Source organism: Balaenoptera ricei, chromosome 1, assembly GCF_028023285.1.
Source record: "Balaenoptera ricei isolate mBalRic1 chromosome 1, mBalRic1.hap2, whole genome shotgun sequence".
NCBI lineage: Eukaryota > Metazoa > Chordata > Mammalia > Artiodactyla > Balaenopteridae > Balaenoptera > Balaenoptera ricei.
Window position 1 is genome coordinate 114,044,782 of NC_082639.1, and position 63,818 is coordinate 114,108,599.

The 63,818-nt window shown below is 52.2% G+C and overlaps 1 protein-coding gene and 1 long non-coding RNA gene across 7 annotated transcripts; one reads left to right on the forward strand and one right to left on the reverse strand.

Annotated features, from left to right (window-relative positions):
• Window positions 1-1,249: 1,249 nt before the first annotated feature.
• LOC132372027 (uncharacterized) lies at window positions 1,250-6,798 on the forward strand. Its single transcript, XR_009505071.1, has 3 exons — window positions 1,250-1,357; window positions 1,558-1,687; window positions 6,471-6,798. It is a non-coding gene; the product is annotated as an uncharacterized LOC132372027 (long non-coding RNA).
• MEF2D (myocyte enhancer factor 2D) lies at window positions 6,721-40,626 on the reverse strand. Of its 6 annotated transcripts, XM_059933932.1 has the most exons (13): window positions 40,295-40,625; window positions 23,976-24,077; window positions 23,640-23,831; window positions 22,821-23,024; window positions 21,152-21,289; window positions 19,893-20,103; window positions 19,614-19,670; window positions 17,778-17,968; window positions 17,248-17,268; window positions 15,860-15,989; window positions 11,732-11,945; window positions 10,950-11,256; window positions 6,721-10,615 (listed from the first exon to the last, which is right to left on the reverse strand). In XM_059933932.1, exons 3-13 carry the CDS (start codon window positions 23,691-23,693, stop codon window positions 10,604-10,606), a joined length of 1,539 nt encoding a protein of 512 aa, XP_059789915.1. In that variant the 5' UTR covers window positions 23,694-23,831; window positions 23,976-24,077; window positions 40,295-40,625; the 3' UTR covers window positions 6,721-10,603. The 6 variants fall into 6 exon arrangements, with proteins under 6 accessions (XP_059789915.1, XP_059789906.1, XP_059789927.1 ...); XM_059933923.1 differs by lacking the exon at window positions 23,976-24,077; XM_059933944.1 differs by lacking the exons at window positions 21,152-21,289; window positions 23,976-24,077 and adding an exon at window positions 20,960-21,094 and having other exon boundaries at window positions 40,295-40,621.
• Window positions 40,627-63,818: the final 23,192 nt, after the last annotated feature.

Sequence of the window (63,818 nt, forward strand, 5' to 3'; positions counted from 1 at the left end):
TCTTTTAGATTATATTTTATACATACAAAAGAATAGTTGTTATATGTGTGTTATAAGATATAATGAATACCCACAAATCTACCATTTAACCCAATAACTAGAACATTACCAAGAGCATCCACTTTTCTTCCCCATCCCATCCCCAAACTCTCTCCAAAGTAACTACTAATAAATTTTGTGTTTATCATTCCTCTGCTTTTCAAAACGTTTTATCATATATACCCAAACAATATATTGTTTAATTTTGCTTGTTTCTGAAATTTATGAAAATGGTCTCAAATACTTGCAGTGTTCTGGGATTTCTTTTATCATTCAATAGTATGTTCCTAAGATTTAGTCAATCCAATTATACATACTCTGAAGCTTCATCTCCTTGACGTAGCCTCTTCAGATCACAAGAGCACAAAGCGATCCTTCCCACTCTGAACGCCTCTAGTAGTCACTGTCTATTTTTAAAATGAGCTGAAATTGTAGCTTCACTTTTCCTATATCTTAAGTGGCATCACCCTAACTAGACATAAACTCCTTGGAAGGCAGGGAGGTGGCTTATCATGGTAGGAGAGCACTGAATGGGCGGCCTGGGTTCCAATTCCGGTGTCACCCTCACAGGCAGTGTCCTCGGCCTGGTTCCTTCCCCTTTCTGAGCCTCCACTTCTTTCTTTACTTTAACAGGAGGGTTTTTGCGAGGAACTCCTGAGACAGCGGATACAACGCGCTTCGTAAACTGCGAATTAATAGTCACGTCACCGTTGGGCCCACAGTTTCCAGAGGCGCCTCTGCACACAGGGCCAGGCCAGTGGCGCTCTGGCTGTGTCTGGGGACGGCCGTGTCACCCGCGAGGGCAGGGACCGGGATTCTTCCTCTCTTCGGGATACTCCAGGAAGCACCATGGCGGGCCGTACTGTTAACGGAGGCTAAACTTCTGTGAAAACTGCCAGCAGGCGGGAGGGCGCTCCCTCCCCTGGAATTGGGCAGGGCGCGAGGCAGTTGTATTCACGCATGCGCATCTCCTCCTTGAGGCCCTGGTGCGACCCAGCCAAAATTGGTTCGCTCCGCTCGGGTTTTTTCCATACAGGGGCTAAAATCTTTTCTGTACGCATGCGTCTTGTGTAGGCTGCGGTTGGCTGATGGTCCCATCCGTCATCGGATGAGCCAATGAAGTGAGCCTCAAGATCCACTTCCCGCCCTTCGGTGGGGAGCCCTGGGAGTGGATTTGGGTCTTTGTCCGCACTCATACCTGTGTGGACCAAGCGGTTGAGAAGGCAGCCTGGGAGCGGGCAGGAAGCTTGCTCACCCGCTGGCGACCGACTGCCTTATTTGCTGTCATAGCGGGGAGGGTGAATGAGAGAGTGAAAGGGTCGGTGTAAAGGGCGCCGGGGTCCCCAGGGGGTCGTTGCTAGTCAGTCATTTGTTGAGCACCCACTGTATGCCAGACGCTGCCCTAGGCAGGCGCTTTGGAACGGTGATCTCTGCTTCCATGGGGGCTTACAGCCTAGTGGGACAGGTTAAACAAGTGCTTTTATTACCTTACACCTCCCTTCTTCCCCTTCGCCTTAGATGGAGATTCTCCTCTTCGCGAATACTAAACCAATTCAAGGTCCCCACCCGACACTGGGTGGCAGCGCTGGGATTGGGCACCAAGGCGCCGAGGCCAGCCTCCGCTTCCAGCCGAGGGCGGTGACTAGGGGTGAGGACTGGCGCTGTGGTCACGTGAGGGCGGAGTTTGGCGGGCGCGTGACCTCCGTGTAGGCGGGGCCCTTCCCCTTCCTCTTCCCCTTTCCCTTCGCTCTTGGGCCCTCGGCGTCGTCACCAGCTTTTATTGGGCACATGGCGGCTGATGCGCAGTAAATGGGAGTGACAATGGGAGTGACTCTGGGAGGCCACACTGCGAAGGCGGGGACCTCAAGCCAAACGAAGTGCCCGAATGAGGCCTAAGAGCTGTAAACAGGTGGAAACGGGGACAAAGCAAAGGGGGGTGGGGTGGGTAAATGCAAGTCAATCCAACTGGAAGCAGTAAAGCCTGGGCTCAAATGAACTATACCTATTTGGGAACTGCGCTGTGGAAAGAACCTGAGAGCCACCTTTTCCTTTTGGGCCTAGGGTTTACCAAATGAAATAGAGTAGGGCACTGGACGTGCCCCCTAGGCGGGCAATGACACTGAATGATTTAAGTTTGCAATCAGAAACAAGCAGTCTGTATTGGCTTAGTAGGAGCCACTTTGGAGCCTGGGGTGGGGTCGCCTTATGTCCCTTTCACATCCGCTTGCTGTTCCTGAAACAAGTTTCCACAATCACAAGGCTGGAAAAGTTAGCCCATGGGACTGAGGGGTGAGTCACAAGAACATGAGCTACAGGGAACTGCTTGGCCTCCTTGGCTGGAACAATCAGATACCACCCTTTGCTTCCCACCTCCCAAGAGTCACCTCTTTGGGGATGGGAGCCCACTGGCTGCTAATTCTTCAGTAAAGTGATAACTAGAAGAAACGGGAATCCACGCTCCTCAGCCCCATTGGATCTGGTACTGGAAAGTAGAGAAGCTGCAGAAAGTTACCACGCCCATGAGGGGAAAAAAACCCTTTGTAGCGCTCAGTTTATGAACTGCACTTTCACATGCATTATCTCATTTTAGTCTGACTGAACACATACTGTGTGCCAGGCACTGAGCCAGACACAAAAATGGGTGAGACAGTGAATTTTTAAGAAGAGCTTTCAGTCCAGTTGTACAGAGAAAATAGAAGCTAGGACCTACAGTTTCAGGTAGAATGAGGTAGGAGCTATAAAAAAGGGGCAGATTCCTAAGACACTTCATAAGAGAAGGATATCATAGCCAGCTGGGTAGGATGGGGGAAATCAGGAAAAGTTTAATGGAGGGAAAGTTGTAGGAGTAAAAGCTTGAATGATAGGAAAGTTTTCAAAGAAATAGGCATGTAGAGCCCTATTTTTTGCCCATAGAACCTCTTACCCAAGTAAGTTAATCTATTTTCATGTCTTTGACAAGTAGCAGTAATAAAAATAATAACAGTGATTGAGCACTTACTATGGATCAGGAATGGTTTCAAGTGATTAATTTGTAACATTTATTTAAATCTCACAGCAACCCATTTTACACATGAAGTGACTGAGTCTTGAAGAAGTTAAGGTGTACTCTCTAGGCTGATGTCTCACAAGTCTTCTCTTGTCTCTGGCCTAGGCATTGGCCTGAGCCCCAGCTTCATTCATCCAGCTGCCTACCAGGTAGTTCCTCTGGAATATCCTCCAGGTATCTGGTAAAGAAGTGTTATCTCTCCTTATCAAAAGAAAACCAGTGACCTCTAGGGTTGCACCGGGTCCACCACACCTGACTGTGCAGTTACCCCTGGGGAGCAAAACACTCCTCTCTACTTTCGATGCCCCAAAGAATGCATCAGTGAGCTTTCCCTTTTTCAAGGTTAGCACAAGCCTTGTGAGTCAAGGGACTTCCCTGGTGGTCCAGTGATTAAGACTCTGCACTTCCACTGCAGGGGGCGTGAGTTCGATCCCTGGTCGGGGAACTAAGATCCCAGATGCGGTACGGCCAAAGAAAACAAGACTAATGAGTCAAGCAGGCCTTTAATGAAGTTAGGAGATCACAGATAAATACATATCTGGTTCTTCTGATCTATACAACTCAAACTCTTATGCAGCTTGGGGCCCTTTATGAGTCTCTCCTTGCCCCGCCCTCCAGCCTTTTTCCATGGTCCTTGGAGTTCCCATGTCCCAAGGACGACGACTTCACAGGTGACCAACACTATGAATGGCTTCCCTCTTCATAAAAACCTTCTCTCTACCCATGGGGTGACCTCATCCTGCTGGCCTGGACAGGATGACCATCTGTCAATACCATACGAGGGCTTCCACGTACACCTCCAACTCAGTTCATCTGAAACGAAACTCATCTCCTTCGGACGTACCTGGTGGCCTTGTCTGGCGCCACAGCACCACCATCCAGTCAGTAGTACAAGCATGAGTTTGAGAGTCGTTGACTCGCCTCCCTTTCCTTCGTCCTCTACCCTCACCAGGCAGTTTCCAAGTCCTGTTATTCTACCTCTTAAGTATTTACTAAATTCATCCTCTCACTTGCAAAGGACCCTGACTGGACCTCAATTCTGCCTGCCTTCCAACTGGTTCTCAGCATTACTGTCTGAGGGAGCTTATACTGGCAGGAAGCTTTCTGAAGTGCAAATCTGATCAAGTCCCTCCTCTATTTAAAATCCGTTGATGACCAAATATCTCCTGCAGAATAAAATCCAAATTATGGCAATCAAGGCCCTTCACAGTGAGGTTTCCGCCTACCTCTTCAGCTTTCTCTGCTAGACCTTTGGCCCATACCACAGTATTTGATTTCCTGAATGCACCATTTTCTCTCCATACTTTACACACTATTCCGGCTACCAGGAATGACTTCCCTGCCCTCATTTGTACATGTCTTCCAAATCCAGCTCAAATACCTCCCCCTAAGTAGCCTCCCCTGATCTGTACTGGCTCGGATTTCGGTGTGCCTCCTCCTCTGATCCCACAGCCCACTTACAGCCTTCCTACATGTCATTTAATGCAGCCTGCTGACTCAAGTGTTAACTGTTGCTTCACTTCTCTCTTGTCCCCGCTTAACTGTGAGTTGAGAGGCAGGAGCTGTCTTGTTCCTCTCTATATCTCCAATACCTAACAAAGAGTTTCACACACAGCAGGTGCTTAATAAATGTTTGTTGCATTTAAGACAGGAGGATGGCATGACTGAAGACTCAAAGGGTCTGTCAAGGAATGGACTGTACTGCATGGTTGCCCTAGTGGCCAAGGGATGTGCAGTGGAGTTGCATGGACTACGCCTGGAAAAGAGGTTGTGTCAGTTCCTTGAAGGCCCTGGGAGCCCTGCCCAGGAGTTTGGGCTTATTTGGTGGGCAGTAGAGAACCATGAGGTGCTGGCTGATCAGTGCTGTGCCAAAGATGGGAGGATGGATTAGAGAAGGCGAAGGCTTGGGTTAGAGAAAACAGGTAGCTATTAGCTCTGTCTTACAGTTGATGAAACAGTGGCTTGGGCAGATGGTGACTACCCAAGGCCACACAGCTGGTAAGCAACGGAACTAGGAGTTGAACAAGTTCTGGACTATGCCAAGTCCAGAGATCTTTATACCACACCACAGCGGGTATGCAGTAGATGGGGCTTCAAGGTTGTCCCAATGTGAATGGATACTCCATTAATCAGGATAGGATAGGTTATATTGCAGACACAATTCTGAAATCTCTGTGGCTTAACATAACACACTTATTTGCCATTCACACAAAGTCCACTGTGGCGCTGGACATCACCTTAAGGCAGCTTAGCCATCCAGGCTGCTTTGACATGCTTCCACAGTTGCCACGATAGGGAAAGAGCACTTGGAGAATCACATACCAGCTTGATTTTGGAAGTGACACACATTACTTCCAGTACGGTCCACTGGCCAGAACTAGTCTGATGACCTCACTTGACTACACAGGGACTGGGAAATACAATCTTCTATGTGTCCAGGAAGCGGAAGAGGGCAGGAGATATTTGTGGGCAATAGTAATGCCTACCCAGGACATCAGGAGCCGATGCCTATAGAGAAGGAGGGGTGAGGCCAAACAGTCTTGAGTGTATGAGATGTGCAAAGGAGAGAGGTTTTGCTCAGGATTTGTGTTAGGTCAAGGCTGTTCTAGTCACAGGCAGCCAGCAGGGGAACCTCATCCGGAGGATAGTACCTTCTTAACCCTTTCCTGCTCAGCATCTTTCACCTCTGCTCCAGCTGAGGGAGAAGTGAAGCAAAATCTGTAATGACCCTGAGAGGGAGGCGGGACTGGTACAGATGACCGCAGTTTTCAGATGCGGAACCCAAGGAATGAAGACATTCTGTGATGTGCCTGCACATGCAGCAACCAAAGCATTAAAACCACGGTTTGTGGATTTTAGGCATTTGCAGGCCTGTCGCCACCATCCTATGTGGGCCCTTCATACTCCATCTCTGCCTCTGCAGCACCTAGCATGGGCCTAGTATAGAGGAGTGGCCAAACCCTGTTAGTAGTGAGCCAGGCCCTCCCTATGCACTTCCCTCCAGAGCCCCTGCATCTGCCCTACAGCATAGCTGTGCAGGGCACACGGCTACGGGAGCAAGAGCCACCAGCCCCTGCCAAACCTCTGCAGAAAGGCACCAGGTGGGGAAGCCCTTTGGGGTATGTGAGGAGGGCAGGGAGAGGCTCCTGGCACTGTTAGACGGTGCTTCAAAAGGGAGGGGTAGGGCAGCTGCCCCTTCGGGAGGGAACTCTGTGGGGACCGTGAAGGTGGAATCCATCTGTGCCTAACATAGTGCCTGGGCAAGTTTCTGCTGTGGAAAAGTTTTCCGTAGCTGAAGGTCCTCTATCACACTCCTCCTCCTCCACGCACACTCCATCTGTTCCTGACCTGGCCTTGAGTGGTATTTGTTTTTCTTGTGTCCCAGGATCCCTCCTCTGGCTTCTAACCAGACAACCCTCCTGAGTCCTGGGGCTGCTTCTGCTTCTGACAGAGCACCTGGAAGAAATTCTCACCTGAAAACCCCACCTCAGACATCTCGAGTGTCCGCCCGGCAGGCTAACCGCCCTTCTTTCCTGCTGAGGTGGAGCTCTGGACTCCCACCCTGGCAGGGCCACACGATCCTTCCTTCCCCTCCTCAGCCGACCGCACCAAAGAAACCAGAACCCAGGCCGAAGTATCAGAAACGTGTATTCTTTTTCTTTTAATAGTAAACCTCTTTACAACAAATATAGTGAAAGAGTTTTCAAACAAAACTCATAAGAATCTCGAGGACTTTGTCTTTTCTTATTGTGTAGAATACTAAGAAAGCATCACCATACAGCACAAAAAGAAATATTGAAAACAAATCAACAGTCACACACTTGGACTCGCCCTCCCCAGGACCCAGGATGAGCCCTAGGAGTGTGGGTGATTGTCGGGTTTGAGGATGGGGCACCTCCGGGCCTGTCTCCCCTCCCTCTCCCTCCCCCCTTCCCTCTGGGACTTGAATGGGGAAGACAAGAGAGAATCCAGGTTCTCCATATAACACTCCAGCCCCCCTCCCCCCCTACGAATCCCATTCCTTCTACCAACTGCTTAGGGGATGGAGAGGCGGCAAGAGGGGAGATGAAGCGTTCCCAGGCTCCATGTCTCCTCCCCTCCGTGAAAGCCTAATTTCACCCCCCACCCCACCCCAGGGGATTCCAAAGAGTCAGTTAAAAATATATATAGATATTTCTAGATACACTTTTACATCATTTCTGTCTCTCCAAACAAATAAATAATCAGCAAGAGAAGGTGCATTACTTCCTTCCTGTCCAAGGTGGGAAGGGCTTGATAAGGGTCAGGGGTCAGTCTCGCTGCATTGAGTGCACTGCTGGGGGGAGGGGAAATGGTGTGTTCCACTGGGGGGTGTGTATGTGTGGGAGGTCCTCTTGCCCACTATCCCTGAAAGCTGTGGGAAACCTGGGGAGTGGAGGGGCATTGGATGACTCCAGTGATTACTTTGGCAAATGCCCAGTTCTTCGGAGGAAGGAGTGGGTGGAGGCAAATTTGGCTTGTGAGAGGAAGAAGAAATGAAGTCCCCACTTGAGGTCTGGGTTCCCAGAGACCCATTCATCAGGCCGGCCAGGGGCCCCTACCCCGAAGAGAAACCTCGGGATACTGAATTGCAGAAATGTCACATATTCATTCACAGATCACCCCCTGCCCCCAGGGATAGAGAGAAAAGGACACACACACATCCACACATGGTAATCAAAAGCCAGGTTTGCCATTACAAGGCAGAGGGCAAAACTGGTGAATATTGCACCGTGAACTGCAGGGGCCCTCACCCCGACCCCATGTTTAATGGTGGCCAAGCCCAGCCTAGAAAGGTGGGCAGACTGATGGCGGGAATAGCCTGAGAAGGGAAGGCCAGTCATTCAACGTTTATTGAGCACCTATCATTCACCTTTCACCCAATCAGCATTTGTTGAGCGCTGGCTATGTGCCAGGCACTGGGCAAGGCTCTGGGGATGCATGCATACATGCACAAGACTACACCCTGGCTTCTTTCAAGGTCCTGATCAAGCCTCATCGATTCTTGACACTCCCTCTAGGAACGTGCAGGAAGACTGAGCATGCTGTGTGCCCAATCAGCAGTTGGGGGGTAAGCTGTAAGGAAGGATCACAGCCCAGGTGAGCAAAAAGCTGCAGAGAGGAAGAGGAACTTGAGTATCATCCTGAAAGCAGGAGGGGGTGTGGGGGGAAGAGGGTACTCCAAGAAAGGGAGCTGGGTATAAAGGCCTGGGCACTGGGTGAACAACTGTGCGTGGAGCTGCGGGAGAGGTAGGGCTATAGGGAGAAGCCAAGAGGGCCAAGTGCCAGATCCCCAAGTGAAGTATAAACATATTAGAGCTGAGGGTAAGAACAGGGGATGCAGCAGGGAAGAAGAGAGTGGGGCTCAGGAAGGAGGGTCATAGAGCTGGAAGCCAGGGCTGTGTGGCTGCAAGAAGAGCCATCTGTCCCTCTGTAAACACACACTCAGGCACACACACACACACAGAGGCACACATCCTCAGAGCTCAGTTCACACAGATTCACACACACATGCCCAGACGGGCTCAGACACACATAAAGGTACACCCATGCAACCATACACACACACACATAAATACAAAGGAACACTCAGACACATAAATACCAGATGCCCTCATAAACACACTCGGGTACCTGTGCGGTCACACGCACCCCTCTGCTCTGGTTTCCTTCCCTGCATCAAGTGTCGGAATACTGCAAGCGGCTGGATCGTAGAGGCAGGCAGAGTGTCTGTCGCCTACCACATAAACCAGGCCTTGTCTAACTCTACTTTCCCACCAGGATGAAACCCCAAGGGAGCACTGCACCCCTTGGGCAGAGGGGCTGGGCTTCTTATGTGAAGGAGTGGGGCAGGCCCCAGTCTGCCTGCCCATGTCACCCCAGGACAGGCCCCTTAGGGCAAGGGGTAGTGGTGGATTGCGGGCCGGGGGCCTGCCCCCTCCAGTTTGATCTGTGATCCAGCCTGGGGTCTCAGGACCCCACGCTTTGGCTGCCCCCACTGGGAAGGCAGTAGAGAGGGCGGACTTGGGGGCGGGGAGGGGAGCAAGAACAACAGCAGAAAAATCTCATCTGTACAGTACGGGCCGTTTGAGTCATTATTATTACAATATACTTTGACAAAAATAGAATCTCATTTCATATCAATACAACAACAACAAAAAAAAACAGTTTCCTGGACTGTTACACTGCTAACGTTTTCCAAAGGTTGCTATTTACAATTACAGTAGCCAAGACAGAAGGTGGGATGCGGCCTGGGGGTGGTGGGACAGGAGGTAGCGAGACAATGAGGGCGCCAAGAGCAGGGAGGTGGGGTCAGGAGCGGAAGGAGTTGGGAGGAGGGCTGGGGAGAGGGGCCAAGGAGGAAAGAAGGGAGGCAGGCCTTTTGCGGACCTTCTCCATCCCCTCTCCCACCTTCACACACCACCCCAGTGTCCACTCCTCTGGGTATGTGTACGTGCAAGGAAGAGCAAGTCCCCTCACTCACGCTAGTCCCTGGATGCAAGGGTTTCCAGTCCTCAGGCACCCCGGGGTGCCTGAGGCCGTCTCCTGCTGAGCCACCTCACTCTCCCCAGTTCTCCCTGCGCTTTGTGGCCAGCTTTACAGGGCTGGTGTCAACTGAGGGATGGGGAGCTATTGCACTGTGTATCTTAGAGAAAGTGCTGGGGAAGGGAGGGGGCCCCCAATTCACCCCCTGCCCCAGCCCTTCTGCCCCTCCTCAGCCCTCTCCTCATGGCTCTCTGTCTTTCTCTCCAACTGTGCTTCATAGGGGCCCTACCTCAAGCCCCTCCCCCTCCAGCCTCGATTCCCAGGCAGCCTTCCCAGCCCCAAACCTCAGCCAGCACCCGCACACCCTGGAGGTGCAGATCACACAATAACCAGTTGAGAGTGTGTGGTGTGTGTGCAGGGGCCTCTGGGGCCCAGGCTTGGGTATGCTGCCCCATGTGCCTGTGGCCATAGGAACAGCCGAGAAGCAGAGACCTTCTTCAGAACCTCTGCCTCACTTTCCCCCTGAAACACAAAATCACCCATGAGGCCGACTTCGGGGTTTCAGTCTATTGTAAGGGGTTTTTGTTGTTTGGTAGTTTTTGGTTATTTCCCTCTGTCTGGGGGATGGGGTGGGAGGGCCCCGCATGCAGGGCTCGGCACCTGTCCTTTCCCAAGGCCTATCGGGCCCCCCACCCCCTCCTGCAGCATATGTGTACAACGTGCAAAGTGTCCCCCCCTTCCCGCAAAAAAGAGCCTCCCAGCCAGTGAAACTGGTGGGGGGTGCAGAAAGAGGGGATGGGAGCATCCCCCTCTCCAAAGCGAGAATCCAAATTAAAAAAAATATAATAATAATAATAATATAATAATAATTATACACAAATGTAACCGTCAACAGGACACGGAGCACAAGAAAGGAAGTGGGGGTCGAGCGGGAGGAGCCCAGGACAGGGAGGGGTGGGCGGTGAGATTGTCAACTCTTCATCAGGGAGGCTGAGAGGAGGGGAGTGGGAACCGTCACTTTAATGTCTGTGAAGAGAGGAGATGGAGAAGGGGGTGTGAGGGCGTGGCCCAGGCTACGGGGTATGTGCCCCCCACGTCCCTCTCCCAGTAGGGCCAGGATTCTAGTGGCAGGGCCAGCTCTGAGGGGAGGAAGTCATCGAGCAGAAGGACTGATGCTGGAGGGACGGGAGATGGGCCCTTGGTGGGGGTGAAAGGGTGTCGGTGCTGCCCCATAAGGGCTGATGGAAGGGCTAGCTGGCCACAGGGCCTCTTAGGTGGGAGCTGAGACAGGCTGGGGGCATATGGGCCAGTCCCTGGGTGTAGCAGACAACGGCAGACCGGAGGGGTGATGCTACAGTACCCAAGTATCGAGCCGCATCCTCTTCACAGCTGAGCCCTCAGCCTCAGGCTCTGGGGCTGGGCGCAGCAGGCCCAGTGTGGGCCCGAAGTCTCCCCGTCCATCATCCCGGTCCCCCGTCTCATAGGAGGCCCCAGCCGGGCTGCTGAGACTGTCGCCAGGCTCAGGGCGGGTAGCCGGAAACACAGCTGGAGGGGGAGGCGCAGGGCTGCGCTCACGGCTTGGGGACACTGGTTCCGACTTGATGCTGATGTGGGGGTGGGTGGTGACCGTGAGGGCAGCACCCACGTGGGGCAAGGGGCTGCCGGGGCTGGAGACAGGCAGTGGGCATGGAGTACAAGGGACAGAAATAGAGGAGGTGAGGGACAGAAAAAGTGATGGGAGGTCACACGACAGGGAGTGAGAGAGGACAGGAAGTGAGAGGATGGGGGTTGGGGGTGGGGTGAGGCAAGTGGATGGAGACAGAGGCAGCAGGAGAGAGAGAGGGCCAAGTGAAGGGAAAAGAAGGAAAAGAAGTCACATGAGTTGTCTTTCCATCCCATGTCGTCTTCTGCAGAGCTGGGAGGGCCCCACACCCCACCCCAACCCCGGGCTGGCTCGGGGAAAGGCTCAGGATGGCTCTCCCAGGCCTCAACAGGGGACTCCAGGGCTGCCACTCAGTGGCTTACGTGCTGTCCAATGATGACAGACAACCTCAAAGGGATCTCAGCTCTCAAGAGGCCCCTCCTCTTCCCACCCCTCAGCTCCCCCTTCCCCAACACTGGCGGGGCATCCCCGGGACTCACATTAGGTTGCTGAGGGACACGGGGACCAGGTGGGGCTGCTGCTGAGGTGGCGGCTGGGGCTGCTGGGGCGGCTGGGGCTGCGGCTGCGGCTGGGGCTGCGGCGGCTGCTGCGGCTGCGGCGGCTGCTGCCAGGCGGTGACACTGCCTAGCGACAGCCCCCCAGGCGAACTGAAGGCCGGTAAGGAGGAGAGCTCTGCACTGGTCAACTGGTAATCTGCACGGGGTGGGGAAGAAGGTGCGGGTGAGCTTCTTGCAGTGGGAGAGAGGACCGAGGCTCCCATGGGGGAGCCGCCTGCAGGACTATCAGGATGGGGGGAGTTGTTAACGACAGATGTGAATAATCAAGTAAGCCCATACAAATTCAGTGAAGATGGCACTCAAAAAAACGTAAATCTGAATAACCACGAGGTGCTGTCTTTTAACAGGATGCAAAGAGAGGTCGTTTTTTAAAATAGTGTTTAACTTTTTTTTTTTTTTAAACCATGTGTAGGTATCACTTTTAGAATGTCAATTTTAAAAAAGAAGACGAGGGACTTCCCTGGTGGTGCAGTGGTTACACGGGGTCGAGCCCTGGTCCGGGAAGATCCCACATGCCGCGGAGCAACTAAGCCCGTGCGCCACAACTACTGAGCCTGCGCTCTAGAGCCCGCGCGCCACAACTACTGAAGCCCGTGCGCCTAGATCCCATGCTCCGCAGCAAGAGAAGCCACCACGATGAGAAGCCCGCGCACTGCAACAAAGAGTAGCCCCCGCTTGCCGCAACTAGAGAAAGCCCATGCGCGGTAGCGAAGACCCAAAGCAGCCAAAATTAAAAATATAAATAAATAAATTTTAAAAAAATAAAAAAGAAGGGGAAAAAAGGTAGGTAGGGAAGGTCTAGTATATGTCTAATTGTCATCTCTTCAACTGCCAAGTCTTCAAGAACCTTTCTGAGATTAGAGGGGAATGGTGGGAAATGCTAGGTGAATGGCGCATCTGAAGCAAATGACTGTAACTACCATTCCACCTTCCTCAAAGTCCCTGAGTCTCCTGAAGACTGTCAACACATAAAACAGGCAGAAATAGGTAGCAGCAAGCGTTCGGGCTGCTGTGCCCACAAACACAGAGGACGCACGTCTGCCACCCAGAAGGGCCTACAAGAGCAGAGGGGCTGTGAGTGAAACAGGCCTGCGGTGCAACTGGCCAAGGTTCTGGCGGATTTCCCCATGAGGTGGCACTTGTTGTTTTCCAAAATTTCTGTCTTAATGAAGAAACTGTGATGTTTGCACTGTCACAGAACAAACAGAACCATGAAATGTTTCACAATTTACACAGCTCTGTTATGTTTCATGCCGCAGCCTGTTTGGGACAGTTTAGAAAACGCCTTCCCTGAGGAACACAGGCCGACTGCACCGTGGTGTGATGAGGAGGGCACACCCGCCAGTCTTCCCAACGCTACACCACGTGGCTCCTACGTGAGGGGCCATTTGCTCCAGCCCTCTGTCTTTACGCAGGGAAGACAGGATTATCTGTGCAACAGAACAGTAAGGTGAAGGGCACGAGCGATGGGGTCAAAACTCCTGGCCACCTCCACTTACAGTCCATGCGACCTTCGGCGAGTTACTTAGTCTGTCCATAAACTGGAGGCAATAATCCTGCCTGCATCACTCAGCTGCTATGAGGACTGAGCACGTTAATACACATGAAGTATGTAGAACAGTGTCTGGCACATGATAAATAATCAAAAGATTTACCTGCTGTTATTATTAATTTACAAATGAGGCGGCTGCAGCCTCAAGTTTGAGGAACTCTCCCCAGGTCACAGAGAAAGCCAATGGCAGAGCTAAGACAAGACCCCAGGCTTCTTTATTACCTTTAAATCTCACTCTATAGATGGTCCACGCTTGCCTCTGGTCTCATAACAATGTTAATTAGCCAGGAGTTTTGAGATGCTTACATTTAAAAAGCAGACCAAGGGCAGACAGGGGCCCCTACGACCAACTATTTACAACATTCATTTTACAACAAGGAAACCAACCCTGAACAGTGCAGTGTCCCCCAGCCAGTGAACGGTAGGGACTCAAACCCCAGTCCTGCACTTTCCCACCACACTCCAGCCCTGTCTACCTGGAGATTTGGCTCCCCAGCAGGCCCCCGGTCTGCTCCTAGAGCGACCACAGCCAGACCTCTGCAGCCAGTGTCAACAAGGGGCCAGGTGCGTCCCTTATCCATGATATTAGCACAGGCAGATCACCCCCAGCCGGAACTTGGATGGGGGCCAAGCACTGTAAACAGTGAACAACTAAACAGCAATGTGTTCATTGGGGATTTGTTTATATATGTAGGGTCACCTGAAAACACCTGCTGTTTAAACCGAGGCCTGCTTAACTACTCCTGCAGCAAGAGGAACTGGAGCCCTTGGTTTCTGAGAGGATGTGAGAAAGCCCAAACACTTCCCAGCAGGGCTCCAACGGCAGGCCCAGGGTCAGAATCTGCTTTCACACCAGAGTGACAAATAGAGTCTGAAGTCTGGCCTTGCTGAGCGCCTGTCCCAGGTTCACTGACACCCACTAACCTGCCTCCTGCTTCACAGAGACTGGTGGAGGACCTGAGAAGATGGCAGGAAACCACCACCATGGGATTCCCAAATAAACAGCAGCTCCTGAAAAGTGGCCTGTGCTGCCCTCTACCAACCGCCCCCACTGGCAGGGCTAGAAGGGCCTCAGAGACTTCCTGTCCCCCCACAACTCAGAGATGAGAACTCCTACTGGCCCCCGAAGGTGCGGCCATCTGAAGCGGTCCTCTCTGAAGCTGCCCAAGGACATGATAACTTGGGAGTGGGTACACACATGGGAGCACACACAAGGGACGAGGGACTTCACAAGACACCCAGGTGATAAAATCTGGACACCGACCCACATGCCAGGGTCTGGCCTCTCAACACGAGGCAGTTCCTCCAGCTCTCTTACCTGCCCTGAAGGGCTTTCCCACACACAGGGTTGGGTTCTGGATTTTTACACACATGGAACAGGTGGGATTTTGTAGGTATTTGTACTGGTGTCTGGGACCTACCTAGCATGGTTCAACTCTGGAATGTGGGCTTGGGGAGTGGGGAGAAGTTTAGGGGTCTTTTGGTCTAGTCTGATCTCACCACAGAACAGCCCTGATGCAAGCCATTCACAGGTGAGAAAAGCTGGGGAACATCAGAAGCCTCTTCAGTGGGAGAAACAGACCAGGTTCCCAGCCACATCGATGCTCTGAAACAAGGTGACAAGGCATTTCCGCACTGGGAAGTCCTTCCTGACACAGCAGCTTGGAATGCAGGCAAGAATGGTTGAAAATGTCACAGACTGTTCCTGGGAGGGTGTGAGTGGGTGACAGAGGCCAGGACAGCCCTGGGGACCCAGGACGGCCCAAGCACTGGGTGTCCTTTCTGAATTTTTCTACCCAGAGGTCTCTCCCATGTCTCCAAGTGACTCTTCACCTTCAGATCCCCTCCCCGACTTTCATCAGACCTCCTCCTCCCTTTCCCCCTCGTCATTCGACCAAGCCAACATCAGGGTGAGAGATCCCCTTCTTCCTCCTCCGCCCCGCCCCGGAGTCCCTACTTGGCTTTCCCAGAAAGCTGGATAAATCTTCCTGACCATGCTTCCTCTCGGGCCTCCTCAGCCTCCCTGTCTCTCTCTGTCTTTGTCTCTCCCTCATTCCTTCATTCTTCTCCTCCAGGAAGCCTTGCTGACCTCGGCATGCTCCCCTCCCCACTCCCCGACCCTGGTCAGCCCGAGTCACCCAGCTGCTCAACCCACCTCAGATGGGAGCTCCCCAAGGACAGGGCTTTCCTTCTCCATTAGGTCCTATTTAAAAATAAGGGATACTCATACCCACTTAAATTTGATTTTCAGACAAAACAATGAATAATTTTTGCACAAGTATGTCTTTGAGACAGTTCCAGTAACACCATCACCATGTGAATGGCATCCGATGTTACTATTTGCTAAATCTGGCAACCTTAATTAGGTAGGGGCTACCCCAAATCAATGGCCCTCCTCAGATTGGGGCATCCCCCAGAGAATACCTCATGTTCCTTCTCTGGTCCCTCCTGTGCCCCAAGGCCAAGTGCACACAGCTACACGTCACGTGAACACTCACCTGTATTGTAGGCGGTGGGCATGGAAGAGAAGGGGAGGCCCTGGCTGAGTAAACTCGGTGTTGCCACGGAAACCACTGGGGTGGTGAGCGAGTGGGTAGACTGGGAGACCCCAAGGCGCTGGGCATTGTTCTGCAGGAGAAAACAGTCTGTCAAGAGGTGGCAAATGGGAGGGCTGCTTTACCCAGGCCCCCCATTCCAAGGACAAGCTGGGGTCCCTGAATCTCGAGGCCCAGGAGGGATGCCTTAGCATGGAGGCCCCGCAGATACACAAACACACACTGGTGCATTCACAGAGACACGGAGATCCATGGAGAGAGACATGCACACACAGATTCACTGACGCCTACACACATGCGAAAAGGAAGGCACATATGCTGGCCCTGTGGCCCCAACACCAGCCATGGGCCCTGTCTCCATTCTTCTCCTGGTTAGTCCCCCTAGAGTCTACCCTCCACCCGTCACACTGCAGCACACGCCCTGGTAGAAGTGTGCTAGCATCTGTGAGGGGAATGCAGGGCTTGGCGTGGCGTGTGCCTGCGTGTACGCACACACGTGTGTAGGGCTGTCAGCTCCATCTGCCGCTGAGTCACTTGTTTATTCCAACTCCACGCTGGGGCCGTAACTGCCGCCGTGTTGGCCGCCAAAGCCTGCCTGCCTTTTCCAGCCTCTCTGGCCTCCCGTCAGGGAGTTCGGGAGGGAGGAGCCCCCGCCCCACTCCTGGCTGAGGGTGAGTATGTAAGCGTGCATATGTGTGACAGAGGAAGAGCGCTGCGTATGCCTCTGAGTGTCTGTAAGACAGGCTGCGTGCAGGAGGGAGCACCAGGAGACAGAGGGAAGCAGGGAAGCCCCCGACCAAGGACAACTCTGGTCTTGCCTTGGGCCTCAGCTTTCCCTAGAAAACCGATTTTCCTGTCTGGCTGGCATCCCTCCTAAGGAGGTCTCTGTCCTGGGTGGGCATGAGTAGAGTCAGAGGGCAAGCGCAGTCCAACCCTCAGTCCAAGGGCCTAATCCAGGCACCCTTGGATACACTGAGATGGGACCTCTGAGGCCTGAGGCAGGCCCACTCCACTGGCGCACGTGTGCGTGCACGCGCACACATACACACACACAAAGGTGTGTCTGCATGAATGCAACATCCCATGAAAACATCCACGGACACTCAGGTACATACACATGCATATGAGCCCCTCGCCCCCACCCCGTTCATCTCTGCATCCCACTTGGCACTGAGCATAGCTCTTGGCAAATAACCAGATAAACAAACACCACACACTACACACACAGGCGAAAGGACAAAGGCACACACATACTCCATGCTGGGGGACCGCAGAGCAATGGGCTAACCCAGAATTTAAAGCCACAGCAAACATCTCATAGCCTCACTTACCAGATCTAAATGGTCCTCAGTCTGGGAGCAGAAATAAAACCAAGGGGATGGTTCAGAGTCTGGCCCCTGCCCTCCCCTCACGCCCCTGCCCCCACAGCCGTCTACCTCTTTGCATCGGAGCAGGATGGCTCTCCAGCCTAGAAGGGCAGGGCTCTTCACTGTCCTGACTGATTTCCAGAAGATGCTATATCCCAATGCCCACCAGTTAGGAAATCCTCACAGTCTAATCCTCATCCCTCTGCTGTAGAGGCAAATCCCTCTGATCATCCTCCTATCATCATCACGGAACCTTCTCTCCCACCTCCTGTCCCTTTTTACTGCCCTTGAGACCGGTACTTCTGTGTTCCAACCTCTTGTAAGGCCCTTCGGGAAGGAAGAGCTCATAAAAAGCCACGATTCCACGATCTCTCTAGGGAAGTCCTAACTGCTGGTTATCTCTCCTGCTAGAAGTCGGCTCTGTCCTCCCACCCTACTGCTCCCCACTCTCCCATTCCCCAGCCCCTGGCCCTCGGTCCAGACACCCCACTCACCAAATGATGCATTAACCCCTTTCCTCCCTGGGAAGTGATGACCCTCAGGTCAGGCTTGCGGCTGGGGGCTCCAAGCTGGGCGCTGTGGGTGGGTGGGGGCGGAGACTTGGCAGGGATGACCTTGTTTAGGCTGTTGCCGTTGGCCACGGGGAGGAGGCCAGGGGAAGCCCGGGCACTGACGTAGCCGTTCCCTGGAAAGGTGAAGAGATGAGGGTAAAAGGAAAAACATGGACCCACCACTTAGCCCTGTTAACTGCTCCCAAACCAATACTCCTGTCACCCAGAACTTCTCAAAGCCATGTTCAGACTTTGACTGGCTACTGAGTTCTCTAATTTTCCCCTAAAACCACCCTGTCTTGGGAGTAAGGGGAGAACACTCCTTACTCCTCAATCATTGGGTTCATCCCCCTGCCTCTAAGCTACATGTGATGGGACTGGGTAGTAGGAGCTGGTCTCCAACGACAGGAAGTCCAGCACCTGCCCCCAACTGGGCCCATAATGACGCAGGTTGGAGAAGGGTGGCAGCCTGGAAGTTGAGACTCAGTGTGGATCCTGGTCACGAGGGCAAATCAACCACTCAGACTGCTCCCCTCGCCTTGAGCTCGGGATGCTGTGATTTGGATAAGCACATGACAAGATGCCTGTAGCTCTGGGAAAAAGACGAGCCATGCACTTGCAGTGCTGCTGTTACTGGAACTGGGGGACTGATGACATAGCTGCCACCAAAATTCGACTGCTGATAACAAGCAGAATAACCATCTTTTACATTTGTTCCACACTCCATAACCAACACAGGGCCGTCACACGCGTATCATCGTATTTATCCTCACACTAACCCTGCAAGACGGACAGGACATGTATCATTAGCCCTATTTACAGACGAGGAAACACCTGCCAACCGCTGGTTGGGAGAGGTGCGATGACTTCTCCAGGGCCACACAACCACTTTCTACGTGTTGTGCTTGAGGGCCTAGAAGTATCACCGTTCCCTTAAGGTCTGCAGGCACTTCTCTGGCCCTTTCCTTGGAGAGGGAGGGGTATTCACCCATTCCCCCTATTTCCTGCCCCCGTACACAACTGCTGCCAAGGAGGTAGTACATGGTTCCTGGGGCCAAGCTGGGGGACTCTAAAACCCAGAGATGTGGGGGTGCCCAATGTCAGAAGTATCACCTCGCCCTCTGCCCTGAGAGCACACTGCTTCCCTGGAAGCGTGTGGTTGCCTCCATCCCAGTTCCCGGATCACTCCGGGAATGGCAGGAATGTTGGGGTGACGTCAATGGTGACATTCGAAGTCATAGTCACCAGCCGGACAACGGCACAGGGCAGGAGGGGCTGTCAGCTGCTGGCGGGGCAGGGTGGCATGGAGCGAGCAGCCTTTCTTCTGTGGTTTACAGACGTGTGCTTACAAGTGCACATCTAACGTCTGGATAGTTCCATGAGAGTGAGAAAATGTCCGTACGTGTGTAAGTGCGCGTGAGTCTGTGCCTCTTATCTGTCGCCAATGTCAGATATTCCTATCTTCCAGATCCCAACCAGACGCCCCCCCCCCCCACTGAAGTGGAAAAATCTGGAACCTTTCCTCCAACTAGAAATGTTGGTCAGTTCTCAGAGTTTGCCCAGAATTCCCTGAGCCTACATCTTTGCCAATCATCCACACCAATCACTGCTACAGACAAAAAAATCCAGGGGCTTAAAAATCCTCAGACACTACATCCAGCTCAGGCCCTGGGATCTTCCTCTCCCCTAATCTAGGTCCCTCTCGGTCCCTGGAACACCTGAGGCCACCGAGCAGGCAGACCCTGGCGCTCCCCCAGGCAGAAGGGCAGCTTTACTCACCGACTGGGCTGGGGCAGGCTCCGTTAGCACTGTTGAGGTCTCCCCCCAGCATGGCCCCTGGAGGAAAAAGAGAACCATAAGCCGACAGGACACCCTCTTCCAGAGTGAGTCCTGGGAACTGGACTCACTGGGAGCCACAGTCCTTTCCCTCTGGAACCACACACACACATGGGAGAGTGCTGTGGTGGGTGAAGGGAAATAGTCACTGTGGAAAACGGAATCCCAAAGTCTCACCACACCTCACTGCCACGTCACCTACCCACCTATCAGATCACTTACCTGCGCTGGCTGGCCGCTGAGGCAGGCCAGGAGATACACTGTTCCTCTGTAGTGCTGGCTGCTGGGGGGACAGGAGCCGTGGGTCCGTGAGGGATGACGTCACCAGGGAAGGGGTGACCAGGGAGCCGCTGGGATTGCTGAACTGCAGTGAGCTCTGATTGGACACGGGCACCGTGACGGGCATGGCAAAGTTGGGGGCCGGGACAGCTGACTAGACAGAAGATGGAGAGGCAGGGTCAGGCCAGGGTGACCCCTTACCCTGGACTCACTTTGCCTGGGAGGGCAGGCCAGGGTTCCTCTAGTCTCTGGGCTGTGCGTCCTTGGGCCAGTAGCTCGATCTCTCTGCTCTGGAACCCCCTGGAGTCATGCCTGCCACTCCCACCAAGGAAGTATGCTGGTTGGAGTGCTTTGGGATCCAGCTCTGGCCCAGAGAATGAGAAGAAGGCTCTGCTCACTGCAGAGAGACCCGGGGACACCTGGAACCCCCCTAGTGGAGGTGGGTTAGTCCTCAGCCAGGCAGGACACACAGAGAGCAGGTTAGAGGCCCTGAGTACAGACCCAAACTCACACACACAGCTGTTAAGGATGAGCGCGTGGGTCGGGGCGTCACCTCACTTGTCGTCTCTCATCCGTCTGCCTGCTGCAGAGGGCGTTCACCCACCTCACTGCCTTCCCCTTCAGCAGGAGTCTCTGCCTCCCCTTGACAGTGCTATTGAGTATCTTGGGCTGGGGGTGTCAGAGCAAGCCCAAAGGGGCCTCTCCCCAAAACAAATCTGGACAAAGAGCACATTCTCTACTTTCCTGTCATCTAAGGATCTCAGGTCATCTACACACTTCTCGCTGGTGAGGGGGACACTCCAGGCCTCTCCCGGCTTATGCTCCATCCAAGATGAGTCTCAGCAAGGGTCACGGGTTTATCACGACCAACGTCAGAGGTTCCTCAGTGGTCACCAATAGCCCCAGCATGGCTCAGAGCAGAACATCCATCAGAGGCAGCCGAGGGCCGGGGCGGGGCGCGAAGCCACACCATGCACCACAGGGAGGCTCTCCTCCATGCGACTACTCACGGCCAGTCTATAACTCTGCATCATTTTATCAAACTCCTCGTCTATCTTTTTATATTTCTCCTCCGTCTGGGGGGTCAGGGCAAACACCTCGTCCACCTCAGGGCTCTCACATTCCCTGTGCTTCTTGTGCAGCGCCTGGGGGGGAAGGGGCCGGAAGGGGGGGCCAACAGAGAGAGAGTGAGTGGGGCTCACCCCATAGCGCCGGAAGAGCCCGTCGAGCTCCTCGCTGGCGCGCCGGTACTTGTCCTCCAGCAGGGGGCTCTGTTCCAGCGAGTCCTCCCCGTCGGGCTCCGGGCTGTCGCAGCCGTTGAAGCCCTTCTTCCTCAGGGTCTGTAACCGCACCACTACCGTCAGCAGGGGTGAGGGTCCTCCCAGCCCCGACCCCCCCCCCTCCCCGGGCGTTCCTTCCAGCCCTTCCCTAAGACTCTCCTACTTTCTCACCACCTCATACCTCAGGGTTCCCAACATCTCCCCAGCCCCCTCCCTCAGGGTGACCCTCCCCTCCTAGGGCACTGGGTGACTGTGTGGCTGGTGGGGGGAGGCATCAGAATACAGGGTCACGTGGAAGGCGGGCCTAACCCAGGGAATGCAGCCGGCACAGAGACACGTGCTTCCAAGGCGACAGGTGGGGTGGGGGGTTTCTGGGGGATGAGCTGAGGGGCTGGTGCCCTGAGGCAGCCTGTGCCTGTCCACCCTTTAGGTGAGCCCCAGCCAGAAGGCACAGAGCGCTCTCCAGCGCAAGGCCGTCAGGGCTGACTTTGCCCGGCTCAATTCCTGGGCTCTGCTTAGAAGAAGAAGGGGAAAGAGAAATCGAAATGGAGACAGAGAGGTAGAAGAATAAGAGGGAGAAAGACAAAACATTTCTTTGCATTTACTGAGTTCCTACCATGTACCACCTTGTACGCTGTCCTAGAGCAAAGGCCACAGCTTCTCCCATGCACCCACACAAAGTAGGGGATGCACACCTGGTGGTGTGGAGGAGACCCCAAAGCTGACCTCTCCATGCTCAAAACATCTTCACAGATACTTGTTTTGTCTTGAAAATGAATGTGAATTTTACATTCTAGTTTAGAGTAAATCTGTCTTCGCTAATATAAAAATAAAGGAATTTCTTCCACATCTGTGGAGTGAAAGTCTCGCTCCAGGAAGGCAGGCCTGTGGCTTCCCAGGCACCCTTCTTCATCGGCACAGGTCCCGTACCCCCAGTGTGAGAAGCAGGAACTGGGCTGTCTCATTCAATTCACACAAAACTCTTCAAAGCAGGCACTGGCCCCATTTCGTGGAGGTGGGCACCAAGGCTCTGGGAAGCTAAACCACCTGCCCAAGGCCACACAGCCAGTAAAGGCCAGAGCTGGATTCCAAAGCCCACGTCCTTTAATGGTTTACAATGTTAGCTCTCTTTGAAACAGAAAATAGAGCCACAGGGACCCACAAAGGGACAGAGACAGAGCAGCAGAGATGGAAACAAAGAGGGAGACAGAGAAAGGAAGAGTCAGATGCAGGAGCATATCAAAAGATGGAGAAGGAAGGAAAAGAGAGAGAAAGAGAGAATTTGAGAGCAGACAGAGCAGAGATGTCATGTTGTGCCTGACAGACATGAAGAAAGCGGCTCAGAGAGGGCTGGGGTGGGACTGGGCTGGGTGGGCAGCCCCATCTGACATCTACCTCACTGCCCTCCTTCCTCCTTGGGCCCGGGGTTTGTAGGAGAGGTTGTGGGTTTATATGTGTGTGTGCACAGGTGAGGGGGCTTCAAGGGGCAGGTGTACATGTGTGTGTGCACGGGCAGGTCCAAGTGTGCATGCTGCATGGGCACGTGGTGTGCAGTTGCAGGCGGGGGTGGGGTCCGCGTGCGTGGGCCCACCTCGATGATGTCGGCGTTGGTGCGGCTCTCGTGCGGCTCATTGTACTCCGTGTACTTGAGCAGCACCTTGTCCATGTCCGTGCTGGCGTACTGGAACAGCTTGTTGGAGTGGTTGAAGATGATGAGCGCGATCTCGCAGTCACAGAGCACGCTCAGCTCGTATGCCTTCTTCATCAGCCCGAACTTCCTCTTGGTGAATGTCACCTGTAGGTGGGCGTGTGGGCGGCCAGGTCTGGCTCAGTCAAGGTCTGCCCAGGAGTCCCACCTACAGGAAGCTGGACATAGCCAGCCCCTGCCTCACGATAACCCTGTTCTCAGGAGCCCCTGGTCTGGGCAAGGAACAGGCCAGCACCCCTCTACCAACACGTGGCCAAGACACAGCCCAGGGCCAATTCACTGAAAGCAGAGAAATTCAGATGGACAGAACTCCACACCTCTGTGCTGGGGGCTATAAAGAGGTTAGGGAGGGAGAAAAGAGGAGCTTCCAGGCGCTTCCCTTGGGGTAGGAGGAGGGGAAAGATTCATCTTGGGAAAGGGGAAGTGCCTGGGTGCGGCCTGAGGTTTGCATATTGCATATGGTAGGGGCTCAGGTCTGCCTGGTTGCAGCAGCAGATGAGTCCTGGGGTTCTAGGACACAGGGTCCTAAGAGCTGCAGGGAGGTGGGGATTCCTCTTCTCCCAACTCAGCCCTTGCCCTTCCATAACAGACTCCAGAGCCCCCTTCTTCCGGGAAGCCTTCTTGGAGTGGCTGGAAGTGGAGTGGAGGCAGAGGCCAGCTCCCTGCCCTCATCCACTCCGTGAAGCTCCAGGATCCCCTCACCTGTCGGTTCCGCTCATCGGTGATTCGCTGGATCTGAATCTTTTTCCTCCCCATCTTTTCCGGGGATCCTCAGTGCCAGGGAGGGGAGGGGATCGCTGGGTGGCGGGTCTCGGCACACCTTACACTGTGCTCATGAACAGTCTCGGACCAGCACTCAGTTCATGGTCTGCAGGACACCTTCTGCACAGCCTCCTGGGTGGGGAGGGTCACAAGAGGACTGTCAGCCCTGGCGACCCTCATGCCTGCTCCTTTGGCACACGGGCCAGCCTCACAGCACCCCTGTGAGAGGCTGGTAGCATCTGAGCCCCATCCACAAACTAAGGAAATGGTGGTGACCTGAGGTGATGGCATGCCACAGCCAGGCACAAGATGGAATTCACTCAGGGCCCAGCGCTCTGCTCCAGGCTCCTTCCACACCATCACTGCTGCCCTCAGGTTCTAGGTCAGACAGAACACAGTCAGGGAGCTCCCTGGCTCCTAAGGGTCTGGGTCTTAGAGAACGTCCCACCCCCTCACTTCTCCCCAGAGCCCACCAGGAGTAGAGACACCTGGGCTCGCCAGCTGCCCCGCTGGCCTAGGATGGTGGTTCCCACACGGAGCCCGGTGCAGAGAACGTGCCGAGTGAACACCCGCCGAGGCTGTGAACAGCTAGTCCGGTGTACCTGCTGCCAGAATGGGAGTGTGTCTGCACCCCTGGCTCAAGGATATACCAGAGCAGGTCTAGAGCAGTGGTCCTCATACCAGACTCATAGAACCCTGGAGCCTGGAGTCCCGAAGTAGGGCTTGGGCTGCAGAACCCCTATCTCCCTTTAACCAGGGCTCCTCTACCCCAATCTGTTTTACTCAGTGGGCCTTGGCCTAAATTTCTGCTTTGAAGAAAGGATTCTGCTGCTTTAAATAAACCAACCAACCAACCAACCAACCAACCACCCCTCTACACCAGAGGTCAGTAAATTTTTTCTTTAAAAAGCCAAATAGGGACTTCCCTGGCGGTCCAGTGGTAAAGAATCCGCCTTCCAACGCAGGGGACGCGGGTTGGATCCCTGGTTGGGGAACTAAGATCCCACATGCCGCGGGGCAACTAAGCCCTCGCACCACAACTACTGAGCTCGCGCACCTCAACTAGAGAGCCCGCGTGCCGCAACGAAGAGCCCACGTGCTCTGGAGCCCACACGCCACAACGAAAGGCCCCACGTGCCGCAACTAAGACCCGTTCAGCCAAAAAAAATAATAATAGATAAATAAATATTTTTAAAAAAAGAAGCCAAATAGTAAGTATTTCAGGTTTTGCAGGCCATACCGTCTCTGTTGTAACTGCTCAACTCTGCCACTGCAGCATTAAAGCAGCTGTAGACAACACATTTAAAAGAACGAGTGTGGCTGTGCCCCCAATAACACTAGATTTATAAGAACAGGCATGGCCAGATTTGGCCCATGGGTCACAGTTTGCCAACTCCTGCTCTAGAGGAGTGGGGCATGTCTAGAACCCAAGCTCAGTCTAAGAGCACTGCCTCCCAACCTTGCTCAACTCAGAGCATGTAGAGAAAATATAGAACCAGTGCCAGACAGGAAAGAGGCTGCTGGCAGCCAGGGGGACACAGGCACCGGGTGGAGGGATCCTTGTCTCAGTACACCTATAAACCCATCATGGCCCACTGGGTGAAGAGCTCCAATTAAAGAGCCAGGAAGGCAAACGGAGGCCCTGCACTGTACAGCGTGAGGTACCACAGGGTGGAAGGAGGCACAGGGATGGCAGCCCAGCCTGAGCCAGAAAAGGTGCATGCTCTCAGGTGTGGGTAGCACCTAAACAGGCTGGGTGAGCCCCTGGGGACTGGAAGGGCCAAGGATGGAGGCACAAGTTGACCCCAGGGCCCTTCTGGCTCTGCAATTCCAGAGATGGAATAGTGGGAGATGGTGGAAAGGGGCAGTAGGCATGGGACCCACGCTTTCTAAAGCCACTCTGATAGGGTCCTGGGAGGAGCCCAGACCACAGAAGTCCAGCCCTCCTCTCCAGAGTTCCCCTTCCACAGAGTCCCTGCCAGAGAGCCCACTACAGAGTCCAGGAAGGTGGGCTCTCACCTCCCCCCAACCAACCTGGGCAGAGGGTGGGTGTTTGACGACAGAGACACCTGTAATTAGGAACCCCCTCCCCAGCCCCCATTTCCAGTGGCTGCTGAGTTTCTCTAGCCTTCACATATCCACTCAACCGTGGGCCCCAAGGTTCCACAGTAGATGCCAAAGTTCAGCCTTGGCATCTTGGCCATAGAGGGAAGCAGAGAGGGAAGGCAGGGAATCTATGGACTTGGGAGAAGCCAGGAATATCCCTCCCCACCCTTTCCCATTATCAGGACTTTCCCTCAGGCTTTCCCTAGCCCAGCTGGAAAGAGAGCTTCTGCTCTGTCCAGGCAGCTTCAGAAAACAATGTAGCCCCCTCCCCACTCCTAGAAGGACCCTCCACACCTCTCTCTCTCTCCCCAGGGAGAAATCTTCAAACCCTCTTCCCTTCTTCCTTATCCTCAAGGTGCTCCATGGGCCTCGGGCCTCCTACTGTCCACCCTCACACATGCCCTAGGACATCACCATCACCAGCCCAGCCAACCCTGAGTTGGCTGAGCAGATATCTGGACCCAGAACCAGCTCCAGCCACCCCATCCCGCGTCTGTGACCCCGATCTCTGCCAAACACGCCACTGCAAAGGCTCCAGCCCGAGGAGTTCGGCTGCCCCGCCTCCCAGTGCAATCCAAAGGCTGTATTTTCCAGAGTTGCAGTGGTACGGGTTTGGCAGAGAAGGCGGGGAGGGCACACTGAGGGCAAGGGAGGGCTAAGAAGAGGGCTTTTTTTTTTTTTCCTTTTCTTTTTTTAATTTTTCAAGACGAGGGCTTTTTAAATGGGATTCTCTGGCCTGGCCTTGAAAACCCCAGTCTAGACTGGTAAATGCAGTCACTGTCACCCTCCTCTGGCTCACAGTATCCACCTTGCATCCCTCCCCCATTTTACTATCTCCTTCTCGCCGCCTTTCGTTCATCAGCAAATTTTTGCTGAGAGGTAACCTCTACCAGTTTATGGCCAATGCTATCTCCTCCTTGAAGCTGGGAGAGATCCCTCTCTTTGCTCTCACGATCCTCAGAAAAGTCATTCCTACAATCTAACTTCATTCCTTTGGTTCTCCCAAGATTACTGACTCTCAGAGTATTTTGTTCTTTTCTTTCTAGCACTTATCATGATTGTAAATAATTACAATTCTGTGCTTCTATTTAATGCCTGGCTCCCCTATGAGACTGAAGCTTCATGAGGGCAGGAACCACATCTGTATCCTTCACCACTCTATCCCCTGTAAGGAGGAGCTTGGGAAATGTTTGTTGAAAGGAAGAAAGGATTGTTTCATCACTGTGACCCTGTGAGAAGTCCTTCTTGTGGTCTAACTTCTGTTGTAGGACCAGCTCCTCCCACTCTATCCTCTGTGGAGACAGAACTCTTCCTCTCCCAGCTGTGCCGGCAGCTTGCCTGTTTGGACGCCACCTACCCTCCAACTACCCCTGCTACTCCAGTCCTCAACCCTCCCTACCCTCAGGTTGGTTGGTACAGAGGGTGAGACTCTAAAGTCTTCTAAGGAGCAGCCCTGAGCACATGGAGATGGAGAGGACTGGGTTGCTTAGGCAACTGTCACCTGGCAACCAGCTCCCTGGCTGATCTCCTACACCCCCACCCCCACCCCCGCCTCATGCTGGGGGAGCTGGGCTGCTAGAGGGATCAGGGCTGAGAAGACAGGGAAGCCACAGAGACCCACTGAGCATCCTCTGACAGAGCAAAGTCAGGGTTAAAAAGACCAGGCCTCATCTATACCCAGTAGCCCAAAGCACTTTTTATGATTCCACGTTCCCATGGCGCCTTCCCCATTGCCACTCCTACCTCTGTGCCAACACTGCCAGAGGAGGAGATGCCCCTACCTTGGGCAGTCCTTCTTCCTATCTAACCAGGAGCCCTCCTACAAAGGAGGCTCAGTCTGTACTCATCTCTTTCCCCTTCTGCTATCCATTCTACACTGTTGCAGTCTTGGAAGGCTTGGGGGCAAGAACATGAACTCAGCCCTTACTTTGGAAAAAGGGGTGGCTGGGGCCTGGGTGGGCACAATGAACCCTAAACTGACCCTATCCAAGGTATGGAGGCCTATCTTGTCCAAGCTTCCCTCCTATCCAATTAGGGAGATTTTAATGAACACCTGGACCTCCTTAATTAGCTCTCTTCCTAATTACCTAACCAACTGCCAGGAGCCAGAGGCCTGGGCATCTGTTATCCAGATGTGAGCCTTTTCTTCTTCGCCTGGGCCGGCCCCATTCCTCTTCCCCTTTCCAGCCTGCTCCTCCTCTAGGAGGCCCTCCCAGATGACTGACCTGGCTTTTGGCTGCTTCTCCTGGAGGCCAAAGGCTTGGGAGGGCTTAGGGCTGCCACAGAGACGGGGTTATCCAGGATGGCCTTCCTGCTCGGATGGCCCCAGGGCCCACCCAATCCTGACCTCAGGCCACAGCTGTGACTCCTTGGGCTGGCAGCATCCCTGTCACCAAAAGTACCCCCTCGAAGACTCCAGCTGCTTCTGATTCTGATTCACCTACTCGGAGTAGTGCTGGCAGGACAGGATTGGGCAGGGTGGACCTCCTGGGGAGTAAGTGGGAGCAGACAGAGATAGGGCCTCCCCCAACAGAGACAGAAGGAGCAAAGAGGGAGGAGGATGGCAGCTGGGCTGAGCCCCAGGGAGGCAGGCGCAGACCCACCGTCTGTGGAGAAGGGTGGTTGCAGAGAAGCCTTTGCAAATGAGACAGGACACAGGGCAGGAGGCTCATCTGACAACACTCTTGACAAGTAGAGGCTGAGTGAGGGGACCAGAAACGGTGGGGGTTCCAGAAGGACCCCATGGACAACCGGTTTCCTCAGCTGGGCTACAGACCCAATAGGAACATGTGGGTTGTACTGACATGCAAATAAGGTGCAAATAACATATAAAATGTACCCTAAAGGGGATCTTGGTTTGGAGGGGGCATGGGAGAAGGAACAGGCTCCTGCCTCCCCCAGTGTAACACCACTTGGTACCTGAGCAATATTCAAACCACTCTCAGGTTTCAGAATGATGCTATCTCAGTTCCTGTGTGAGGGTGGCCTGGGGCCAGCGGGAGGAGTTGGGGGGAGCGGTCAGGGCAGCCTCCTGAAGCTGCAGTTGCAGCAGGGCTGCCCTTCCTGGGGGAGCTGCGGGAGAAGCGCCTTCCAGTGGCTAGCCTGCACCTCCTCTCTCCTGCTGTTGTCAGGGGACCACCTACCTCCCCTTCTCCCCTGCACCCTTCCACCCGTATCCATCCTCTGTCCCAGTGGCCCAGAGGTTCAGAGGAACTGCAGAGCATCTGCTTTTGGAGCTGCCATACCAGCGCAAGTCAAAATGGAGCAGCTGCCCAGAGAGGCTGAGCGAGCAGCCCCCGTCACAGAGCATCGGGCTTCAAACCCTGCTCTTCCACATACTGAGAAACTCTCATTAAGCAGGCCCTTCATCCCTTCCTCCCAGGCTGCTCAGGGCTGTAGGCTGTGGACTGGAGGGGAAGGCAGGAGGTGCTGGAGACAGCTGTCATCCCTCCTCCCGCCCCTTCCCTGTAGCTGGGCTGCAGGGCATGAAATAAGCAGCAGGCGCTGGGGGAGGGGGTGACAATCCAATCCACCTGTCACCCCCACAGTCAGGCGGCCTCAAGCAGCCTGCTCACTAACGAGGGAGGAGGCGTGGGTGAGGCAGACACAGAGGGGGGTGGCAGAGGGGGACAGACACAGGAAAAGAGACAGAGAAAAAGAGGTAGAGAGTCCAAGAGGAAGGCAGAGTGAGGGGCAGAGGCAGACAAGGAGAGGGCCAGAGGAGACAGGGAGAGGCAGGAGACTAGACAGAGACAGAGATTGAGAGAGAAGCGGGTAGAGAACAAGAGGCAGGTTCAACAACTGCTTGCACGACGCTGATGCTAGGCCGAGCACGTGGGCGAAACTCGACAGGACTCCAACCCTGTCCTCTGAAATCCTGCAGTCCTGCCAAGAGACAGACAGGGAAGGGCAGGGCCCACCTAGGGCAGGGCAGGGAAAGGCAAGGAGGCCCTCAGGCGCCAGGACTGAGCCCAGACCTGGCCGGGGATGGAGCATCTCGGCTCTTGAGGCTCTGGCTAGGTCCCGGCTCCAGGGCAAGCAGGCCCTGAGAGTGGGCAGAGGTGGGCACAAGGCCCAGCGGCCCTCTCAATGCCCTGGGTACTGCCTCCATTCCTGCCTCACCCCAGGGCTCACTAACCTTCCAAGCCACTCACGCTGAACCGCAGCCCTCTACGCAGAGACACATGCTGAGGAGCTCTGGAAGATGGGTGGGAAGGTAAACTCAGTGACCATCAAGAGGTGGGGCCCAGGCAAGAGAGTCCGGGGGTTCGCAGCCTCTGGAATCTACACAGAGAGCCCTTCCTTCACAAACACTGTACTAGCCCCGAAGTGGGGGGCGTCACCCTCCCCTCGAAGCCTGGGCAAAGGCAGCGCTGGGGTCTCACGCTGCCCCTCTCCCCCACCGCCCACAGTCCAATTCTCACACCCCCAGCCTGCTCCCCACCCACTGCTCCCTGGCTCCTCCCTGTTCTCCATTCCCTCTGCCCCCTCTCTGCTCCCCCTCCCACAAGGCAGCCTCTTTTCATTCACCCTGAAGTTCTTCTAGGGTCTGCTCTCAAAGGCACAGGCGGGTCCCCATCCCCGTCCTTCTCCTCCCTTCAAAGTTCTGTTTGGCAGGCTCACTCCCCAAACCCTTGGTTCCCACCATCCTCCCCTCCCTCGGGGACTCCCCTCCCCCAGCCCAACAGCCTCAGGGTTGGGCAGGGGCTATTTTTAGTCTGGGCACTGAGCTAATTTTAACTCACCGACAAGGGACCTGGGGGCGGACTGTTGGGCTGGGGGGAGGGAGAGAGGGCCAGTCCAAGAAAGCTGGACCTGGGGCGGGGGTGGCCTCAGGTCCCAGGCACCCTAAGAACACAAGCGGAGGCCGGCACTGACGTCTTCGCTTAAGGGACAGGAATCGACTTGCCAAGAGGAGCGCCCAGCGTGGGGAGCAGGGCTGGGAGCCCTCCCTCCAGTTTCCGCTGGACAACTCTCCCGCGCCCCACCCCAGGCTTCCCGCCCTCTTCTCCCTGGCAAATCTCCTGGGATGCGGCCAGCCTGTTCTCTGCCCAGGAGATGCCTCTCCAGTGAGGGTCTGTCTCCTGAGCCGCCTCCACTGCTTCCCCACCCTGGCTTGTCCTTCCTGTAGTCTAGCTCTCATCCTTCCTGTAGCAGCACTGAGGCTGTATGGCCCCCTACAGAGGCAGCAGCCACACCCCCACCCCCGACCTCCAGCACTGCCCACCCCAGCTCTGGCCTTCCCCTGGTGGCCTCTAGGCTGGCTCCTAGGAACCACCCTGCGCCCACAAGTTCCCAGAGCCACCCCGCTGACCTCAGGAAGAATCTGGGGGTAACAGGAGATTGAGTCCTAGTAGAAAAGGGGTAGGTGAGGTAGGGTAATGAACAGCCCAGGGAAATACGGGGACTATGGGTAGGGATTCTGGATGCCTGGGTTCTAGTCCCTGCCCTGGCCCTAACTCACTGTGTGAACCTGAATAAGGCACTGCCCCCGCCAGAGTTCACCCCGCTGGCCAGTACAATGGGTAGGTGGAGTGGAGTAGGTACCCAAGTGCCCTTCCAGCCAAGACATTCTGTTCCTATGCTCTTTATAGAGGCTCAAAAGGAAGGGAGGTCAGGACTGTGTGATTCCATGGAGAGGTAACAGAAGAGATGGTCCAGTTAGGTCCCCTGTCCTCCAGCTTAGGAGGGGAGGGCAATGTGGAGGCCGGAAGAGTGGAGGAACAGGCCTGATGAAGACGGAGGTGCTTTCGGAACGATAACCTCCACAACAGATGGCCAAGGGTTGACAGAGGCTCATGGTCAGCCAGGGCAGGTGCCAGGCAGGGCGCACAGGCCCTGGCAGCAGAGATTCTGCCAAGTCAGTCCCCTCACACACCTGGAATGCCTATCAGACCCAGGGCTTGGGATCCTGCTTCTGGTTAGAGTAGTGACTGGCCCAAGGTCACTGTCATGGTCATTAGTGGGGCCAGCTCTGGAACCTGAGCCTGAGCCTTGCTTCATGCTCCACCCAGCAGGCCAATCAGTAATGACTCACTACTGCTCATTTGCATGGGGATTTGGATAGTGTCTCTGACCTTATTCCATCAAGTTCTACTTCCCATTCTAGGACCTGGGACACCCCCACCCAGCATCCCTAGGCAGTTAGGGACCCCAAGTGGAGTTCTTGGCACCTCAGGTCTCCAGTCTCATCCTTCTTCTGCAGAAAACATTTCTGAATTGATCTAGTGGTACTGTCTAGAGCTCTCAAGCCAACTGGGTCCTCCACTCTTGTCCACGTCCCCTGTCCAGGAAGGGATTTGAGGGGAGGAGGTGTAATTATGAGGAACAAGTAAGCACTGCAGCTAGAGGAATTTGATAAGATTCATGGGGTAAAGTGTGATGGCTCCAAAACTGCCTGGGGGTTCCTCAGGAGAAAAACCCTATTCCCCTCTTTAGTGCCAAGGTTGGGGCAGCAGTAGGATATGAGTGGACTGTCCTTACTTCCACCTCTATCCTCACTTCTAAATTCCACTCCCAAAAGTGCAAAACGAGAGGAAACAGCCTAGTACAGCAGGCGAGATAGATGTAAGACTACAGAGAGGACTTCCCAGGCTGAGTCTTTGAACTCAAAGTAGTCTCTGGGGCTAAAATTTGCTTTGTTAGAAGTTACCTGACTAAGCATGGGCAGCTGGTAACACTTGGGAGGGCATGGCGGTCCCAGCACTGTAGTCCAACTAATGGGAGCTAGAAGACAGCCAATCCCCTGCCTACTTTGAAGAGGTCAAATTGACCTCTGTTTGTCCAGTTATAATACCTATGCTTCTAGCTGTACCCTCTGAAACAATGAAGCCAAGCAGGCAGTGGTCTCCTATGCCGGGAAGTCCTTCCTGCTATCTAACCACCATTCCTCCCACTGCAGCCAACCGTTCCCCTGCAACCTAAGCCCATTCCACTCATCTAGATGAGAGTGGTGGACAGGGGCCCCTGGCCATCCGAAGCCTCGGCTGAGGAGAGGTGGGGCGGTTGGGACGGTTAGTGTGTCACCTTCCACCTCCCCACCCAACTTCCCTCTGGGGTCTCAGGAGACAGAAGTGAAAGTGGCAGCTGGGGCCTTGGGGGCGGGTCAGCTTGAGAGCCGTTGGGGTGAGCATAATGCCACCAGTGCTGGGTCTGGGCTGCCTGCCATTGCAGCAGGCAGGCTGGTGGTTAGATCAGGAGAGGGACTGCCCATGGAAATGAGGGCTTGGGAAAACTATGGAGCATGGGCCCCTGGCCGAAGGAAGAACAAGCTGAAGAGGAACAAGTGGAGAAAAACAGGCAGTAGACAGTCTCAGAAGGGCACTGTATTCCAGGGCAGTGGTCTGTCCCCTTGTTTAAAGCAGCAAGATCCTTTTTTCCCATCCACAGAACAGGGGCAAGGCTGCTCTAGCTGAAGCAGATGAAGGGGGTTCCAGGTCCTGATTGCTGGAACGTGAAAGCAAGGAGAGAAGGGAGGAGGCCTGAGGCCTGGGCCCTCAGACTGGACAGCACCAATTCCGACGGAAGGGAAGGTGGAGGATGAGAATGTGAAGCGTTCACCTACAATTACAGACAGCACTGCCCCCCACAAAGAGGCCAATCCAATCACGGAAAGCAAATCCTCCTAGAGACATCATGACCTCGGGAAGCCACCGGGGATTTAAAGGGGCCCGCTCAGGGTGGCAGCTGGATCTCCTTCTGACTCGAAGGACAGTCCTCTAAGCCCCTGGCAAGGGAGGGCCGGCAGTGCGGATACGTGGGCCTGCTGAGGCGGCCAGCCAGGCAGCTCTTATAGGATTAGCTTGCTGCTTTCAGGAAAGGTGCCAGGTGAGGCTAAGATGCCCAGCCAGATGGAGCCGCCCCGACCCCGCCACACTAGCAGGCAGGGCGGGGAAGTACCTACACACACCTAGTACTCAGCATTCTCTGCCATTCCTATGGTCAGGATTTATCCTTCCTCTGAGTGGGAAGGCCTGCCTATTGTCTACTCTCAATCCCTCTGCTACATTTTACAACCAGGGCCCCACCCCAGGGAGCAGGTGAGGAGGCCAAGGGGTTCCTCATCTCTGCTCCCTGTCAGCTCCCCACCCTCTGGGCTGACAGGTGGGGGAGACAAGAGAAAACAGCTGGGCCAGGACACCTGTCCCCACCCAGTCAGCCTGGGCCCCACAGGCCTGCCATGGGGTATGCATAGGGGAGTCAGCAGAGAGGCAGGCAGCTGTGGGGGATGGAGAAAAGGGGCTCAGAGGTCAAAGAGAGATGTGCCTGGGGAGGCCTGAGGCAACCCTTTCAAGATCAGCCCTTCCTCCTGGTCTACCCCCAACCATTAACACACGCATGCTTTAAAGGTTTGAGGTCACCTGCTCCATCCCCTTGCCTCCGTGTTACTCGATCCAACTGGAGTGGGAAGACTCCACAAAGAGACCAACCCTCCTCTCCCCACCCACACCCACTCCCACCCTATGTCTTCCCTTGAGATTTGAGGATGAGCTCTCTCTTATTCCTTGTTCTCCCAACCCTCAATCCCAAGTATTTGCTGGCAGGGGTGGGGGCAGGGAGATCATGAGAGATAAGTAAGCAGGCAGCCAGAGGGATCTGGTAAGACTCGGGGGTGAAATGTGGAGTGGGTAGGTTCTGAGACAAGGAGGCAGCTCGTTGGGGAGGGCAGAGCTGGGCTCAGCTTCCCAAGCCCGTCCCAGGGTCCTCTCAGGGCCTCCTAAGGCCCCCTCACATCAAGTCCCTACCCAGGACACTGCGTGCCTCCACCCCACCTTCTGGACCGCTGCCTTAGCAGGCAAGTCCAGGGCCAGGTTGGAGCTGATGTCTGGAAGAAAGGATGCAGCCACTTTCCAAGCACCCACTCTGTGTTGAGTACCACACGTTTTCCCATGGAACCTCCTTCCTTTTCCAGGGGAGGCATCTCTGTTTCATAGAAATGGAAACCAACTCAGAGATGTGCAGGGACATGCCCAAGGTCACCAGGAATAAGTGGCAGAGGAGGGCTGACTGCTGAGCACAGCGCTTCCCCGCAAAACTTGGACTGAGAGCAGGCAGGTTCTCCCTCCCAGGAGTAATAGCACATTCCTTCCAGGGCAGGTTCCCTAATATCTGGGCCTGGGAGGCTCAAGTCAGCCATGCCTCTTGCCTTTGCACAAGCCCAGGACTCTTCTGGCTCAAGTCTTTCCTGATCTAGTCTCTCTCCTCATCCATCTCATACAGCAGCTTTAGGGGGTACTAACTGGTACCCAGGAAGGGTCTCTGAGTGTCACTTGTTCCTGCCTACATACCCCTGCTTTGGGGGCTTCCTCCCATGGCACTCAATCAGAAGACAATACCTACTCAGGGAACCAAAGCATGTCCCCCCCCATCTTGCCACCAGACCCTAATCCTCTGCACTCCTGCCAGGGAATCCTACTGGGCTCATTCTTCCCTTCAATGTATCCTCCTCCTCTTCCCAGGTCTCCCTGGGCCTCCTTTTCCACTGCCCCTCCTGCAGGGCAGGATCCTTCCCTTAACCTTAGACAAAAGCCCTTAACACCTCCTAACTGGGAAAGCTTGAGCAAGTCACTTAAATCTCTGACTCAGTCTCCTCAATTACAAAAAACAGTGTGGAGAAAAATAAATGAGTCTTCCTATGTTTCCATGCCCAGCACAGAGCTTGGCACACAGGAACACAACAAATGGAAGTTTCCTTCCTCCAATCCCCAGGGATCTCAAAAGTTTTAGTTTTTGGTCTCCAAAGTATATTGGAAAATAGGGTAAGTGGGGTACTGCCCTTGGGTAAAAGTGCTCATGACCAGGGGGCAAAAAAAAGTTCCTTCTCTATATGCTTCCCTGGTCTCTCCAACTCCTAGGGGAGTGGCCAGAGCACCCAGCCAGAGGCACCAAGCCAAGGTCAGTGACCAGGCCTAGAGCCTGGAGCCTCCTGGGAGGGTGAGTTTAAATGAGTAAATATGGTCCCACCTGGGAGAGGCCAGCAACAGGCCAGAGCTCCACACAAGTCCTTCCCTTCCCAGCCTACAACAGAGGGGAGAGAGATCAGACAATAGGCACAACTGCCACCCCCCAACCCCAGGCTATCAGGGTCCTGTGCAGAGTCAGTGAATGCATCCCCCTGTCTCCACACCAGGCAGGACCAGCCAGAGAAGCATGGCTAGGCTCCCAGGAAGGAGAGCTTGTGGCCACAGCCTCAAGAAAAGGACAAATCAGATGCAAAGGGCCTTGGGGATCACCCAGGCCAGGAGTTGGCCCCAAAATGCTTGAGGGCTCAGATGTAACTTTGATACCTCAGAATGGCCTTGTTTATCTGGGTGAGTGGGGAGGGCAAAAGAGACCAGTGACAAACCACCAAAACACCCAGGTGCTCTGCTCACCACAAGGCTAGGTGAAACTCCTGTACATCTGGAAAGCAGACTTACCCAAGGACATGCGGTTCGAGTGAGGGGCCGAGGCAGGCTGAGCCAGGGGCACAGAGAGGGATAAATGGTGGCAGGGGTGGAGTGCTGCAAGGGGCAGTGAGGGGAGTCAGCCAGGGTTCCCCAACTCACACGCCATGCTCTAGGTCTAAACTCAATCCTTCCTGCTCCAGTCAACACTCCTCTCTTCAGAGCTTTGCATGCCTCGGCCTTCTTGCCTCCAGTCCCCTCACCCTGTCCCCAGTCTCCAATCTTTTAATTATCTTTGCCTTTCGCTACCCCCACCCCCTACAGGGTGCAGCTGCTCCATGGGTGTCTACACACTCGTGTGTATGTGCTGAACACCTCCATGCATGTGTGTCACTAAACGCTGTGGACCTGCCAGGTGCATCTGGGCATGCCAGTCTGCAAAAGACCCCCACCCCGCCCCCGTCAGGGGAAAGGAGCCCAAACGCTAGCCATTCCACAGCTCTCAGGACAAACTCTCCTCAGGATACTTTCAGTCCCAGGCATGGGGGGAGAAGAGAAAATAAAGATTACAGGAGCCAAACAGCACCATCCCCACTAGGCCAAAGTTCAAGGCCTTTCAGCAGAGCCACCAAGAGCCACTGGCGAAGAAAGTATTTTGAGATCCCATCCTTCCCAAGCCAAGTTAGAGCTCTCTCTCTCTCTGCCATCTACCTCCACTGATAAGTTCTTCCTGAAGTCTAAGCTCCATTCTGCCTGCTGCAGTTGTGGACAGACAGGGGGACATCAACCACAGAAAGGTGTTCAGCTCCCAGAACAGAACTACCAGCACCTAACACCTCCCCCTCACCCTATGAGTAAGTCACCAAACTGGGACAGAAGGACAGACGGTTGGCCAGACTCCGGCCCCATGACTGGCTCATAAAAGTCACCAGAGATTACAGTGATGCTGAGGCTATGCTGGCCCTGCCACCATCTCCTCCTTCCCTCTACAAGGGAGACAATTGCCTCAAACCAGTTGGCCTCAGAGAGCCTGGAGAGTCCCAGCTATGATCGCAAGGGGTGGGGAGAACCCGCCACCACAGTGCCACAAGACCCAGAGTCTGACCCTTGAGGATGGATTCTAGGCCCATGTCTGATCCTCATACCCACTTCCAGAACCCAGGTGAACACCAACTATGACTTGTTCCCAAGAGGTCAAGGCCTCTATTACACATCCCCCACTGACTTCCCTTCTCCAGTAAGGCCACCACCCTCTGGACTAGAGGGGCACAGAAGCAGGGAGCCTGGCTCTAAATACAACTAGGGAAATGCTGGACCCACCCATTTGTTCCTGACTCCTCTTGCCCCCACAGAGGCACAGAAGTGGGTGGCAAAGTGTCCAACACAGGGCCCTCCCATACCAGGCCAGGGTAAGCATTGAGATTCTGGACCAAAGCCAACTGGGGAGGGCAAGGGGCCCAGCTGGCCAGAAGAAGAAGGTTGACAGGATGAGCAGAGGGGCAGGCCTCTCTGGGGGCACAAGGCCCAGGGATACTCACAGCAGAGAGACCTTCCCAGGGCAGGGTCGGGGAGGAGGGTGGGAGAGGCTAGGTCACAATCAATGAGGGCCTAAACCCAAGGTGTCCTCTTTCCTGTCCCCCTCAGAGGCCAGGAGGCCTCTCCGAACTTCCTTGCTACTGGTCCTCCAGCCCCAACCTGGGGAGTCTACCCTCTGCCTTCTCCCCTCATCACACCTCCCAGGAAAGACCCAGGAAAGATTAAAAAAAAAAAAAAAAAAAAAAAAATCTTCTGGAGAGATTACGTAACAGCAGCCAGAAAGACTATCATATCTCCGAGCCTATGAGAAGAACCAGGAACCAAGAGGGGCAGAGCTGGGAAGCCCAGGCTCCTCCAGTCCAGGGACAGCAGGTACAGAGTAGGGTAGACAATGGGCAGTCCCCGCCACCCTCTCATGTCCTCCACTACTCTATTCCAGACACTGAGCAGACAGAAGGTCTAGCCCAACCTCTCATGCCCATCCCCCAACACAAGGGTCCTGCTTCTCCACTTGGACCAGGGCCTCCAAGGGGAAGGACTGTGTCTTCCTTCCTATGGTCTCTCCCTGCTATGAAGCCATGCCTGAAAGAGTGGTGGTTGGACTAAAGCTCTGACACAGATTTGCTGTGTGACCTCAGATTAAAAAAAACAACCTCTCTGGCCTCTAAAGGTATGTAAGTGAAAGCTCCCCCTTTTCCCAGAGAAACCAGAGACCCCGCCCTTTACAAATGCACATGCATATACATACATATACACACAAATGCACTAACACACACAGGCTGTGTTGGGGGAGGGGTGGCAGGGAAGTTACAACAAAGAGAATATGACCACTGAGACCCAAGGGTCCAAATGTCTGCTGGGGAAAGTGGAGAAAGAGCTACACATAAGCTCTACTGAACCCCCAATCACTCCATATAAACGGGTCTTCAGCCACCCTCACACTGATCCCACCCCACCCCCATCTCCTGCCCAACACACTGGGAAACCACAGGAAGGAAATTCATTCCCAGGCAGGCCGTGGGAGCTGGGACAGCCAGGCTAAGTCCTGAGGCGGGTGTGACCCGGCGGCCACAGGCGGGTAGACATCTGTGAACACTGACATGTGCCTTTTTCAATGCTCTCCTTGACTACTAAGACTTCTCTGTTGGGGGTTTGGAGGGGAGCGGGAGGTGGACAGCTCCCTAACTTCAAAATACCCAATGTTCTGCTGGCCAGGGCTCCCCTGCTATCTCGAGGCCAGAGCAGCCCAAGGTCACCGCCCCAGACGGTAAACTTCCCATAGTCCAGGCTGGCCCCTGAATTGCCTACGAGACCCACGGAGGGGATGGGGGAAGGGGCAGCAGAGGGCCACTCCCCCAAACCAAAGAAACCAGGCCTACAAGGAGACCTCAAAAGGGGGCTGGGCACTGAGAAGGGGGACACAGGATCCACCCACTGTACCCTCCCCCAACCCATCAACAATAGGCTGCTTAAGAGAAGGCAGAGAGAGTCCCCCACTCAAAGGACAAACCTGGGATAACCGAGTCAGCGGTTCCAAGGGTGCCCACACTCAGAAGCCCTCCTTTCACTGGGGAGAGACCTCAGGAGGCTACTGGGAGATAGGCTTCAATCACTAGGGGAAGGGAGACCCTGTAAGACCAAACCTGATAGGAAAGGGGCTAGCACTGGGGTGAGAGACTAGATGCATCTTAGCCTCCTTGGCCCTCCCTCCCCAAAAGCCCCCCAACACTCACTAGACCCCCACTCCCAGCCCAGTTCAGCCAGCCATAGGTGGAGAGAAGGACTGGAGAACTCTTGCCCAGATGTTGAACAGCTGCAAACTTCTGGCCGGGGGTTCTCCAGCTGGGGCTGCTGACAAACCAGATCAGGGGTCTCGGGAGCGGGCTAGGAGGTCCCAAGGAAGGGTCCTGCGTGCCCACCTCCGTGGTGACTCCGCGTCCCAACTCCACAGGCGCCGGGCAAACCCGGGCCCCGGACACACACACACTCACACACCCCAACCCACCACCCTGGTGTCATCTGAACAACATCCCCCCTCCCTCCCCCGCTTCCCAAACAGCTGCGGCTCCCCCCGCCCCCACCCTCCCGCCGCCCTCCCAGGCCCCCTTCTGCACCATTTCGGGCCAAGGAGGAGGGAACAGGCGGCGCGAGGAGGGAGAGGGAGGGAGGGCCGGCTGTTAAAATGTCAGTCGCTCCCGGCTGTCACCAGAGACCCCCTCTGAGGATGGCGCCCCTTCCCAGACCACTCGGGGGTCGCCCTAACCCCCGGACACCTACAGACCGGCGCGCCCCCAAGCCCCCGGTCCCCACCCCGACCTCAACACCCAAGGGAATCACAGCCCACTCCACTTGTCCCCCACAGCCGACTCCCTCACCCAAACAGTCCCCCATATAATCTCCCACCAACGCCACACGGAAACAGCCCGCTCCGCGAGTTCCTCCCAGTCCAGAAGGCCACCCCATCCCACCCCTCAGGGGGACGGTCTAGACCACCCTCCACCCCAACCCCAGGACGGGTGGGGGAGGGGGCCTCTTAAAGCGGCAGGCTCATTATTTTTCTATACTCACCGGCCCCACTGGGGGAAGGGGGATGTCACGGCTGGGAGGGGGTAGCCCTCGCCCCTAGTCCGGGGGATCTTCAGCACCTGGAAGCCGCAGCTCCGGGCGGGGAGAATAATAAATGAGGCCGGCGTCCGCGCGGGCCCTGGGCGGCGCCGGGGGGCCTAGGCCCCCGTCGTGGGCACGGGGGCGGGCAGGCAGGCGGGGAACCCGGGCCGAGCGTCCGAGTCGCCTCGGCTGTTGTTGATATTTTGCTTCCTTCCTCCTTTAGGGATCCAAAGGTAACTCCTCCAGCCCCCAAGAGTCAAGGCCGACGTAGGCACAGCTCAGCCTAGCTTGAGGGGTGGGGGGAACAGGGGTGATGGACAGGCGGGGAGCCAATGGGAGGAACCCGTGGGGGCGTGGGGGCGGGGCCGGAGTAGAGGCGGTCCCGGGGACGCGGCCCCGCCCCTCGCTTTCCTCGGGCCGGCCGAGCCGGGCCGGGTCGGCCCCCACCCCACCGCCCTTCCAAGCTAGGCTGCGGCGCCGGGAGCGGCAGATCCCTCCGCCAGCCGGGAGGGAGGGAGACAGCGACGGACCGAGGCAAAGTAGGCAGGCGAGACCCAGAGGCCCCTAAAGGGATCGGCCCGCGCCCGTGGTGCCCCCGTTTCCATCTGGCCGGACGGCCGCCTAGCACTGCTGCCACCGTGCGCTCGAGGAGGTCCTTTCCCGGGAGCTTCCTCGGACTAAGTGCATACTCTCGCATACACACACACGCTACCTCGACAGCTCCCCCCATCCCCCAAGGCCCAGGAGATTTGGGAGGTGGGAGTCTAAGTAGATAAATTAAGGGTAGACGCTAAGTGTTGAAAAGATTCCATCTCCCTCACTTAGGGTGTGCCGAAGCTCCAACTTAAAGGGACACGTTCATTTCTGGGAGGTTACCTGGAGAGCTCGCTTGCTCCCTCTACCTGTGACAGGCCCCCTCCCCTCCCGGAGCCCAGCTCGGCAGACGCCCAGCAATTTAAAGCGACAGCTCATAGTTCGTGGGTGACCTAATCCCCAGTGCCTGCGGCCCCAGAACACTTACAGCCGAGGGGGGCAATTTAAAGGGGTGTGACCCTAATTTCCCCCAGCACAGGAAACGCCCCAAAGCATCTTATTAAAGAAGCAGTAGTAGCTGTTTTAAAAAGTTTTTAATTCCTGTTTGCTCCAGGGTGTGGTGAATCTTCTCGTGCCCTGCAACAGGAGTGGGGGTGCCATGCCTACTGGACAACTGACCCATCAGACTTCCTCTCCCAGCATCCCTGTTACTCCAACGTCTGCTTCCTACCTTGAGCTTGAGGAAATGATGGAATCTGGCTTAGATCTGAAAGAACCTTGCAGAACAGAAGGGCACTCAGTTCTTCACACACCCTGATTTCTATCTGGCTGGGTCTGATTTACTGGACAAAGACTCAATTCTAGGTTAAGGGCTGAAGAGACGAATATATCCCGAAAGAGGCAGCATGTTATGGTGATAAGAGGCATCAACTTTGGAGTAGTCAAGCTACCTTGGTTCAAATCCTTATTCCACCCTTTATTAACTGGGAGCACAGGCGCGTTACTTAACTTCCCTGTGCCTCATGATCCTCATGGGTAAAATAGAGATGATGATAATAGTACGTAACTCATAAATTGGTGTGAAGATTAAATTAGTTCATACAAGTAGATTGCTTTGAACAGTACCTCATGCTGCATTATAATAATTCAAGGGCTGGACTGTCAAGACCCCCTTTAGTCCTATTATCTTATACAAGCATCAGCGGAGGCAAGTTCAGTGGAATTGCTTTGCAAATAGGTTGGAGGCTTATCTTGTATGCTTTAAGTCAGGAAGCCAGCAAGCTCCTATTTCCTTGGCCTCAGTTTCCAACTCTTCCACTTGGCCCCTCCTTCAGGAAACCTGATTTAAAGTGTCCCACTTTGTCCCCAAACATAGCTTCTTAGTTCCCCATTAGATTTGAGAGATGGGGCCCCAGCACCAGAAGATGTCAGTCTTCCCTACCAGGCAGGGCTAGCTTGCCTGAAGGACCTCAGTGTAGGCAGGGCGAGCCCATCTGCCTTGTCCCCAAGGACTCTGAGAAGAACAGAGCCTTGTGCCAGGCCTGGGGCTGTGGCAATAGCAGGATGGGAAAGTGCCCCCCCCTCCCTCAAGTGGGGAACCTCCCCTCACTTGTGGCCTCTATTTTTAGTGCTTCCCCAGGCTCTAGCTGGAGAAACCGTTTAGTCATCAGGGTGTTTATTTTCCGGCTGTTTCCGACGTCGGGAAAGCAGAATGTTGAGACTGGAGAGATCCAGGGCTGCTGGAAAAGACTTCTTAGGAACAGGCCTGGGAACTCAGCCTTCAAACCACTGGGTCCCAGATCACAGGAAAAAAAAGTGGGCAGGGGGCAGCCAAGCCCCCAGGACACTGAGAAAGCTGGGTTCTCAGCCTGCCTCCAGTTCTGAGGCTCTCAAGCTAGAGACCCCTCTGGCCCCAGCTCTATTGGAAGGATTCTCTCCAAAACCACTAGCAGCCCCAGAACAAATTATTTCCCAGGGCTGATTCCCAGAAACCCCCTCCCCAACATCCTACAGATCTGAGTGGTGAGCCTCCCGCCAACCACAGCTCCAGCCAATCTCAAGCCCAAGGTAGGTTTGCCAGGGCTGTGATTGGCCAGCTGGTCCTCCCTGCCTTGGAATGTTGGGTCCTAAATAAAGGAATGAGGAAGGAAGGTAGGTGAGTCACCTAGGAGGGTGTTAAAGGGCCAGGAAGAGCAGGAGGGAGAAAGGAGGGCAGGGAAAAGCTCAGTGGGGGAGATGGAGTGTCCTGGACCCTGAGATGCTGAAATGATAATCCACTAGAAAACAGAGTAGGAAAGAGTAGGAGAGGCTGACATTACAAGTAGAATAGAATTTACATATACATGTATTTATAGAGAGAACTTCATAGGAAAGGAAAAGTAACAAACACGAGGTCTTGATTTCCATGGAGAACTAAGAAAGGATCTAGGGAGTGTTGCTGGAAGTTAGATTATAATAAAGACTTCCTGAAAATGACTCACTACATCTTTTTCTTCTAGCCCCTGGACTACCCATCCCAGGATGTGCTAGGTGGAAAATGCCTAGGCAGGCTCAGATGTGGCTGGGTCTCGTTTTTCCTTCTCTCCCTCTGACTACCAACTCAATCTTTCTTAGAGAAAAGTCAACTAATATTGCTATAAAATCCCCTGTGAGTCAGACAGATGCCCACCAAAGTCCTAAAAAGTGTGTGTAAGCTCCTCTGTACAGTATTATCTTCATCAATTTACATGGCAAAGGGACATCAATAGCTCCCTTTATTCACACCTCCCCAAGCATCCCTATCCAACTTAATTTGGAAAGGTCTTCCTCATCCACAAGGGCTGCTTCTCTCCTGACTGTTGTTTCACAACTATGGGAAGCCATTACTGCTGTTTCAGCCTCTAACTGGCTGCTTGGTTAACCCTCTTGCCTTCTCCACAGTCATTTGGACAATCTCCATCCTCACCTCCATCCATGTCATCCTTTCCATTGGGCTGATCATTCTTCCTCCCAGTTTTCCAGTAATCCCAGCAAAGGCCCCCAATCTCTCCCATCTTCCACCTCACTTGTGAGGGGAAGGGCCATCAGCACGGGTAATATACTGGTGATCCTTCTGTGTACATATTCTCCATGTGGACTTGTGTGTCTTCCTGTACCTCTGCTTCTGTACAGTGTTCTCCACTCTGTGTATCTACCTCATCAGTACACACTGCATTGTACTGACATTTCTGGTTTCTAATTTACTCTCCTTCACTAGATTTTGAGCTCCTTGAGGGCAGCAGTTTAACTCAACTTTGAGTCTTCAGGGCTTTTCAGGGCCTGGCATGGAATGTGCTCAGCAAACGTCTGTTTCATGCATCTGTATATGTGTTTGTAGCTGTATATCTGAGTTAAGATTATAAAAACGTTATTGAACACTTCTAATTGTCTATTGATAACTGTGCTAGTCCAGGGATGGGGCTCTGATCTGGGACCGAACAAGTCCCGCTTTGGGCGGGGGCAGGGTGCGGGGCGGAGTCGGGCAGAGAGGTGTCCAAGACTGTGTTGGCAGAGCTGTGCCCCAAGCTCAGTGCCAGGGTGCCTGGGGCCAGGCCCAGGGCAAAGGGCAGACGCCCCACCCTGGAACTGAAGGAGGTAGGGAAGGGGTGCCTAACCTGGGTCCTGGGTGAGTGTCCCCCCCCCACAACACGAGTTCCCTGCCCCCGGCTGGGCAGGATGTGGTGGCAGCTGCAGGAGGGTGGGCAGGATGTGGGGGTGGGGGCAGCTGAAACGAAGCCTGACAGTCGTCTCCCCAGCTCCTCCCTTCTTCCCGCTCCCCACCCCCCACCGCCCCCTCCATGTCACGTGGTTCCAGCCCGGGCACCGAAGGACTATTTCCCCCTTTCCGCGGAAGGACATAATTGACATTGCAAACTTGAGTCACCACCGACTTTAGCTATACCACGCCTTTTTCTTGCCCCATAGCGCAAGACGGAAAGTTTTCAAAATACACATTTCTTTAAAGCCTTGATCGCTAACCCTGGAGTGGACCCTTTAAATGCAAATGAACCGCCCTCTCGTTTTCGCCCCCCCACCCCCACCCCAACTTCGCTCCTCGTGCCCAGACTCCGCCAGCTGCCATTGACGTCACGCGTGCGTCAGCGTCGCCAGCCCAACCAGACGGCACGTGGGGGGAAGAAGGTGGCCTTAAAGGGCCAGACGCTCTCGGCCTGCCGGGTTAGTGCTGTGAGATTTGGCCTTGAAAAAGAGAAATGAAATGGGAGGTGGGGAACTCTGTTGGAACAGAAAGAAATGCAGCATAGACGTTAGGAAGGACTTCCCAGAGTAGGACGGACAGGCCTTTCCTCTAGATTCCCCAGAAGTTTGGGTATTTGCTCCTGGGAGAGAAACCCAGGAGGAGCAGAACAACTCTGAGGGTAAAGGAAACTTGGCATTTACGACTCGCGCAATTATAATTTCAGCCTTTCCTCTATCCCTGCCCAGCATGTCCGCAGCGCAAGGACTTCGGTCACTTCGGGATCCTCAGCACCAACAACAAGGGCGTAGTAGATACTCAATTTAAGTATTTGTAGAATGAATGGAGTACAGTGCAAAGCCACCTCTTTTAGGAGGCTTTCCCTGATTGCCCCACCCAGCCACGCGTAGCACATACCCGAAGCTAAAGGTAATCTCACTCTCTTTTGAACACCCACGGCGTTTAATGAATTTACATCTTCCTTCCAGGCATTAGCGACCACAAGGGCAGTGGTTAAGAGCACAGAACTTGGAATCACATAAACGTAGGTTCCAGTTCCATTTATATAGTTTACAAGCTGAGTGACTTTGGACAAATCTCTTCATCTTGGTTCTAATAACTGTCAAATGGGGCTAATGCTACTTAGACCACAGATTTGTTATGAGGATTAAATGGGACAATTTTTGTGAAGTTCCTGTATGGTATCTAATGCACAGTAAGCACTCGATAATGGCGGAGAGCAGGTTTTAAGATGGCCATCTCCCCCACTAAACTTGGAGCCTCTTGGGAGCAAGGAGCTTGCCATACTAATTTATTCCCAGCACCAGCACAATGCAAGGCTTATAGTTGATGCTTTTAAAATGTTTGTTGAATGAATAAACATGAATGAATGAGTATTTCAGTATTTCCTGAAATCTGACCTCCAAACCCACCCCTTGTTACCAAAGGGAGAAAACATTACAAGTGCCCCCTCTGGCCCCAGGTTTTAAGCTCTGTGGTAGAGCCTCAAGGTAGAGTTGGGGTGAGGCCCTAATCTCTGCGGTTGAACCAAAAGTATTATGCAAACAAGCCACAAATGATTGGTCTGCAATGCAGACCTGAAGGGGCCCTCCCCACCTCTCCCCATCCCCAGCTGCTAGAACCCTGTCCCAGCAAATCCAGGCTGGGCATCTGCCAGGAACACAGGACACTAGGGAGCTAGGAGAAGAGAGCTTCTTGCCCCTTCAGAGGTTCTCAGCCCCAACACTAATCCATCTTTGGCCTTTTCTTCCCTGGAGCCTAGTCTGTCCCCCCATCAATTCGTCTCCCCATCTCTGCCTCCCATCCCCCACTCCAACCCTGATTCCCTCCACAGCTTTCCAACAGTTATAGTGGAGGGCGAGGGGGACACAAGACCTCCTATCACCTGATTCCAGCTCCTTGGCCAGAGGAGCAGTAGCCACCTTGTCCTGGTTCAGCCTGTCTTGAAGCTGCTTATCGATCTGATTTTCAATATCTGTCACCATCTCTGAAGTAGAAGGGCTGACAGACAACAGAAGGGACTTCCTGCCAGGGGAGGAGCTATGAGCAGAAGGCAGTGGGAGCCCTCTCCTTCCTTGAAGACCAGGAAGATGTGGTGAGACCCTCCTCTGGCTGAGAGCAAACCTGTCAACCCAAGGAACCCTGGGGGGTGCGGGTGGGTTTCCCCCACAGGAATCTCCCATCGGCCTTCATGCTGGCTCCACCCCCTGCAGGGGTAGGGTGCCGCCCAGGAGCACTCTGTGTTCCAGAAAACCCCAAAATAACCCGCCTTAGCTGTCCGGCTACTATTTCTGTCCATCTTGTTTAATTATTCAAACCCAAGTTGGGTAGTGAACTATAAAAAGCTCTCCTACTTGGGGACCCAGGAGAGCTGGGAGACTCGCCAGGTTGCAAAAGCAGCAGACCACAGGGTTTGGGTGAGGTCACTCAGTCCAGCCTCCTGCCTGAAAGTTCCATCTGCTGTTTGCTGGCTTCCTCTGCTAGAAGGCAGAATCCAGGCCTCCCTCCCTAAATCTCCCTCATGCTCTCATTTCAGCATCCCTCCAACCCTGCCGTGCCTGGGCTCCACCCCGTCTCCCTTTACTCTGAAAGTATTTCCTCTCAGCCATCTCTTTGCCGACTGCTCCCTAGTCCTGGTTCTTAACCCACAGGGAATATTGTCAAACCCAAGCCTAAGGGACTGAGGGAGGTGGGGTGGCAGGGAGTGTAGGTAAAGAGGTCAGGTCAGGTGGAAACAGACAGGGAGATGGACACCATGCCCTGGGAGGGCACTCTATCAGCTGGGGGCTGGGCAGCACTGTTCTGGGTGGGGCAGGTTCCTGCCCACTGCAGGCGCTGAGCCTCTTCAGGAGCTTCTCCTGGGGACTCTGACATTGTAGCTGATCGGATGGAGGGAAGGCAGCAGGGAGGACTTTCTTTCTTTTCTGGACCTGGTCTTCTTCTAGTTGGCCAGAAGTCCAGTGTTAGTTTCCATTGAAACTGAAGCCCAGGGCAGGCTGAGTGCAGAAAGCAGGATTCCCCTGGGGGCCATTTCGGTGAAGCCCCTCCCACCACAGACCTTTCCTGGAAAGGTGGTAACAAGGGGTGTGGTCATGGTTGCTGGGGCAACATGGGGTCATCCCAGCGACCAGTCTTTGGAGGTGGGGAGTGAGGGGATTGGTGTTAGTGAAGGGGAGACAGGCAGTTAGTTACTCAGTCTGAGCAGGAGGGGCTGAAAGAGAGCCTAGGACAGCCACTGAGACCCCAGAGACAAACACACGTGGATGTGGAGTTATAGGATGACAAACGACAAGGGGCCTTGAGCCTCAAGAGGGGAACGGACCACATGGGGCAGATCCAGAGACCCAGGGCAGAGAAAGCACAGCAGTGGAGTGAGATGTCCAGTGTGGGAGGGGGAACCAGCAGCTTGGCGGAAGCTAGGGGCAGGGGAGGGTGGCAGGACTTTCCGAGAGTCAGTGTGGGACCTGTGTGTTAAAAAAGAACCTTGGGTTTCACACCTGGGCCTATTTGGGGGCTTGTTCCCACACATTCCCTTTCAGCAGCAGCAGCAACTCCTGGCAGGTCCAGCCTGGCCCTCCCTGCTGTGGCTGCTACTAGAGCTACAAGGGGAGGTTGCTGAGGTAGGGAGAGGAGGCACGCCGTTGCTAAGCAACCAGAGGCTGTGTACCTGGCGGCATAGGAGGGGGCCCTGGCACCGTTTGTAGGGGGCAGGGGAGGCAGGGAGACAGTAAAGGAACAGGGTGGACAAAGCTCAAGGCTCCCTCTCCCATCCTCCTCATGATGGTTACAGAGGAGAGATGTACTTGTCACTCCACGTGTTAATGAGTGTGTGTATGGTCCTTCTCCAGGATGCTATGATTGTGTGTGTGCTTGCCTGTGAGGTACTCATCAGACTATCTCTCTTTTTTTTTTTTTTAATTAATTAATTTATTTTTGGCTGTGTTGGGTCTTCGTTGCTGCGCACAGGCTTTCTCTAGCTGCGACGAGCGGAGGCTACTCTTTGTTGCGGTGCGCGGGCTTCTCATTGTGGTGGCTTCTCCTGTTGCAGAACACAGGCTCTAGGTGCACGGGCTTCAGTAGTTGTGGCACACGGACTTCAGTAGTTGTGGCTCCCAGGCTCTAGAGCGCAGGCTCAGTAGTTGTGGCGCGCGGGCTTAGTTGCTCCACGGCATGTAGGATCTTCCCGGACAGGGCTCGAACCTGTGTCCCCTGCATTGGTAGGTGGTTTCTTAACCACTGTGCCACCAGGGAAGCTCCAGACTATCTGTTGAGGGCTGTTGGGGGTGGGGACGGGAGGTAGGGGACAAAAGACCAGGTCAAGCATTTTTAATCAGGTGATAGAAGGGGTCAAGGATTTGCCCCATCCACTAAAAGGTAGGAGCTTCTGCAGAACTGCAAAGGCTGGAGGGTAGAAGCTTGGCAGGAGTTGGAATGCGAGGAGAGGCTGGCTGGAACCTGCACTGGCCTCCCAGTCAGACGGAGGCTCTGCAGAGGAGAGGCAGCCTGGCGGCGGGATCCCTCACTCAACCTGGAAGTTTCAGTGTTCTCAAAGCTGAAGTTCCCCACGGTATATCATTATTTTTATTCTATTACTTTAAATTTATTTTCAAGTTGGCTGGAGTTTGACAGAAGTAACCATCAATAGGAACGACTCTATTGTTTCTCCTTTGAGCTCTGTCACCCACCCAACCACACCTCTAACAGGTCTATCAGGAAGCAGCTCAGGCCTTCATACAGTGTCGACACAGGGCCATCACCATTCTTCTGTCACTTCCCCCATTGGCTCAGCCCCTATCCCCAAAGAGCGTCTTCATTCAACAAGTTTTACTGAGCACCTGTGACAGGGAGCTGGGGAAGTGATGAGGGGTGGGCACCGTGGTGGTCCATACCCAGCTCCCCGTGCGGAGTGCCAGCCTGCCCACTGGTGTCTCGCCAAACTCTGGTTCTCCCATCGCTCTCCACTCACCCATGTTACACATACTGGTTAATAACTGCTTGTGGTCTGTCCTGGCATGGTCCCCAAATTCCACAGGGAGCGGGGTGTGCTTCAGCCCCCTCCTGCTCTCAGTAAGAGCTAGGAAATTGCTCCATCTCACACACTCCTGACTTGCCCCTGGAGGGCTTTGTTGCTGCGAAGACGCAGGGGCCAATGAGAGGCCACCTTAGTCCTGATCCATGAGAAAGTTAAAAAATTGAGGATAAAAAAGGTACAAGCTTGTTTTGTTTTCATTCCTGCCTGATGCCAGGCACTCTGAAAGGCATTAGAGACACTCTTCTCATCCTCCAATAGCCCATCTGACATAGAGCTATCATCCTCATGTTACAGATGATGAAACCGAAGCTCAGAGAGGTGAAGGAACGTGTTTGTATTCACGCAACAGGTGGCTGTGGGATTCCAACCCAAGCCTGTCTGTGCCCAGTCGGGTCAGGGACAAAATGGTTTCACTGTTGCCAAAGAAGAGAACCCTGACGACCTGGTTACAGGAATGCTGGAGGGGCCCAGGACTCCACACGGAAGGGAGACCCCAGGGCGTAGTTGGGACTGTATCCTCATGAATTCAGGACTGAAAGTGCCAATGAGGGAGAAAAGGGCACTCAGAGACCCAGCATGGTCACACAGGGAGCTCAGAATTGCTCAGGTTTAGAGAAAACCTGGGGAAAATGCTGAGTCAGGCAGGTCTGAGATCCAATCCCAGCTCAGTCATTTCTAGCGGTGTGACCTTAGGTGAGTCACTGAGCCTCAGTTTCCTCAGTGATAACGTGAGGGTGATACTCATAAAGTACTGCAGAGATTACAGTAGTTAATGTAAATAACGTATGTATGGTGCCTTGCCACAAAGGCCCTCTCCTTCCATCCCCTACAGAAGGAGAGGGTCACATGTAACCAAGGCCAGATTCCAGAGTGGTGCAAATCTGTTGGTATAGTAACAGGATGCTCAAAGCCTGGTAGAGGTTTGTGGACCATCTTAGAGGTTTCTCTCTTTCTCTCATGGCACGGGGTGGGGGAAGGTCATGTCTGGAGCAAAAGTGTTGAGAAAGGGCCAAAAAAGGGTCCTCTGCTGGAGCAGGCTGAGTAATGGTGACAGATGACAGAGGGAACACAATTCCCAACTCCTGTTTTCTACCCATTTCTCTCCTAAAACAGATATTTAAAGTGGAAATGAGAGAACTGAAGTTCTGGAAAGGTGAGAATCAAATCTACAGCCCATTCGTTCAGCAACTTCCTGTCTCCACGCCGTGAAGTTCAGCAGCGCAGCGGCGCAGAGGGAACTTGCACAGATGGTTGTGGTGGCATGGCCCCCGATCTGTGAGGAATTCTGGAGAATAGAAAGGGAGCCAAAGACTGGAGGTGAAAATAGGAGCTTCCAATCTTTAGGGAAAGACTTCCTTGGCAGTCCAGTGGTTAAGACTCCGTGCTCCCACTGCAGGGGGCTCAGGTTCGATCCCTGTTTGGGGAACTAAGACCCCACATGCCTCACAGCCAAAATAAATAAATAAATTAATAATAAAAAGGAGGAGGGAAAGATAACCCCCACCACCATTTTGGAAGGTGAGAGAGGAAAGCAGGGGTCATCAGGAGCTAGCTGGGGTTTGCTAATCCCTGACCACTCAAGTGGGCACAGGCATCACCTGGGAGATGGTCAGAACTGCTGAGAATCTCGACCCACTCCAGACCTACTCATCACAACTTGCGTTTTTTTTTTTTTTTTTACCTTTTTTTTTTTTTTGGCCCCTCCGTGCGGCATGCGGGGTCTTAGTTCTCCAACCAGGGATCGAACCCATGGCCCCTCCACTGGGAGCGTGGGGTCTTAAACACCGGACCACCAGGGAAGTCCCACAACTTGCATTTAACAAGATTCAGAGGTGGGCTTCCCTGGTGGCGCAGTGGTTGAGAATCTGCCTGCCAATGCAGGGGACACGGGTTCGAGCCCTGGTTCGGGAAGATTCCACATGCCGTGGAGCAACTAGGCCCGTGAGCCACAATTACTGAGCCTGCGCTTCTGGAGCCTGTGCCCCGCAACAAGAGAGGCCGCGATAATGAGAGGCCCGCGCATCGCGATGAAGAGCGGCCCCCACTTGCCGCAACTAGAGAAAGCCCTCGCACAGAAACGAAGACCCAACACAGCCATAAATAAATAAATAAATAAAACCCAAAAGTTAAAAAAAAAAAAATAAAGAGTGGTCTTTACAAAAAAAAAAAAAGATTCAGAGGTGATTCGAATGTACATTCAAGACTGAGACGCGCTTATCACAAGAAAAAAAAAATTGGAACTACGTGTGGTGATGGATTGTGCTGGTCATTTCACAATATATACAAATACAGAATCATCATTATGTTGTACACCTGAACCTAATATAATGTTATATACCAATTATACCTTAAAAAAAGAGGAAAAGAATAAAACACAGACAAGAAGCACTGCTGTGACCTACTGTTGGACCCTCTATGAGGTGAGTGAATTTTTTATTTTTTGGCCATGCAAGCGCAGCTTGTGGGATCTTAATTCCCCCACCAGAGATCGAACCAGTGCCCCCTGCATTGGAAGGGTGGAGTCTTAACCCCTGGACTGCCAGGGAAGTCCCAAGGTGAGTGATTTTTAAATGTGGCATCAAAAGTTAGGAGTTCTTTCAAGGAAGGGCCCCTCCCTCCATGGAGTGTAGTGAGGAGAGGCTCTGCCTGGGACCCAGCAGCTTGTTTCACTTGTTTTAAACAGTGGGCTTCCAAGAATACTTTTCCTTTGAAGAGGCAGGCCACAGCTAAAAGATGTTTGAAAATCTTCTATGCCCTGTTATGGAATATCTATGCTATGGAATGCTGCACAGCCTTACAAAACATGGAATGGATCTGAGCCCACTGACCCACATGAGTCTCAGAAATTACTCAGTGAAAAAAGCAAGTCTCAGAGCAATCTATATAATAGTAGGTCATTTATGCAAGTAAGCATAATATACATAGGTATATGTATATTAATTAATGGTTAGTGGCTTTTCCATGCAGGGTCTCACACTGTCACACTCTGATAGGGGTTAAGGTGAAAGCTTCCTCACATGTCTGGCACATGGGGTGGGAACACTCAAGCAGGGTGGGAACACTCAAGCAGGGGTCCGGAAAAGCTATGATCTATTCCCTCTGTAGTCTATCTTTGTGGTCTCTCCAGCATGGGGGCTTCAGGGTAGCCAGACTTCTTACAACGTGGCTTACGGCTCTAGAAGTATGTGTCCTAACACAAACAGCCAAGGGGAATCAGTATTGCTTCTTATGACAAGCCTTGGGTGTCACCTAGCACCACTTTTTTTTTTTTTTTTTTAAACAACTTCTGTAGCTTTTTTTTTTTTTTTTAAACTTTGGGTTTATTTATTTATTTATTTATTTATTTTTGGCTGTGTTAGGTCTTCGTTTCTGTGCGAGGGCTTTCTCTAGTTGCGGCAAGTGGGGGCCGCTCTTCATCGCGGTGCGCGGGCCTCTCATTATCGCGGCCTCTCTTGTTGCGGAGCACAGGCTCCAGACGCGCAGGCTCAGCAGTTGTGGCTCACGGGCCCAGTTGCTCCGCGGCATGTGGGATCTTCCCAGGCCAGGGCTTGAACCCGTGTCCCCTGCATTGGCAGGCAGATTCTCAACCACTGTGCCACCAGGGAAGCCCATAGCACCACTTTTGTCACACCTTAGTGAGACAGGCCCAGAGGCCTGCCCAGGCTGTGGGATAGAGGACAGAGCCTCCACCTGAGGGGGTGTGGTAAGGTTTTGGAAGAGCATGTGGGATGGGAAATGTTGTCATGGCCATTTTTGGAAAATACATTCTGCCACAAAAAGTTCATATACATAAATGCAAATAATATATAGAAAGAAGGTCTGGAGGGATCCATAGCAAACTATCAATAAACCTTTCCTCTGGGGAAAATAGGTTGCAGATATGTTTTAGCTTACCTTCATATCTATTACTTGAGTCTTTTACATTGAGATACAATATACATTATTTTATTTGTTTAATGAAAAGGAAACTGAAGAGAAGAGAAAAGTAAAACCTTGCTGTAAGCCTTTTATAATAAAATTATTTAATAGATTGGTATTTCTGGGGAATGTTGTATAATGCATCTGAATTTCATGAAAGCATTTAATTAAGTTGATTATAATATATTTAAACAAGATGCAGAAATGTGGACAGCATTATTATTTTATTTTATTTTATTTTATTTATTTTTATTGGGGTATAGTTGTTTTACAATGTTGTGTTAGTTTGGACAGCATTATTATTATTTTTCTGTCTTTATTAAGATATAATTGACATATAACATTGTATAAATTTAAGGTGTACAATGTGATGATTTGATACATGTATGTATTGCAAAATGATTACCACAACAGGGTTAGTTAACACCTCCATAAACCTCACATAATTATCGTGTGTGTGTGTGTGTGTGTGTGTGTGTGTATGTGGTGAGAACAGTTAGCAACTTTCAAGTATAGAATACAGTATTGTTAACTGTAGTCACCATGCTGTACATTAGATCCCAGAATTTATTCCTCTTATAACTAGAGGTCTGTACCCTTTGACCAACATCTCCCATCTCCCCACCCCCCATGGATAGGATCATTCATTCATTTAACAAATATTTATTGAATACCTATGTGTGTTAACTGAACAGCTATTCCCAGAACATTTTTGTTCTGAGTCCATTTTGAGGGACATCTCCGGTAGTTCCATCCATTGTCTCACCCTTTTTCACATATTTATCTGGAAAGAGAAAAGCCAGGCTTGGTAAGGAGTGGCATGTTGGTGTAAAAAGACTTCAATATATTAGGTAAGAATAGTGAAAGTATTCAGCCTCACTCTTCCAGTTATCTATTGCTATGTAACAAACCACCCTACAACTTAGTGGCTTAGGGGACTTCCTGGTGGCGCAGTGGTTAAGAATCCACCTGCCAATGCAGGGGACATGGGTTTGCACCCTGGTCCGGGAAGATCCCACATGCCACAGAGCAACTAAGCCCGTGCACCACAACTACTGAGCCTGCGTTCTAGAGCCCGTGAGCCACAACTAGTGAGCCTGCATGCCACAACTACTGAAGCCCACGTGCCTAGAGCCTGTGCTCCGCAACAAGAGAAGCCACTGCAATGAGAAGCCAGCGCACCGCAACGAAGAGTAGCCCCCGCTCACTGCAACTAGAGAAAGCCCACACAACAAAGACCCAACACAGCCAAAAATAAATAAATAAAATAAATAAATTTATTAAAAAAAAAAAAAAACGTAGTGGCTTAAAACATCATCATCATCACAATCATCACCATCATCACCGTCATCATTATCATTATGGTTCTGGGCTTGCCTGAGCTCAGCCAAGCAGTTCTGTCTTAGGGTCACTCATGGGGTTGCAGACAGACAGTGGCTGGAGTCCTCCCAAAGGCTTCCTCACATGTTTAGTTGTCAGCTAGGACCTCAGCTGGGAACGTCACCTGGAACCTACACTTGACTCCTCTGTGTCACCTTGGCTTCCTCACAGCATGGCAGTAGCCTACCAAGAACAAATGTTCCAACAGGACTTCACGGAAGCCATGTCATTTGTGACTAGCTTTAGAGGTCCCAGAGCCTCACTTTCAGTGTAGTTCTAGGCCTGCCCGGATTCAAGGGAAGGGAACATAGATGCCAACTCTCAATGGGAGGAGTGCCAATGCCATGATAAGGAGAGCATGGGGGCTGGGAGAGTTTGTTATGGCCATCTTAGAAAATATAATCTGCTATATTCAGTAATTATCAAAAAATGAAAACTAAACAATGACGCTTGTAGTTTTCAAACGAACAATGGATTCGGTTAACACAGAGTCAAAGCCAAGTCCTTCTGTATCAGGCCAGATGGGCTAAGTTGTGCTGCGGTGATGACCACCCCCCAAATCTCAGTAGCTGAAGATAGTAAGTCTCAGTGGCAGACAGTGCCTGGCTGTCTCTCCAGGGTGCCACCAGCTGGTGACTCAGCTCATGACACTTGTCACACATAGGATAGTAAGGGGAGGTTCTGCTCCGTGTAGTCACTCAGTAGTGACCCAGGCTGGTGGAGGCTCTACCACCTTGTAGCTGCACTCTCTGGACCACAGATACCAATGAGGGAAAGAAAGACCAGAAAATCACATGTGGGATTTTTGTCGCCTGTGAACCTGAAAGTGACACACTACACTTCCTCTCACATTTCGTTGGTCCAAACTGTTCATATAGTCCTGTCTAGCTGCAAGGGGCTGGGGAATGTAGCAGAGTAATTGGGGTTTTGGGTGAGCGTTTAGTGGTCTCTGCCACATCTTGTGTAACCCCAACAAGGCCATACACGATCTGTCCTTCCACCTTATCTCTCAAACCTTTTCTGCAGATATCCACATGGCTTACCTCTTCACCTCCTTCAAGTCATTGCCGAGATGTCTCCTCCTCAGTGAAGCCTCTCCTGATCACCCTACTGAAAATCGTAACACACCCCTTATTCCTCTCCTTCACCCGTGCTGTCCCTTATTCTGCTTTTTCCAAAGTGCTTATTACTTCTTTTTTTTTCTTTAAATTTCTTTATTTTTGGCTGCATTGGGTCTTCATTGCTGCGCACAGGCTTTCTCTAGTTGTGGCGAGCAGGGGTTACTTTTAGTTGCAGTGTGTGGGCTTCTCATTGTGGTGGCTTCTCTTGTTGCGGAGCACGGGCTCTAGGTGTGCGGGGTTCAACAGCTGTGGCACACGGGCTCAGTAGTTGTGGCTCGCGGGCTCTAGAGCACAGGCTCAGTAGTTGTGGTGCACAGGCTTAGTTGCTCTGTGACATGTGAGATCTTCCCAGACCAGGGCTCGAACCTGTGTCCCCTGCATTGGCAGGCGGATTCTTAACCACTGCGCCACCAGGGAAGTCCCTACTTCTTTTTTTTTTCAATTGAAGTATAGTTGATTTACAATATTGTGTTAGTTTCAGCAAAGTGACTCGGTTATATATGTATATATCTATGTTCTTTTTTCAATTCTTTTCCATTATAGTTTATTAAAAGCTATTGAATATAGTTCCTTGTGCTATACAGTAAATCCTTGTTGTTCAAAGCGCTTGTTACTTCTAACATACTAAAGTATCTGTCTTTCTTTGCAATGTCAACACTATGAGGGCATCAATCTATGTCTGCTTTGTTTAATGACGGATCCCAAGTACCTAGGATAGTGCCTGGCACAGAGACGGCACTTAATAAATATTTGTTGAAGGACTGAATTTTTAAAAATACTTGCTGTCGGCAAGGTCGTGGTAAGACTAACAGTTCTATGCCCTCTTAGTGGGACTATAAATTGGTGTAATAGAGTTTTAAATAAACTTTTAATTTTGGAATAGTTTTAAATTTACAGAAAAGTTGCAAAAACAGTACAGAGAGTTCCTGTATATCCCTAAGGTTAACATCTTACATTGTTGTGGTACATTTGTCAAAACTAAGAAACCAATATTAACATATTATTATTAACTAAACTCTAGACTTTATTCATTTTCACCAGTTTTCCCATTGGTGTCCTTTTTCCTGTCCCAAGATTCAGTCCAGGGTACCACATTGCATTTGGCAATCTGTATTTTTTAAATGTGTGTTCCTTGCAGAGGAAGGGGCCTTCTTATGCTACACTGGCAGTGGTAGGAAGGCAACTGAGAGGTTTCACAAGCCCCACGAGGGCAGATTTGTGTTGATTTGCAAGAGTCAGGCTGGGCTTCATTCCGGATCAAGGAGTACTGGCCCCATAGGGTGTACCAGTTTTCTCTCACCTTCTGTGCCCTCTTTCTTTGTTAATTGATACAGATTTTCTGGAGGACATTAGGTCATATGCAAAAAGTGCCTTTAAAAGGTGCCTACCCTTTGACACAGCAACTTCCCTTCTAGGAGTATAGTCCAAGGAAATAAACCCAGGCACAAAGATTTAGGTACAAAGATGAATCAGGAAGGAATCTTTGTAAATAATAAAACATGACGCTGAGGAATTTCAGCAAGCAGGGATCTGTTGGGAGACGCTGATAGCACTCAGGGCTGTAAGGAGTGAGATGACTTGACCTGGGAAAGATGACACGCTGACCCCTCTAGGGATCTCAGTGCCAGAAACTGGTGGCTGTCTCTCCAGGGTGCTGCCAGCTGGTGACTCAGCTTCAACTGGCTTTCCTTCCTGGGTGCCGCCCTCAGAATTCAAATTCCGATTGCAGAAGGGAAGGGAGTCTGTGTCTATTCTATAGCCTTGAGCCCAGTGTCCTGGTCAGGGGGAGGCAGATTCTGCTAACCATTAATCCCACCAGTCATTTGGAGGAAGATAGGATCAGTTCCTTTAAGGAAAAGACTCAGGACTTCCCTGGCAGTCCAGTGGTTAAGACTCTGGCTTCCCCTGCAGGGGGCACAGATTCGATCCCTGGTCAGGGAACTAAGATCCTGCTTGCCGCATGGCTTGGCCAAAAAAAAAAAAAAGAGACCCAGAGAGAACAATGCCAACAGAGCCCCCTTCAAGGGATTTGCAACATAACATTCTTCTATATATCAAAACTTAACCCTCTAGATGGTTATTTTATAGTGGATAGATTAAGTATAGATGGTTATTTTACAGTGGATGGATTAAGTAAATTATAGTATATCCCATTTAATATGGTGAATTGTTTACAGTGTTAAATGGAAAAAGCAAGTTACAAAATAAGATGCATAGTGTGATTCTAATTACAAATATGATTAGAAGAAAATATATCAAAATGTTACAAGTAGCTATCGTTTGGTGATGGTATCATGAATTATTTTAACCTTTTTTTGCTTTTTAAATATTTTCTAAATTTTCTACAATGAATATGTATTATAATCTGGAAAAACCTAATTTTTTAAAATTTCATGCTCTTTGATCTAGTAATTCCTGTCCTAGTATTCTAAGGAGATAATTAGAAATGTAAATAAAGATCTTATACCCAGAGATATCCATTGCAGAATTATATAAATTAATGAAAATGGAAAACTGTCCAGTATTATGGGAATGTTAAATACATGAACTATATGGGCTATTTATAGACATTAATAACGTTTTTGAAGAAATTTTTAAGACATAGAGAATGTTTTTCACAGCTAAATGAACAAAGCAGACTCTAAAATTGCATGTATAGTGTGATCTCAGCTACTCCATTCAGTCCCTCTGGTTTAATTCAACAGTACCAATGTGGGACTTCCCTGGTGACTCAGTGGTTAAGACTCTGGGCTCCCAGTGCAGGGGGACTGGGTTTGATCCCTGCTCAGGGTATTAGATCCCACATGCATGCTGCAACTAAGAGTTTGCATGCCACAACTAAGGAGCCCACAAGCAGCAACTGAGCAACTGCCACACTAAGACCCGGAGCAACCAAATACATAAATAAATAAATATTTTTTAAAACCCCCCAGAAACCCCAGTGCTAATGCATTCTTTTTTTTTTTTTTTTTTAAATAAAGTTATTTATTTATTTTTGGCTGCGTTGGGTCTCCCTTACTGTATGCGGGCTTTCTCTAGTTGCAGCGAGCGAGAACTACTCTGTTGCGGTGTGTGGTCTTCTCATTGCAGTGGCTTCTCTTGCTGTGGAGCACAGGCCCTAGGCGTGCGGGCTTCAGTAGTTGTGGTGCACAGGCTCAGTAGTTGTGGCTCATGGGCTCTAGAGTGCAGGCTCAGTAGTTATGGTGCACAGGCTTAGTTGCTCCACAGCATGTGGGCTCTTCCTGGACCAGGGCTCAAACCCGTGTCCCCTGCATTGGCAGGCGGATTCTTTTTTTTTTTTTTAATAAATTTATTTATTTATTTATTTTTGGCTGCATTGGTCTTTGTTGCTGCACGCGGGCTTTCTGTAGTTGTGGTGAGCGGGGGCTACTCTTCGTTGCGGTGTGCAGGCTTCTCATTGCTGTGGCTTCTCTTGCTGTGGAGCACGGGCTCTAGGTGCACGGGCTTCAGCAGTTGTGGCACGCAGGCTTCAGTAGTTGTGGCTCGCGGGCTCTAGAGCACAGGCTCAGTAGTTGTGGTGCACGGGCTTAGTTGCTCCGCGGCATATGGGATCTTCCCGGACCGGGTCTCAAACCCATGTCCCCTGCATTGGCAGGCGGATTCTTAACCACTGCGCCACCAGGGAAGTCCCTGCTGATGCATTCTTATGTCACATGACTAAAAGTATTCCCTGTAGAACAGTTCTTCTCAAACTGTCTGTAATGAAGGGTGACATCTTAAAATTTCCCATCTGTTATGGACTTATATTTTCGTGAAATACAATAAAAACTAGTTATTAGAAAAATGAAATGAAAAGACATAAAATATAAACTCAATATTTTATTAGATTCAGGGGTAAAACTGCTGGCTGTGAGTTTCTAAATGCTTGCTCTCAATTTCGGCATGTGTCCCAGTAGCGGACCGACCAGGAACAGCTTGTGGTGCCTAATCCCAGCAGCACTGCTGTAGAACAAGGGACACGCCACTCCTCCATGATGTTCACACCTCAGTTCTAGAGCCATAGCATGAGTTGGCTTTCCTTTTCATAGGACTAGTATAAGCTCACTGTAAGAACAGCACAGAAAGATACTTCCTCCTCCCCAAAGGTGACCACTGCCACATTTCTTGTGTATCTTTCCAAACAACATGTACCACTGACAGCTTTTCACATCATTGCACTCAGATCTAGCTCATCATTTCTGTTGGCTGCATAATGTACCATTGTGTGGCTGCCCTTCTAAGATCATCACCGTTACAAATAATACTGCAACAAACACTCCAGAGCTCTTTGCTCCCTTATCCAGGTGTCTCCACAGGAAAAATTCCTTACTGGGTATGTATGCTTACATTAAAAAAAATAAATATAATTCACATACCATAAAATTCACCCTTTTAAGTTGTACAATCAGGTGGTTTTTTACTATATTCACAGAGTTGTGCAGCCATCACCACTATTTAATTAATATTTTCAGCATCCCCCAAAGAAACCCCATATCCATGAGCAGCCACTTTCCATTCTCCCCTTTCCCCAGGCCCTGGCAACCACTAATCTACTTTCTGTTCCGGACATTTCATATAAATGAAATCATACAATATATGACCTTTTGTATTTGGCTTTCACTTAGCATAATGTTTTCAAGGTTCTTCCATGTCGTAGCATATACCAGTACTTCATTTCGATGACTGAATAATATTCCATTGTATGGATATATCACCTTTTGTTTATCTATTCATCAGTTGATGAACATTTGGATTACTTCCACTTTTTGGCTACTATGAATCATGATGCTATGAACATTTATGTACAGATTTTTGTGTGGACATATGCTTTCAATTTTCTTGGGTATATACCTAGGAGTGAAATTGCTGGCTCATATGGTAACTCTATATTTAAAATTTTGAGGAACTGCCAAATTGTTTTCCAAAGTGGCTCCACTATTTTACAAGCTCCCTAGAAATATATGACTTGTAATTTCTCCACATCCTCACCACTTGTTATTACCTATTTTACTTTAGCCATCCTAGCGGGAGTGAAGTGGTATCTCATGATTTTGACTTGCATTTTGTTAATGACTAATGATGTTGAGCATCATTTCATGTGCTTATTAGCCATCTGTATATCTTCTTTGGAGAAATGGCTTTTCAAATTCTTTGCCCATTTAGTTGGGCTTTTTATTTTTGAGTTGTAAGAGTTGTTTTTTTTAAAAATTTCTTCCTCCCTCCCTCCCTCCCTTCCTCTCTCCCTCCCTCTCTCCCTCCCTCTCCCTCCCTCTGCCTCCCTCTCCCTCCCTCTGCCTCCCTCTCTCCCTCCCTCTCCCTCCCTCTCTCCCTCCCTCCCTCCCTCTCACTCCCTCTCTCCCTCCCTCCCTCCCTCTCCCTCCCTCTCTCCCCCCATCTCCCTCCCTCTCTCCCTCCCTCTCTGTGTTGGGTTTTTGTTGCCGAGCACCGGCTTTCTCTAGTTAGGGCGAGTGGGGGCTACTCTTTGTTGCGGTGCATGGGCTTCTCATTGTGGTGGCTTCTCTCGTTGCGGAGCATGGGCTCTAGGCATGTGGGCTTCAGTAGTTGTGGCCCACGGGCTTAGTTGCTCTGGGCATGTGGAATCTTCCCGGACCAGGGCTCAAACAAGTGTCCCCTGCATTGGCAGGCGGATTCTTAACCACTGTGCCACCAGGGAAGCCCCGTAAGAGTTCTTTATACATTGTAGATATAAATCCCTTGTCAGATATATGGTTTGAAAATATCTTCTCCCATTTTGTGGGTTGTCTTTTTATTTTCTTGAAAGTGTCCTTTGAAGCACAGTTTTGAATTTTGATGAAGTTCAATTTATCTATCAATACTTTTTCTTTTGTGGCTTGTGCTTTCAGTGTCTAAAGAAACCATTGCTTAATCCAAAGTCATGAAAATTTATATCTGTGCTTCTTCTAAGAGTTTTATAGTTTTAGCTCTTATGTCTAGGTTTATGATCTGTTTTAATTTTTGTTTATGGTGTGAGGTAGGGGTCCGACTTCATTCTTTTGTATGTGGATATCCAGTTGTCCCAGCACCATTTGTTGAAAAGACTACTCTTTCCCCCATTGCATTGTCCTGGCACCCCACACTTATATTTCTGATGTTGCCAAATTGTCCTCCGAAGAGGTTGCACTGGTATATAGCCCCAACCATTGGAGCTAAGTGTTTGTATCTCAGATTGGGCATCAACAGTTAGGAAAAGACTTGATGAACTGAAGCTCATCAGGGACCATCACTAGAGTTGAGTCGGGTGAGCCTGGAAGAAGAGAGTGGCATGAGAGTGTGGGGTGAAGGAAGTGGAAATGCTTCAGAGAAGAGAAAAATGCAAGGGAATATAATCTGAGCAGATGGGCCTGAGTTTAAAGACTTTTTGCCCCTTACCAGCTGTGTAGCATTGGGTAGTTATCTAATCCTCTGAATCACAGTTTCATCATCTGTTAAACAAAAATGGTGATTGCTTACCTTTGTAGAGTTGTTGTGAGGAGTAAGTGTATGTAAATATCCCAGCAATTACGGTAGCTGCTGTGACTTTTCTACATGTGGTGCCTGCAGCTGAGATCATGTGATTGTGGGGGGGGGGGGGCACCACAGTGGGATAGTGTTGGAGCCATTTGGTGAGTGTGAGACTTTTAATGATGACTGATCATGTGTAGAAACTCAGATCCACTGGTACGTGTCACTGTCACCCAGAGCGAGGCGGTACTTGAAGTCTTTGCTGTGACATGTTAAGGGGAGAGAGGATGTGACTGAGATTGAATGTGACAGCAAGACAGGTCCTGAGTGACAGAATGGAACAGAGTGCAGGGAGATGGGCTGCACTGGGCAAACTTGTGTGCGCCCGCCCAATAGGAGCTGCTTGGGAGTTCAGATGTCAGGACAGGTATCTGTATAGACTGTCCCCTCCTCCAGACTCCCCTCTGTGCTTCCTGAAACCTGGGAGGAAAGGAGGGCGGCTTTCCTCACGGACACAGGATTTTGATCAGAGTGTAGAAGCCACGATACTAAGGAGCTGCGGCTCAAGCACCTTTGGTGTCATCACCCAAGGCTCAGGAAAAGAATTTGCTGCAAATGTGTGCAAAATGGGTGGAGTAGAAGCCGGACTGGTTTCTCCTCCTCTTGGCTTTAGTCTTCAGAGTGGCTGATAAAAGCAGAATCGAAACCTAAGCATTCCTGCCTACCCTTTGTCCCCTGGGGGAGGGAAGAGAGGAATAAACGCCACATCTCATTAAGCATTGATGAGCTCAGGCAGGCAGAGTGGGCCCACAGCCGAGGCAGGCAGGAGGCTGGGGGAGGCTGCAGGAAGGACTCCCCAGCTCACCAGGGAACATCTGTCCCAGAACTTGGAGGCCTGCTCTGCAGGAAGTGAAATAAGGGGTTAACAACAGATGTGGGGGTAACAGCTGCTTTTATTAAAATGAAATCAGAAGGGCCACAGGGACAGGAAGCTGGGTAGATGTGGGGACAAGAGAGAGGCAGTGGCAGAGACAAGACGGCAGATCTATGGAAACTGCCTGCAAGAGTCAGCTCTAAGGTGCAAGAATCCTGAGGGTGAGAGAGAAAAGGGGAAGACTGCTCTTTGTACCGTATGAAGCTGAAGTAATGAGATCTTAAACACGAGTGACCCAAGGTGACTTTATATACAAGGTATAAAAGATTGGCACGAATATTAGTTTGAACAGGGAAATGGGAACTCTTTCTCTGAGCTCAAAAAGAAAGCCATGATTAAGGCTGCACAGAGAATAGGGGTAGGAGAGAATA

Excerpts from the sequence above, each read along its gene's own strand:
- MEF2D (XM_059933923.1), bottom strand. The coding sequence starts at position 23,693 with ATGGGGAGGAAAAAGATTCAGATCCAGCGAATCACCGATGAGCGGAAC. Across the intron at positions 23,025-23,639 it reads CCGATGAGCGGAACCGACAG|GTGACATTCACCAAGAGGAA; the intron begins GTGAGGGGATCC and ends GCCCACCTACAG. Across the intron at positions 17,269-17,777 it reads AGGGGTTAATGCATCATTTG|ACTGAGGACCATTTAGATCT; the intron begins GTGAGTGGGGTG and ends TTCTGCTCCCAG.